This window comes from Dioscorea cayenensis, chromosome 3 (assembly GCF_009730915.1).
Source record: "Dioscorea cayenensis subsp. rotundata cultivar TDr96_F1 chromosome 3, TDr96_F1_v2_PseudoChromosome.rev07_lg8_w22 25.fasta, whole genome shotgun sequence".
NCBI classification, from domain to species: Eukaryota; Viridiplantae; Streptophyta; class Magnoliopsida; order Dioscoreales; family Dioscoreaceae; genus Dioscorea; species Dioscorea cayenensis.
Window position 1 is genome coordinate 8,684,297 of NC_052473.1, and position 72,089 is coordinate 8,756,385.

Consider the following 72,089-nt stretch of genomic DNA (forward strand, 5'->3'; position numbering starts at 1 on the left):
ACCTTAAACTTTATGCGTGCCAAGTTACAATACCTATAACAAAAGCCATCTGTGAGCAATTTACATGTTAAAAATTAAAGCAGTCATTCATGTTCATGTTTGATAACCTCATCTATGATTTAAACACCTTGAACATGACCAAGAAAATAAGAAAACTAGAAGAACACTTGTTTTTTGTTGAAAAGAAAAGAAAAATAAAATCAAACTTTCAGCTTTAGAAACGTTTCTTCTCCTCAAACTGTGAAAAAAAGATCAATCTTTAAAACAAATTGTCTATTAAAAAATAAATGGTGTTTAAATTCAATGACAAACAACAAATTCAATTAGAAAAACAAACAACATATGAATCAAAAAACCCTAATTGAACAAACAACTAGGGGTATAATCGATCGAGTCCAAGCCGAGTAGTAGCGAGCTCGAGCTCGACTGAAAATTCAGTACTTGATACTCGGCTCGAACTCGACCGAATATTCATTTTATAACTCGAGCTCGAATCGATACACAATTCAAGTTGCTCGAGCTCGTTCGATTAAGCTCGAAAATGTTGAAAATGATCATAAACATTATGCTCGAGCTCGAAAATGTTTTCCCTTTGATTTTCATCAAAAAAAAAAATCTATTTTTTTCATCCATTCTAAATTAACCACATTCTAAAATTTTTTAAAGACCACAAACACAATTCAAACTTGACCAAATATAAGAACTAAAATAATAACATTCTATAATTTTTCAAAGATAAACAAATACATTCATATTTTACCAAATGCAACATCAACTTTAACAACAACATTCCAAAATATTGTGAAACAAAAAAACAAATAGAACTCAAACTTTAACAAAATACAACAAATAGAACAATTATAAAACAAGTAAGTCCATAGTTAATAAGTCCAAGTAAAACAAATAGAAAATAAACAAGTGCTAATACAATTCATTAACAACAAACAAATAAGTCCATAAATAATAAGAAAACAATCAATCCACCATCAACATCCACCATCTCAAGAATATATTTTCTTGAATGAGAGGGTTTGGCCCAATGTTTCCATCAAACCTATACAAAATTATAAATGAATAATTAGAAAACAAATCATTTTAATCATTGATGATAAAAAAAGTAAGGATGAGCAAACTTAAATGTTACTTACATGCAAACATAATTCTTCAAACCATTTTAGAACTTAAGCTTCAAGGTATCCCAATTGGATTCTTCTCCTTCTAATATATTCAAAGTTAACAAAGAATAGTCAAAAATTACATTAAAGCAAGAAAAACCATGAAAAATAAATAATTATATTAAAGCAAGAGCAATTATAAACTCATTTTGTTTTTCTTTTTCACTCCATGAAGATTTTGACACCAATCTCCTCCATAAAGCAATGCTTGCACTGTATCGGGAGCCAATGAAGTACGATAAGTGTCTATCACTCTACCGCCTGCACAAAAATTAGCCTCTAAAGCCATTGTAGTGATAGGAATAGCAAGTATGTTACGAGCCATTCTAAACAAGATATGATACTTTAAATTGATTAGGATCTCCCTCAAAAATAAAACAACCTTCAGCTAAGTATGCATCCAAATCTGATTGTTGTGGCGAGGCTTTTTCAATAGATTTTACATAACTTGAAAATTCGGACAAACCTGATGAGCCTTTGCCATCATTACCAACATTATCATTATTATCCATCGGAGTTTCACCACTTTGCTCATTTGCCATGTTGATATTCACAAATATATTCTTCATAAATCTCATGTAGTGCTTCTCAAACTTTAGCAATATTTTCTCTTGCTTCTCTATCAGAATACATCATTGAAAAAGTTAAATCAACAACCCTCATTTTGCATCTTGGATCCAAGACGGTAGCCATGGATATGAGCAAATTGCATTCCCCCCAATATTTATCAAATTTAGCCTTCATTTTGCCAATCATTGCTAGAATAAAACCATCTTCATCATTCGTCCTTTTGTCTAGAAACATTTTCACATGATAGAATTCATTAAGAAACAAGTTGGAAGTTGGATAATCACTACCGGAAATAATTTTTGTGATAGCATTGAACACTTCTAAAATCTCACATATTTTCTCCATCTTTTCCCAATCTTTAGGGCATGGGCAACATTGATAAAGAATTTCTCGATCTTTGAACATTGGAAAAATATCTTTAAATTTCATTGCAACTGATAGCATTTCAAATGTTGAATTCCAACGTGTCTTACAATCAAGAATAAGTTTTCACTCCGCCAATTGTAGTTGATGCACAATATCAGAAAATGACTTCAATCTTGCTTCACTTTGATTGATAAACTTCACACTTTCATAAATATCTTCAATTATTTCTTCAATTTTAGAAATGCCATCTAGCACTATGAGATTAAGAATGTGTGCACAACAATGAACATAAAAAAACTTTCCTCCATAAAGCAACCTTTTAGTTCTTGAAAATGTGTCTTTAAGAATCCTAATTGCCACATCATTGCTGGAAGCATTATCAACAAAGATAGTAAAACCCTTGTTCTTAATTCCCCACTCTTTCAAATACTTAAAGATACAATCAGCAATCACAACACCACCACAAGGAGGTGGAAGATGAACAAAATTGATAACACGCTTTTGCAATCTCCAATTATGATTAATAAAATAAACTGTTAAGACCATATACTCGATCTTTTGATTACTAGACTTCCATAAATCTGTTGTTAAGCTTATCTTGCTAACATTCTTGAGCAATGTTTTCAATTTTTTTTTTACTACATAAACTTGCATACTATCTTTCTTGATAGTAACCCGCGACACTTTTTCCCATTCAAGAATTCCACATCTTTGCATCATATTAAAACCTTCCTCTTCCATTACTGAAAAAGGATGCTCATGCATCAATATCCAATGTGCAGCTGCTTCTCTCATTTTTTCCATGTCAGATTTGCCATTTGTGAGAGCCGGTTGCATTTCAACATCGCCATTACCTCCTTGTACAGGTTGGAAAGAAATCCTTTGCTGTTGATTTTGATAAATTTCTCTCTTCATGAAAGTTGACAAGTGCCTTTGAAATTGAGTTGTATTCTTGCTAGAATTTATAGCGAACTTCCTCTTGCAATGAATGCATTCTCCTTTTTTTATAAATATTAGGAAGATCAATTTCTTTAAACTCCAACCATACACTTGAAGTCTTGGCCCTTTTTTTCTCATGACCTTCCTCTTCTTCCCCGTCACCAAGGTCAACAACATCACAATAATTTTCAGTTGGATTCATGCTTTTATTCGCATTCCCATCATCATCACCATCAAAACTATTGCTCATCGAAAAATCACCTTCCAAAATAGCCCGAGTAGTTAATGAATTCGTTCCGGGCTGAAATGGTGTAGATGAGAAATTTGGTGTGCTTGACGACATATTGTCTATCACAATAAACAACCAAATAAATAAATAAATCAACCTTTTTGTATTAGACATGCAATTGTAAAATAAGCATGCTTAAGATGTACAACCTTTTTGTCCAAATCTCCTATTGTTTTAGGCAAGCTTAATAACCTTTTTGCAAATCTCCACTTGTTTGTGCACATGAAAGCACCACCACAAAGGATGAAAGCACTAAAATTCTTTTAAAAAACAAGCAAATGGTTTGAATCAAATAAATGAAAAATAAATAATGAACTAGTGATGACATAAAACAAAGAAATACCTTGTTAATTTGTAGCCATTTGTTTGTGCATATGAAAGCACCACCAAAAAGAATAAAAGCACTACTTTAATTTTAAAAAAAACAAGCAAATGGTTTGAATAAAAAAAATCCAAAATAAATCCATAAATAGGAAAAATAATAAAGTTCGTTAGTTTGATTATTAAGAAATAACTTATATGTTCAAAAAACAAATGAAAAATCAAGTTTTATTAACTATAGTTAAGGTGCACACATTTACATTTAAAATAAACTTTGTTATCATTGGTTTTTGCTTCAAGGAGACAGTATCAAAGTGCGACACTATAAGCCATATATTGATGAGATTAAATTACTACCTCAAATTTAAAAAATAAAAATAGAATGAAAAGATTGAAAGACGATAGTGAAGCATAGTGGACTCCCACAAACCCATTGGAAACCACACAAATAGAGTTGAAATGAAAGAGAGCTAAAATAAAAATAGCATAACAACACAATGAGAAACAATGCAAAAGTATGAATAGGCATTAAAATATGGTAAACATAACAAAAGAAACTAAGAATAACAAGCAAACTATGTCAAAATAATTGTCATAAAAATAACAAGGTAGGACAAGGAGAAAAAAAGGAAAAAAAAAACAGAAAACCTAACAAACAATCTGATGCATGCAAAACATCACCCAAAAAAAACTAAGAATAATAATAAACATGTTATTCACCAGATAGTTAAACAACATGAAATAATATATATATATATATATATATTTGAACAAAAAAACATTAATGAAAGAAACAAAGATGTTATAAAAATCAGAAGGGAAACAGCAGATCAAGAGAGTATTAAACCAAAGAACTATATGAATATCAACAAACATGCTATCAATTTGTTAAACAACAAAAAATAAAATAAATAACTAATTATATGAACAAAAAAATCATCTACAAGACAAGAAAAACCGAGATGATATTGAAATCTGAAGGGAAATGTTAGATCCAGAGAGTATTAGATCAAAGAAGCTATAAATAACAACAAACATGCTATTAACCTGTTAAACAAAAAATTAAAAATTAAAAATTAAAAATTAAAAATATAAATATAAAAAAAACTCAGCAAATGACCGCAAAATTATGAATGGAAACAACAAACATCATTAGATAAAACCAAAACAACAAATAAGTTATGAAAATCTAAAAGGAAACAACAGATCAAGAGAGTATTTATTAAACAAAAGAAACTAAACATACTATTAACAAGAAAAACACCAAAATAAATAAATAAATGAACTACGTATCATGAATAAAAGCAACAAACATCATATAAAACATAACAACAAACATGCTATGAAAATCTAAAACAAGCAGCAGATCAGGAGAATTATAAACAGAGGAAACAATTGACAGTGAAGCATAGTGGATAAGATGAGGGTGTGGCAGCATCCAAGCAGAATAAACTGGCGACGAAGAAAGAGAGACAAAGATCACAAGTGAATAAAAGATCTCAACTTTGATGTCGCCGACGAACTTAGAGCGAACCAGAGACGAAGAAAGAGAGCACGAGAGGAATGAGAAAAGAATTAAAAAGCCATCGTTGCAAGCTCACTACTTGGCACCTCACCGGTGACGCTGTTTATCGAGTCATCCATTGGGATCAGAGATTCAGAGAAGGTGGCCTAACTGGGTTGAAGGATGGGGATCCAATGAATCGGGTGATTAGGGTTGGGGTTTTTGTGAAAGGGGTTGCTCAGTTCTAAATTCTCAACAGTGAGAATGAGAGAAAATGTTTTTGGTTAAAAAATATTAATATTTTAACTATAAAAAAGATATAATGTAATTATATAATAAATATTATATATATATATATGTTACTAATCGATTAGGCTCGCGAGCACTCGAGCCAAGTATCTAGATACGCAAACTCGGCTCGCTAGAATACTCGAGCTCGGCTCGACCATGACCTAGCTGCGTTCGAGTTTTCACCGAGTTGAGCCCGAGTAGCTTGCGAGTAGATGTGTATCATTTACACCCCTACAAAAACCAAAATCAAATCAAATTTTCTTTTAGCTCCCCCTTAAAGAAAAATAACAAATCCTAATTGAACATATGAATAAATAAACACATCATACTTGAAAAAACTCTCAAACCTACCAAGTAGAAAGACAACAAATTCAATTCTCAATAAGGGATATTATCAATTACAAGGTATAAAAATGCATTTAGAGCATCTATTTTCCTTCCCTAATATTCTCCAAATACTAACCACAAATGTAACCACAACCACAAACACTAATTCAAGAAGGGAATCACAAAACCAAGAAATCACTGGTGAGCCTTAGAGAAAGAAATAATATAATGAATATTGATTTAACAAAGCTTATCATCAATCAAGTACAAAGAATCACCTCCAGTGTTTGGATCTTTTAAAAAAACAAACCATAACTGAACATTTATAAATTCTATCACTTGAAAGGCTATAGAATTCAATGCAAAGTGCAAACCTAGGGCATGAAATACATGGATGAGAAAAAAAGACCATAAAGAAAACAATATAATCATTTTTTAAGACATTTCTTCCTATTAATCCTTCATCAATCAAAACACAACCACAAACCCCCAAATTCAACAAATCAATGTCACGCTAAGATTCACAAAGAAATAATTGAATATAGATTCAACAACCCCTATCCAGAATCTTACATGAAGAATCACCTCTTCTCATAAGGGCTATCAAGAGGAGCAGCCTTAAGGGTGGCGTGAGTTTCGCAAAGCTTCTCAGAAACCTGATCATCCTCCTTCTGGGCGTCAACAGAGGACTCAAGGGCACGAAAGGGGAACCGCTTCTCATTGTGCATATGAAGGCAAGGGATAGAGAATGGCTAAGGGAGGATAGAGAAGGGTCTAGAGGATGAATACATCATCGAAGAGAAAGGAGGGAGAAGTTTTTTGCCATCAGATGGCTTGAAGAGGAAGAGCTTGGCCATGGATGGAGTGCTTGGGAGAAGAAGAGGGTGTGCCGATGAAGGCGGGGGTAAAGATGCCATGATGCCATTAGGAGTAGGGTTTTGTTGCCATGTCATCAAGGGCATTTTACAGCCGTTAAAGATGATGACAACTGGACTAGTGAAATTTTAAAAATTTAAAAAATAAATCTTATTCGGTGAAATCCATGTTTGGTCCCTGTATGGCATCAAACTTTTGATTTTGGTTCTTCAAGTTTAGGAAATCGCAAAAAAAATTTTCATTCATCATAAATAGTTGATGATGTTGTTTATTCATTTAATGTTTTCTTTAAAATTTAATTTACTTTAGATGTCACAAGTGGAATACAATAATAATATTTAGTGTAGTTTTTAGACTATAATGAATACATAAAGCATGTAATATTTAGATCGCTCAAATGCTAAATAATATTTTTTATAAAAAATGAATAAACTACTATTTATATTATTCATACTATGTTTCCGGCGTGCAGTATCCAACGTTTGGCTTCTGTTTATTAGCTTTTCAAAAATTATTGCGCGAGTTACTCGGCTAACTCTGGTTGGTTCATAGAATTCTGTTTTGATTCTTAGTATTATCCTTTTTATTCACTTTAGATTTTAACCTAACTTAAATAACAAAGTTTCAGATCATTTTTTTCCTCTATATATAGACAGGGCCTTTTGTAGTGAGAGCGCTGCCCCTTGTTTATGATGATATGGTAAATAGTTTTACTTGCTTCCATCATAACTTGGTATAAAAAGAGAAAGATGAAAATGTAAGTTTTCAATGCTACATGAATTGGCTCAAGGTTGTGTTGACCAAGTAATTTGCTACAATGTGGCATGACACGTCCGTATATGCGTATAAACCGCAAGTGCACAGATGTCAAAGTAATAATCGCAGATGAGTGGGTATCGTATCCATAGAGAGTAGGGAATAAAGACACTTAAGTTGTTTCTTAACTAATGTAGAAGATGAATAGTGATAAGTGTGACAAAATATGAAATAATGAAAATAAAAGCAACAAGATAGAGAGCACAAGTAAAGGAGAAGGTAAGGCAATCGATAAAGATGGGGTACCCGGATATTGATCCGCCTAAGACAATCGTTTCAAGTGCAAGAACCCTTTATTATACTTCCTAATTGATGCAAAAATAAGTCGTGGAAATCCTTAATTACATGATCCCAAATCTAAATCTAACCTTGCCTAACTCTATACATGTCTCGGAGGAGAGATCGAATAACCTCTCAACCTTGCACTCGCATAGAATTGCAATGAGCTCTAGGGATTCCAAGTGATAAACCTTATTCCTATATATAGACCTAACCCTTTGGTCTAGGTGGAAGATCCCTAGCCACAATTAAGCTCTAGGTGCTAAAATCACTTCAGCCCTTTACTCCGTTACACTCGAAACTAAGCCACAGCAGAAGGTCATCCCTTAGCCCATTCACCTACTATGGCCGCAAAGAACTCTTGGAACGTGGAAGTAGGATAAATCACACTAGAGGGGAAAGGGGATGCTCCGCTACCTCTCGACTCACCCTCTTAACCCTGTCCAATCTAGCTTTGTCTAACTCTCATGGTGTGTCACTCACTCACAAGAGTTACCAAGAAGAACTCTCAACCCTAGTGTCACTCTAGGGGAGTATTCATACAATCAAGCATACAAGATTAGAACTCACAATAAACATCAATTAATTAAAAGCATAATAAAGATATTCAATGAAACGAATACATCCTAGGGTTCACAAATACCCAAGTACCCACTAGGGGTTTAGCTCTCCATGGAGCTAGATAAAATCAATGAATGCGAATGTAAAAACAAAGCATCCATAGAAAACACCCTCGTTAGTCATGGCGATAGTCTTGTGGAGAGTCTTCTACTCATCGCAAGGGTCCCTTTGTCCGGCCTAGGATACACCTCACCGGATCGCTGCCGATGAAAGCTCTCCCACTAACCTTCTTCCAGACGACGGGTGATATCCGAGCCATAGAACTCTCAAAAGCACTAGCCAATATCTCTCAAAACCCTAGCCGCCGCCCTCTCTCAAGTTGGGGGAAAGATGGTGAAAAGAATGCTGAAATCGGGGTTGAAATCGGCTTTTAGAGGGGTGGAATTGGGAATCCACACGCCCATGTGGATTTTTCACACGGGTGTTTTCCTGTTTTCTCGGCCGGCTGTAAACAGTGCTACTGTAGTATTTTTGCTATAGTATTTTCTATAATACCTTGCCACAGTACCGGCTTGAAATACTCCCGAATCCATACTTTCATCGAGGTAACGCAAACGGGCACACATTTACGTCATGGATCGCCTTGCTTCTTTAATAACGGACATGTTGGTGGAGATCTTGTTCTATATGCACAAGTCAGATCCTTGAATGTGACTGCCCTTGTGCCCCTCCAAATAGTTGTGCTAAATCGAGTACGAGGAGGTTGGCACAAATTCCTGCATCTGGAGCCCGACATATGTCTTCGCGTTTGAACCTTAGCATGATTTCCTCCAAATTAGTGCATTACGACCCACATTGGCTTCTTTCACTCATAATCGGCCTCACAACCCTACCTGCATGAAAGTAACATAAATACCCCCATATTAGCGTTAAAACCTGAGAAAAGTAATGCTCAACACAAGGAAAGAACACTTCGTATTCTTATCGAACAAACACTTATGAAACTCCCCCACACTTAAGCTTTTGGTTGTCCTCAAGCAAAGATTAAAACATTATATGCATAGATGAAGGAAACATTGGAAGTGCTCTGCCTTAGGTTCACCAAAGCATACAAAGAGACCATTCTAAAAGTAAGGAAAATTTCAGCACTAAATACGAAAAATCAATGCTCTAGTTAAAACACTTGAATAAAAAAGGACAACAAACCTAAAATTGTTTAAGTGCGTGAGCTCACTGAAAACAACCCACATTATACTCCTCAAAGTTCTAAGCACAAGGGACTTATTGATCTACACAAAGTAACAAAAACATTTCAAAGGTGGTAGTAGCTTCACACATCCTCTAAGGTAGCCCTTTCCAAAGCGGCCGCTAAGGTGGCTTTCACACTTTCGAGGTGGTAGCTCTTTCTACTGGAGTGGTAGCTTTCACCCATCCTATGCGATAGCTCTTTCTCTCATTAGGGCATAACTAGTATCCGACTTATGAGAGTAGCTTCATACTTCATAGGTGGTAGATCTTTCCACCCAACAAGCATAAATAAGAAATAAACCTATTTTGATCCTTTCTTTTTTTCCTTTGAATTAACGAAAGAAACAACTATACTTAGTCCCTTTAACATCAAATTTGAGTTTCCAAAAGGGTTTCAAGAGTGAGAAGTACAACAAGTTTTAATCGGGCAAAAATTCCTAGAAATTCAAACAAAAACTAGAGCATGAGGATATTCAATGTTAAAAATTCTCCTAAACTCATGAATACAATCATTGCAACTAAGGTGAACCGCCATTGGCTATGTGAACATGTATATCAATCAAAACTAATATAAAAGATGTGTGCACTATGAACTCCCCCCCACACTTAAGTTGTACATTGTCCCCAATGTACTCATGTAAGCTCACTCATAATGTATATCAATTAAATTCAAATGTGGGATAAGCAATCAAAACAATACTCCCCTGACTCCTAGTGTTGCATTTGATGGAGCTAAGTCCTTGGGAATGTTGTTCCAATGGGCTTGTAAAGCTCACACGGCCAAGTGCCGAAACACCTTGGCCATGCCCATGACAAAGTTCTCAATTCCCATGATGGCAAGACCATCTGCACGCATACACGAGGGGGTTCATTGAAGCTCAATAAAAATAAAACAACTCGAGTATATAAAAGATGAAGTAATGAATACAACTCGAGACAGCAAAATAAAAGATAAACTCAGAAGGAGAGTCCTTTCTGAGAATACAAGTCCAAAATATAAGTGCAAAAGTAAAAGAAATGAAAAAAAAAATCAAGTGTCGGTGTCATGCTTTGGCTCTCTGCTGGTGTTGGTGCTGGTGATGAAGTACATGGTGGGTCAACAAGTGCTAGAATAGGGGATGGAGATGCTAGACATGCCAGGGGAGTTCTCGGCTAAAGGACAAATGACGAGGCGATGTCTCGCTCTAAAATCCGTTGTAACATGTCGAAACGTGCCATGAACTTTGTGTGTTGTGTGGCCTGCGTAGCCTGAATCTCAGCAATCTCTGCTCGGGCCTTAGCGACCTTTGTCCGTATCACCCCCACAACACCCTCGAGCCTCTCAAAATGATCATGGGCTCGAGATGGTGAAAACATGCATACTGGGGATGGATCCTCTGCCATATGAGGTGCCTCAGTCTCCATCGGTTCTAGTTGAGGCTCGGGGGTAGGCTCGGAAGCCTCGGCATCATCATCCTCCTCCTCGGCTATCTCCGGAACCAGTAGCACCAGAGCATAAACCCCCGTCCGAACCCTATGAACCATGCCCATCAATCTCATCGTCTCCAGGCTCAGGGACGCAGGTATACTCGTCTTCTCGGCCCCGCGAATCGCGCCCAAGAGACCCATACCCAGAGCTAATCTCGTAATGTATGGACCCGAGAAGATCGCTCCCTGATAAGTACTTGTGCGATAAGAATACGAAGTGTTCTTTCCTAGTGTTGAGCATTACTTTTCTCAGGTTTTAACGCTAATATGTGTGTAGTTATGTTACTTTTATGCAAGTAGGGTTGTGAGGGCGAATATGAAAGAAAGAAGTCAATGTGGGTCGTAAATGCACCAATTTGGACAAAATCTTGCTAATGTTCAAACGCGAAGACACAGGTCAGGTTCGAAATGTGGGAATGTGTGCCAACCTCCTCGTATTCAAGTTAGTATAACCATTTGAAGGGGCACAATGGCAGTCACATTCAAGCATTCCAACTTGTGCATATAGAACGAGATCTCCACCAACATGTCCGTTATTGAAGAAGCAAAGCGATCCATGACGTAAACGTGTGCCCGTTTGCATTACCTCGATCAAAGCATGGATTCAAGAGTATTTCGGGTCGGTATTGTAGTAGGCTACTGTAGAAAAACTGTAGCAAGAATACTATACTAGCACTGTTCACAACCGGCCGAGAAAATAGGAAAACAGAGAATCCACAGTGGCATGTGGAAATTCCACATGCCCGTGTGAAAAATCCACAGGGGTGCTCACACGAGAGTGTGGATTCACGATTCCAGCCCTTTAAAAGCTGATTTTAGCCCCGATTTCAGCATTCTTTTCTCCATTTTTCCCCCAACTTGAGAGAGGATTGCGACTAGGGTTTTGAGAGGTATTGGCTAGGGCTTAGAGGTTTTACGGCTCTGACATCGCGGGTCGTTTGGAAGAAGGTTAGTTGGAGAACTTTCGTCGGCACCTATCCGACAAGTTGTATCCTAGGCTGGACAAAGGGACCCTTGCGACGAGTAGAGGACTCTCCACAAGACCATTGCCATGACTAACGAGAGGGTTTTCTCTGGATGCTTTGCTTTTTACATTCAATTTCATTGATTGTATCTAGCTCCATGGAGAGCTAAACCTCTAATGGGTACTTGGGTATTTCTGAACCCTAGGATGTATTCGTTTCATTAAATCTCGTTTATTATGTTTTCAATTAATTGATGTTCATTGTGAGTTCCAATCTTGTATGCTTGATTGTATGAATACTCCCTTAGAGTGACACTAAGGTTGAGAGTTCTTCTTGGTAACTCTTGTGAGTTAGTGACACACCATGAGAGTTAGACAAAGCTAGATTGGAGAGGGTTGAGAGGGTGAGTCGAGAGGTAGTGGAGCGTCCCCCTTCCCCTCCGTTATGATCTATCCTACCTCCACATTCCAAGAGTTCTTTGCGATCATAGTAGAGTGAATGGGCTAAGGGATGACCTTCCACTGGGGCTTAGTTGCGAGTGCAACGGAGTGAAGCGTTGAAGTGATTTTAGCATCTAGGGCTTAATTGTGGCTAGGGATCTTTCACTTAGACCAAAGGGTTAGGTCTATACATAGGAATAGGATTTATCATTTGGAGTCCCTAAAGATCATTGCAATTCTATACGAGTGCGAGGTGTTGAGATTGTTCGATTTCTCCTCCGGGACATGTATAGAGTTAGGCATGGTTGACCTTAGATTTGTTACTATACAATTAAGGATTTTCATGACTCACTATTGCATTAATTAGGAAGCATAATAGAGGATTTTTGTACTTGAAACGATTGTCCTAGGCGAAACAATACCCGGGTACCCCATCTTTATCGATTGCCTTACCTTCTCCTTTCCTTCTCTTTCTTGTTGTTTTAACTCTTGAGAATTGCATCTTGTCACACATATCACTATTCATCTTCCACATTAGTTAAGAAACAATTTAAGTGTCTTTGTTCCCTACTCTCTGTGGATACAATACCCACTCATCTGAGATTATTACTTCGACACTCGTGCACTTGCGGTGTACACGCATATTCAACGTGTTACTCCCAATCTGGCATACTGGTCCTAATGTCGAATTTACTCAGCAACGATGTGCCCTAGATGGATTGGTATGCGTTGCATCATCGAATACAAGTACAGAAGCTCCTGCCGGCTCAGAACGCCAGTGCTATCACCATGACCATTCACCGACCTACTCATGATGGCATGTAAATATCTATACGTAGGTCGAGAAAGGCATGTGGCCCTGGACACCCCCGGCTCGTACTGGCCCTGACCACACAATGCTCTGTAAGCTCTCTGCGGGGTCAAAGCTCCAGGATAATCAGTCGGTAACTGAGAATACTCCTCAATATCTGTGAATGCCTCCTCGTATAAGCCAAGTCGGACAGAAAACTGCGTGATACTCATGCTCTGGTGATGTCCAAGTGCTCTGAACTGAACGACGTCGAGGCTGTCGAATCTCGAATAGGATCTGTTGAACTCGAATGACGACAAGACCTCTAGTGTAAGCTCACGGATGGATGGCTCTCTAATCGACAACAACTGCCTCCAACCAGCCACCGACATGAGATCCTCGACCTCATCGGCGAACTTGTCTCCCTACTGTAAATCTCTCAGTATGCTCGTGTCTAAGAATCAAGTTTATCCAAACTGAAGTCTCGACAAACGCTTGAAACGGGCCTGATGCTCAGGTATAGTGAATCTCATACCCTCGGACTCAAGAGATGACTCACGAGGCCTCTAATCAGCTTGCTTCTTTGACCTGGGTGCCATATCTGTAAAATTTGCAAGAAAACTGATGAAACAAGTCAATTAAGCAATGCTGCAAAAATCCGCACGGTCATGTGGAATTTCAGCACACCCATGCGGATCCACAGGGCGTGAAAAAGGCACGGTCATGCCTTAAAAATAAAAAAATGCACCGTTAAATTGCTTTTAACTTCGTTCTAAACATGCACACTCATTCTAATTATAGAAACAAAGCATTATTCACTAGTTTTATCGATTAAAATCATGAATTTGCGAAGAGAACAAAAGATAGGGCTTACCGATGAGTTGAAGTGGAAAACCTTGAAGCGGCCGGAAAACCATGCAAAAATCCCTCCAAATACAGCAGTGCAAAGTCGGGAAGAAGTGTGAGGGTGCTCTTAAGTGAAGAGGGAGTGTGGGAATGAGAAGAAACGATGATCCTTTAAAAGGACTCGCGCCTCTTGGCGTTCTGTACAACCGCACGGGCCAAGAAAGCTTTACACAGCCAGTGCGCCTCAACAAGAAAGCTTTACACAGCCAGGTGCACAACCCTATGTACTCTCAAGAAAACACTCACTGCCTCTGAACACAAATACATGGGCATGCGGAAAATACCCACGCCTGTGCGCCCGACCACAGGGGCTGCCGCACGCCCCTGTGGCTTCTCTGTCCACCTGAGAAGAATCACTAAGTGTTTCACACACCCATGTGGAAATTCTGCACGAGCGTGGGCATTCACAAGCTCAACTCACAGGGGCAGCCGCACGCCCCTGTGTCTTCTCGGGATGGAGAGAACTCGTCTGCAGAGATCCGGACGGGCATGTGGAAATTACCCACGCCCGTGCGTATGTCACAAGTTCGCCAACAGGGGCGAGTCCATGCCCATGTGTGCTCTCGGGATAGTTTGCCAAGTCTTCTGCAGGAAATTACACGCCCGTGCAGAAATTCCCCACGGGCATGCGAGAATCACAAGGTCGTTTACAGGGGTGAGTCCACGCTCCTGTGCCTTCTCTGGATGAGCTCGCAATACAAAATCACGGGCGTATGTTAATTCCACACGCCCGTGTGTTTTCTCTGGATGCCTTAGAAAACCCTACAAGCACTGCAGAAAATTTCTGAACATGTTTACACACTCAGAGCCTGCCTAAATATGCAAACTATACCAGTGAGAAACATGATAGATAGCTCAAACGACCAAAACTTCGTCAAATTCACATGAAAACACATGGTGAAATTACAAGTCCACAAGAAAATCACAACAAAAGCATCTACAAATCAAGACACCAACACTTAACAATTTATTCAAGCAAACACTAAACTACCAAATTAAGAAAATAGTAAACACTTGGGTTGCCTCCCAAGAAACTCTTGTTTAACGTCACTTAGCTTGACGTACCTTGTCTTACCTCACGGGGGCTCACAGATGATGGTTGTCCTCTCACCCATGGCTTGGAAACATGATGAGCAAAGTCTCTTGAAGGTAGAGGGGGAATTATCAGGCTTGGGACCACCTAGCAATGATTCATCCAATTTGTCCAGTTCACGCACGTCTCCAACAGCCTTGGAGCATTTACGGTGGTGTCTCCTAGCCTTCTTCATCTTCTGGAGCACCTTCTTCGTGATCCCCGGGGTAGATGGTACTTTTTCCATCGAACCCAGCATCATGATTCCTTCATTGTCCACCTCTTGGTCAAACAAACCCTCGTACGGGTCCGGATTGAACATTTCTTGTATATATTCGTCAACAATCTGATCAGTAGTGTCTAGAAAATATAAAGTATCATCGAAATCAAGAGAATGCCGCATGGCTTCAGCAAGGCGGTATGTGAGCTTGTCATCTCCAACTCGTAATGTTAATTCTCCGCTGTCCATGTCAATCAATGCTTTGGAAGTCCGCAAGAACGGCCTCCAAAGTATCAAGGGTACATCCGCATCCTCATCGACGTCTAGTACCACAAAGTCTACAGGAAATATGTACTTGTCCACCTTGACAAGCACGTCTTCAATGATAACCCTTGGATGTCTCACTGTTTGATCTGCTAATTGCAAAGTCATCCAAGTGGGCCTAGGCTCTTGCAAGCCTAGCTTCTGAAAGAAGGTGTATGGCATGATGTTAATACTGGCCCCTAAGTCCACCAATGTCATTTCTTCACCCAAATTGCCAATGTTACATGGAATGATGAAACTTCCCGGGTCTTTTTTCTTGTTCGGCATATTCTTTTGCAATACCTCCGAGCAAGAAGCATCTAAGATTACTGAAGCACTGTCCTCCAACTTTCTCTTGTTGGTCAACAAATCTTTCAAGAATTTTGCATACTTAGGAATTTTAGCCAATGCCTCAACAAAAGGAATATTGATATGGAGTTGTTTGAACAAACTTAGGAACTTCTTGTACTGTTCATCCCCTTGGTCATTCTTCAATCTGGAGGGATAAGGGATTCTTGGCTTGAAAAGTGGGGGTGCCGCCTCCTTCTCTTTACTTGCTCCCTTCTCAACCTATATAACCTCGGGTGCGTGTTCATTGGGCTTCTCACTCGGAAGCTTACCCTCAACCTCATGACCACTTCTCAAAGTGATCGCCTTCACATGCTCTCTAGGGTTGGTCTCGGTGTTACTCGGCAAGCTTCCTTGTGGCCTTTCTGATAAGGACTTCGCAATCTACCCTACTTGATTTTCAAGATTATGCATAGAGGTGGTGTGGTTGCGAAGTGCAGCCACAACTGATTGGAACCTTGCATCAGATGATTGCACAAACCTAGTTAAGGCATATTTTCCATGTTTGGGGCTTGTTGTTGTTGTTGGAAACCCGGTGGCCCCATGGCCTTTTGTGGACCTTGGTTGCTCCACGAGAAATTGTGATGACGCTTCCAACCTGGATTGTAGGTGTTACTGTATGGGTTTAATTGATTCTCATAGCATTACCTACAAAATCGACATTCTCAACCGAAGATGCATCACCAATAGAGATTGGGCAATCAGAGGGAGCATGTCCTCCACTACACCCGGTGCAAGTAGTAACGAGCGCCATTCTATTCGAAGTTAGGAGATCTAACTTCTTACTTAATGATTCCACTTGAGTCGCTAATGAGGTTCCTGCATCTATCTCATGGAGGCCGGCCACCTTTTTCTTCTACCTAGCATTCCATTGGTAGCTGTTTAACCCCATTTCTTTAATTAGTGACGGACCTCACCAGGGGTCTTGCTACCTAAGGTACCTCCTGCTGCCGCATCCAAGAGTTGCCTTGTACTCGGATTTAAACCGTTATAAAAGGTCTGAACAATCTTCCACTATGAGAATCCATGTTGCGGGCACTTTCTCAGGAGCTCCTTGAACCTTTCCCACGTCTCAAATAGAGACTCTAATTCCAATTGTACAAAGGATGAGATCTCATTCCTAAACTTTGCAGATTTTCCAGGAGGGAAATAACGGGCAAAAAAAGCTTCTTCAATCTCCTCCCATGTGGTAATTGACGCTCTAGGTATTGAGTGTAGCCACTGCTTTGCTCTCCCTTTCAAGGAAAATGGGAAGGCTCTCAACTTGATGGCATCATCTGTTACCCCGTTTATCTTAAGCATGTCGCACACCTCGAGAAAGTTCTCTATATGACTGTTCAGATCCTCATCAGCCAAACTATTAAACTGTGCGGATTGCTGAAACATGTGGATGAATGCCGGCTTCAGCTCGAAGTTCTGAGCGGTAATCGGGGGACGCACAATGCTCAATTGTGTCCCCAATACTGAAGGTCTGGCATAATCGGATAATGTCCGCTACTGCTCATTTTGTTCTGCCATGTTTTCAGATTCTTCTACTTCCAAATCAACTAGATTATACTATTCTTACACAGTTCTTTCCCTTTTCTTCTAAGTGTACGTTCAAGCTCAGGATCTCCTTCAATCAATATCGAAGGGTTCCCTCGGGTCATAACCTGGAGCTACACCAAAAGAAAGAAAACAAAATTAGGACGATGATAGAAAAGAAGATATGAAATAGAATGAATGAATAGCTAAGAAAACAGAGTGCAAAGTATCTCTAAACGCCTACTCCCCGACAACGGCGCCAAAAACTTGACACGTCCGTAGATGCGTATAAACCGCAAGTGCACGGGTGTCGAAGTAATAATCCCAGATGAGTGGGTATCGTATCCATAGAGAATAGGGAATAAAGACACTTATGTTGTTTCTTAACTAAATGTGGAAGATGAATAGTGATAAGTGTGACAAAATATGAAATAACAAAAATAAAAGAAACAAGATAGAGAGCACAAGTAAAGGAGAAGGTAAGGTAATCGATAAAGATAGGTAATGAGTCCGGAAGTGCACGGGTCATCAAGTAATACCTTGTGCATGACACAGGGGTCATATTCCCTAGGGTCCAAGAGCTGCTATTATTCCCCCTAGATGGCACTGTCTAGTCTACCAAATATAGGACTAAAACAAGATAAGAAAAATAACAAGAAGAAAACTATAAACACATGGACTAAGGCTCACCACATAAACATACTAAGGAAGCAAGTAACAATGAAAGTGCGAGGTCCCCGGGCGATGATCTCCTCGGGACTACTAAAGCTATATGGATGTTAGAATTACAAAGGCAGCGGTGGTTGGACCGAGAGACATCCAAAAATAGATCACCCCGATGGTCACGGCGGTAATCCCTAATCCAATAAGAGTATTGGCTCGGAATCTCTTCCGACCAAATCCTCCTACGATCGCATTACAAGTAGGGATATCTCAAATTAAGGCCGAAACTCAACCTAGGTACAGCCCTAATAGTTAGAGGGGTATGAAATACCCAATGGTCATGGTGTATTCATACATGTATCCCTTCCAAGCAAGGTGTGTCGAGTACAAGGGCGATGGTCTCGCACCAAATACAACCTAGAAGTTGGATCACAGAGTTCTCATGCAAAACAACACATCAAAGAGCACCAAGCAAGGATCACAAACCACACAAATACCATACATGTAAATCAAGCATCCATACAAGCAAGTTCATCATAAGGTTTACCGGATGCCCGGTAACCTTGGAAGTCTAGTTCATCATCAACAAAGGAGCAAGTGTAGGAGACAAGAGATACAAAAAAAAGCTCATAACAAACTCCCCTAAGATGAAGACTAGAAGGTGGTGATGAGAACTCGTTGGATCCACGCCGGCGAGCTCCTAGATTGTTTTCCTGGACTGTAACCTTCTTCCCCCTTCGATTTGCCCCTCAGATCTGCCTTCTCCCACAGCCTTGAAGCTCTAGAAAATGATGGTGGAGAATGGTGGCCAAAAGTCCCCCAAATGATGCCCTAACAAAGTTTTTATATGCCCAGATCCCGATGGGTAAACGGGTCAATATACCGGCCACATGCCGACCCCTCGGGATATCTAGTTTTCTGCACGAAGCCAGCGATGAGCTATAGTAACTGCTACAGTGAAAATGCTACAGTATTCCGCCCGGAAACATCATTTTGCTACAGTATACCGAGTTTCCCAGGCTTCTATTAGGCCTGAAATGCAAAAATAACACAATTTAGACCAAAAGGACATCGGTTCAACAAAAAAATATAACGAATAATACCAAACAAATACATTCGAAATACGTACTTTGTAGACGTTTATCAAACATCCACACACCTAAGTTTTTGCTTGTCCCCAAGCAAACAAACATGAAGAACTAAGGGAAATAAGATAAATGGCTAAAAAAGTGCAACCTCAAGCTCAAAAGTAAAGGACCTCACAAGCACAAATGGACAGAAATCAAGGAGTGAGCTGGTCAATGAATAGTGAAGTGATATTAGCTCTGCCTCATCTAGAATGCCCCTGTGAGTGTGTGCTAACCCCCACCTTGACCTCCACACCCTGGATTACCCTAGGATGCCCATTCACCCAAACAAAATGAAAATTTCATTAAAACGATAAAGACATACTCAGTACTCAATTAAGAGTCCTCTAGTTCCTAGATAAAACTCTAACTTTCAAGTAACTATGCAGCAAACCTTAAGGGAACAAGAGAGATACTATATTTCTTTACACACATATATACAAACATACACACTTTTTTTTTCTGAGTCCGACTAACATAGACTACACAAAAAAATTTTTTTACAATCTTTCTGAAGGATGCACATGCTGATTAGGCAAAAGAGCCACACAACGTATTCGAATATAGTCTACATAGACGCATTCATGCTATACTAGCAGAGGAATACTGTCATAGACTCAATTTTGTTTTTCACATGTACAAATTATATCTCATGTGCCTTGTATAGACTTGCTACAATAGTACACTCTAAGCTAGAGAAAACAGTAAAGGAATACAAAAGCTCTTAAAAGTGCATTGAAAATATAATTTAACAAATTAATGCCAAAATCATAATGATGGGTTGGTTGGAGTGTACAAGGTAGAAGTAATGGTGAACATGTATATAGGTGCACTAGAGATGATACAGAACTACATTCAGGCACAAATAAAGTACAACTCACAACTATCATTCTACCAAGCTAGGAAGTCCTTAACAATAAAATCATAGCTATCATAGGTAATCAACCATACAAATGCAAACATTTTCAAAGTTCACGGAACTCCACCCCCCACTTAAAGATGCACATTGCCCTCAATGTGCCTAATCAATAGAATGCAACAAGATAGACAATAAAAACATAGTAAGAGGGTTTCGTGAACCTCCCCGAGTCTTAAAGCATGAGTAGTGAAGTTCATGAGATCGAGGTGACCACCAAAGATCATGGTAGATGATGGAGGAAGAAAGTGTGCTTGATTTCCTAATTCCACCCTGCAAGGCAGAAAAGAACATCACCTCGAGGCATCTATTGACACACCTATAAACACCAACACAATAAACAACTACAACACAAAAACAATTAAAACATAGAAATAAAAGAAAACAGAAAACAGAGACATGTCCATGTGATCTGAGCTACTTGTCCTTGAGTCGGTAGCAATGGAGGCCCAAAACTTGTCATTTGTCATCGGGTAAGGAAGGGAGAAAGAGAACCATCCCCCCTAGCTCTCTTGAAAGCTAATGTCCTGATGGACATCCAGCAAAAACACAGTGGAGATCATCCAACCAAGTTAGAAGCAAAGTGGGCATCAAAAGAATGAAGAAAATCAAGAAAATGCCCAGTGCTACAGTAATTTCGGAAAAAACTTTTCAGGATCTTTGCTTGTAAGAGTAGCCAAAAATTTTACAAATCAAGAAAAACACTTTGATAATCATTAAGCATTCACAAACCAACAAAAATCCAAGAAATTCCACCCTCAAAAACAAGAAGAACTCAAGGTTTTGAGTAAGAGGACAAACCCTTGCCCTAGAGTAAGATGAGTGAATTTAATGGTTGGATCCGGCCAAAAGCTTGCTCAAACTCCAAATTTTTGTCACTAAAATGGAAAAGAGGAGGAGGAGAGCAAACTAGAGCAAAAAAAAATGATGAAAAACGGTGGAGAAATGAGGGAGAAAAGGTTAGAAGAATGGGGAAGAAGGATGAATAGTAAAGTGCCCCAAATCCTCACTTTAATAGCCCTCACTCGGGTGGTCTTGAGGGGCATCCTTGCGGCCCAAGGATGGTCCTCGGGATTTCTTGACACACAACTTTTGTTCTCCACACATTGCACACTTTGTTTATGATTAAAACCTTGAAAAATAAAGCTAGAAACATCGATAAAACACTCAAAACATCAACAAGCATGCATCAAGAATAAGAATTGCTCAAAGACCACATGACAAACAAGAAAACAAAAAGGCTAAAAAACTAAGAAAAATGATGAAAATGCAATTACAACCAAACCACACAAAGAGTACAAGTTAAGCAAAACAACACAAATGAGAAAAAGAATACGAGAAATGAAAAGAACTTGGGTTGCCTCCCAAGAAGCGCTTGTTTAAACGTCATTAGCTCGACGTACCTCTTTCTTACCTAGGGAGGCTTGAAAATGGTGTGTTCATCCCGGCTAAGAGTTGCATAAGAACCACCAAGAAATACGAAACTTACCCTCCAGGATGATGCAAATTTGGAGGTCAAGCATGAGTCACCTTTTGGCCTCCATGGAAAAAGCTTGGGCCGGGAGTTGTTTAAACTTGGCATTGGCGGGTCCTTGGAAGGTTTCAATATCCTACCCGCATTTGCTTCCTCAACCCATGTCAAAATGCCTTGAACTACCCATAAGTGTTGTTTGGGTCTCCAAGGAAAAAAATTTGGTCGAGAGCTTGTTAAGCCATGCATAGGTGGATCAATTGGTGGCTTCAACATCCTATCCACAATATTTTTCTCAACCATGGTGTGATGAACTTCAATTGCCCATAACATTTGCTTGGGCCGCCAAGGAAAAATCTTTTGGTTGGGAATTGTCCAAGCCCGGCATAGGTGGGTTCAAGGATGACCTTGGCTTCTTACCCACATCTTCAAATACAATTCCCGGAATTTCTTCTTTGCACTTCAAAATTATTGATTGGTTGATGGAATGGTCGAAGTTGAGGAAAGTAATGTCTTCAAATGTGGTCGACGGAATTTCTTCAACTTCCTCAAATGTCTCGACGTCTATGATCTCATCCTTCGCCTTATCTTCTTTAGTTTCAACTTGAGGTGGAACATCAATTATTTGCTCAAAAGGTATTGGTGGTACATCAATTGCTTCTTCAACCTCCAACACCTCAATACCAACTTCCACCACAATTTCACCCTTATTCTCTTCCTTTCTAATGTCATTCTCATATATGTCTTCAATAGTTCGTGCCAGCTTGGTCGATATATTGGATGACTCTCCCATCTTGTTTTCCATACTTTGAAGAGATTGTTGGGTATTAAAAATTGCGGTATTCATGGCTTCAAGCTCCGCATCCGCATTCATCATGAATCTTGCAAACACATCTTGTGCACTGAGACCCCGTTGATTGAGTTGCTTACTATAGTCTACAGAAGGTTGGTAGTACCAGGGTTCTTGAAAGGAGGGTAATTGTAGCAATCCATCAAGAGGGTTCTCCTATTGTTGGGTATGATGAGGTGCCGAAGAGTGTGGGTGCCCTCCCCAATATGGATTGTAAACATCAGGATATGGATTGCTAAGGCGTCCTCTCTTGGCATCAAGTTCTTCCATTTCTTTCTCAAGTGCATACGTTTTAGCGGCCAATAATCTTTCTTGAAAATCCAGGGCCGGATCATATTAGTGTGCTCTCATGGCATCTAATTCTTCCATCTTCTTCTCAAGTGTATACATTTTAGCGCGAAGCATTTTTTCTTCAGAGTCCATGGCCCTGTGTAAATAAACAAAACTAGCAAAAATAAGCTATCAAAGAAAACACGAAAGAAACAAAATAAGTAAATATGCACAAAATGGTAAAATACACATACAAAGACAAATATTTAAAACGACAAAGATAAATAACTAGAGCAGTGATCTAAAGGTTTTCCTAGCATTCTTGGTGGTCCTCGGCAACGGCGCAAAAACTTGATGAGTCCGCAAGTGTACGGGTCGTCAAGTAATACCTTGTGCGTGACACAGGGGTCGTATTCCCTATGGTCCAAGAGCTGCTATTATTCCCCCTAGACGACACTATATAGTCTACCAAATATAGGACTAAAACAAGATAAAGAAAATAACAAGAAGAAAACTATAAACACATGGACTAAGGCTCACCACATAAACATACTAAGGAAGTAACAATGAAAGTGCGAGGTCCCCGGGCGATGATCTCCTCGGGACTATTAAAGCTATATGGATGTTAGAATTACAAAGGCAGCGGTGGTTGGACCAAGAGACATCCAAAAATAGATCACCCTGATGGTCACGGCGGTAATCCCTAATCCAATAAGAGTATTGGCTCGGAATCTCTTCCGACCAAATCCTACTACGATCGCATTACAAGTAGGGATATATCAAATTAAGGCCGAAACTCAACCTAGGTACAGCCCTAATAGTTGGAGGGGTATGAAATACCCAATGGTCATGGTGTAATCATACATGTATCCATTCCAAGCAAGGTGTGTCGAGTACAAGGGCGATGGTCTCGCACCAAATACAACCTAAAAGTTGGATCACAGAGTTCTCATGCAAAACAACACATCAAAGAGCACTAAGCAAGGATCACAAACCACACAAATACCATACATGTAAATCAAGCATCCATACAAGCAAGTTCATCATAAGGTTTACCGGATGCCCGGTAACCTTGGGAGTCTAGTTCATCATCAACAAAGGAGCAAGTGTAGGAGACAAGAGATACAAAGAAAAGCTCATAACAAACTCCCCTAAGATGAAGACTAGAAGGTGGTGATGAGAACTCGTTGGATCCACGTCTGCGAGCTCCTAGATTGTTTTCCTGGAGTGTAACCTTCTTCCCCTTCGATTTGCCCCTCAGATCTGCCTTCTCCCACAACCTTGAAGCTCTAGAAAATGATGGTGGTGAATGGTGGCCAAAAGTCCCCCAAATGATGCCCTAACAAAGTTTTTATATGCCCAGATCCCGATCGGTAAACGGGTCAATATACCGGCCGCATGCCGACCCCTCGGGATATCTAGTTTTCTGCCGAGAAGCCAGCGATTAGCTATAGTAATTGCTACAGTGAAACTGCTATAGTACACTGATACAGTACTGTACTACAGTTATTCCGGCCGGAAATGCTCGTTTTTGATACCGAATTCATCCCAAATCACGTCGCCCGAGTTGCCCAGGCTTCTATTAGGTCTGAAATGGAAAAAAATAACACAATTTAGACCAAAATGGCATTGTTTCAACAAATAAATGTAACGAATAATACCAAACAAATACATGCAAAATATGTACTTTTAGACGTTTATCAATGGGGTACCAGGATATTGATCCGCCTAGGACAATCGTTTCAAGTGCAAGAATCCTCTATTATACTTCCTAATTGATGCAACAATGAGTCGTGGAAATTCTTAATTACATGATCTCAAATCTAAGGCCAACCATGCCTAACTCTATACATGTCCCGGAGGAGAGATTGAATAACCTCTCATCCTCTCACTCGCATAGAATTGCAATGAGCTCTAGGGATTCAAAGTGATAAATCCTATTTCTATGTATAGACCTAACCCTTTGGTCCATGTGGAAGATCCCTAGCCACAATTAAGCCCTAGGTGCTAAAATCACTTTAGCGCTTCACTCCGTTGCACTCGCAACTAAGCCCCAGCGGAAGGTCATCCCTTAGCCAATTCACTCTACTATGGCCGCAAAGAACTCTTGGAATGTGGAGGTAGGATAGATCACACTAGAGGGGAAAGTGGACGCTCTGCTACCTCTCGACTCACCCTCTCAATCCTCTCCAATCTAGCTTGGTCTGACTCTCATGGTGTGTCACTCACTCACAAGAGTTACCAACAAGAACTTTCAACCCTAGTGTCACTCTAGGGGAGTATTCATATAATCAAGTCTCCAAGATTGGAACTCACAATAAACATCAATTAATTGAAAGCATAATACAGAGATTCAATGAAACGAATACATCCTAGGGTTCACAAATACCCAAGTACCCACTAGTGGTTTAGTTCTCCATGAAGCTAGATATAATCAATGAAATCGAATTTAAAAACAAAGCATCCATAGAAAACCCCCTCGTTAGTCATGGTGATGGTCTTGTGGAGAGTCCTCTACTCGTCACAAGGGTCCCTTTGTCCGGCTTATGATACACCTCGCCGGATCGGTGCCGACGAAAGCTCTCCCTCTAACCTTCTTCAAAATGGCGCGCGATGTCAGAGCCATAGAACTCTCCAAAGCCCTAGCCAATACCTCTCAAAACCCTAGCCGCCGCCCTCTCTCAAGTTGGGGAAAAGATGGAGAAAAGAATGTTGAAATCGGGGCTGAAATCGGCTTTTAAAGGGGTGGAATCGGGAATCCACACGCCCATGTGTGCACCCCTGTGGATATTTCACACGGGCATGTGGAATTTCCACACGCCCGTGTGGATTCTCTATTTTTCCGTTTTCTCAGCTAGCTGTAAACAGTGATGCTGCAGTATTTTTGCTGTCATGTTTTCTACAATACCTAGCTACAGTAGCGGCCTGAAATACTCCCGAATCCATACTTTCATCGAGGTAATGCAAACGGGCACACATTTATGTCGTGGATCACCTTGCTTCTTTAATAACAGACATGTTTGTGGAGATCTTGTTCTATATTCACAAGTCGGAATGCTTGAATGTGACTGCCCTTGTGCCCCTCCAAATAGTTGTGCTAACTCGAGTACGAGGAGGTTGGCACACATTCCTCCATCTGGAACCCGACCTATGTCTTCGCGTTTGAACCTTAGCAAGATTTCCTCCAAATTAGTGCATTATGACACACATTGGCTTCTTTCTCTCATAATCGGCCTCACAACCCTACCGGCATGAAAGTAACATAAATACACCCATATTAGCGTTAAAACCCGAGAAAAGTAATGCTCAACACAAGGAAAGAACACTTCATATTCTTATCGCACAAACACTTATCATGGCTTGTTTTCTCTGTTGGATGAACAACATCCCAAAATGCAAACTTATTAGCATCTATGTATGTAAATGGATTCCATTTATCACATAGGTACCCAAGCTTAAAGAACCCTGTGGCACAACACCCATGTTCAACATGCTCATATCCTGACAAATTGTGAAAACAAACATTAATAAAAAAAATCAAATAACTTTTTAATATATATATATACATTGCAATTATGTGTTCTTATAAATTTGAAAGCCATCACATTGTTTATAAATTTTACAGTAGTTTAGCGATAGTTTGACTAATTTCAAATATATGGTTAAGATATAATAATAAAAAGTGTGTGCATTTCGAGTGGCTTATATATGTTGTGAAAAAAATCTAATAAAATATAGAAATTTGTTTTATCCTGCACATGGCACATTTAAGTAAATCTATTATAAGAGAAATTATAAAATAACAGGATCCATAAAGACAACTTAACAAGCTATAGTGAATAGCAATATCAAAAGTAGGTAAATAACAAGAAAGAAAAAAAGAACACTTAACATAAAGGGAAGGATTCTAAACTAACTGAAGAAATAAAGCATAGACTGTTGATAAGTGCTTGTGCGATATGAATGCGAATCGTTCATTCCTTATGTTGAGCATTACTTTTCTCGGGTTTTTACATTAATATGTGTGTTTTTATGTTACTTTCGTGCAGGTAGGGTTGTGAGGCCGAGTATGAAGGAAAGAAGCCAATGTGGATCGTAATGCACCGATTTTGGAGGAAATCTTGCTAAGGTTCAAACGCGAAGACTTAGGTCGGGTGTGAGATGCTAGAGTGTGTGCCAACCTCCTCGTATTCTAGTTGGCACATCCATTTGGAGGGGCACAAGGGCAGTCACACTCGAGCATTCCGACTTATGCACATAGAACAAGAGCTCCAACAACTTGTCTATCATTGAAGAAGCAAGTGATCTACGAAGTGAACGTGTGCCCGTTTGCGTTACCCTGATGAAAGTATGGATTCGGGAAGCTATTCAGGCGTCTGTAGCAGCACTGTAGTAGCACTGTTCACAGCTGGCCGAGAAAACAAGAATTCAGAGAATCCACACGGGCATGTGGAAATTAAACACTCCCGTGTGGAAATTCCACATGCTTGTGAAAAATCCACAGGCTCGTGTAGTCGCCCGACTCCAGCCCTATTTAATGCCGATTCAGCCCCGATTTCAGCATTCTTTTATCCATCTTTTCCCCAACTTGAGAGAAGGCTTCGGCTAGGGTTTTGAGGGATATTGGCTAAGGTTTTGTAGAGGTTCTACGGCTCCGACATCGTCATTCCTGAGGAAGAGGGTTGGTAGGGGAGCTTCCGTAGAGGCATATCCTATACCGGACGAGGGAATCCTTGGACGACTAGTAGAGGACTTTCCACAAGACCATCGACACGACCATCGAGGGGGTTTCTTTATGGATTCATTGCTTTTACATTCTATTTTTTTTATTGTACTTAGCTCCATGGAGAGCTAAACCCCTAGTGGGCACTTGGGTATTTGTGAACCCTAGGATGTATTTGTTTCATTGAATCTCTTTATTATGCCTTCAATTAATTGATGTTTATTGTGAGTTCCAACCTTGAATGCTTGATTGCATGAACATTTCCCCTAGAGTGACACTTGGGTTGAGAGTTCTTGTTGGTAACCTTGTGAGTGAGTGACACCACGAGCATTAGACAAAGCTAGGTTGGAGAGGGTTGAGAGGGTGAGCGAAAGGTACAGGAGCATCCCCTTTCCCCTCTGACGTGATAGATTCTACCTCCGTTCCTCGAGTTCTTTGCGGCCATAATAGAGTGAATGGTCTAAGGGATGACCCTCCTCTGGGGCTTAGTTGCGCGTGCAACAGAGTGAAGCATTGAGGTGATCTTAGTATCTAGGGCTTAATTGTGATTAGGGACCTTTCACCTGAACCAAAGGGTTAGGTCTATAATTAGGAAGAGATTTATCACTTGGAATCCCAAGAGCTCTTTGCAACTCTATTCGAGTGCGAGGTTGAGATGTTATCTAATCTCTCCTCCGGGACATGTATAGAGTTAGGCATAGTTGACCTTAGATTTGGGACTATGTAATTAAGGATTTCCACGACTCACCATTGCATCGATTAGGAAGCATAATAGAGGGTTCTTGCACTTGAAACAATTATCTTAGGCGGAGCATTATCCGAGTACCCCATCTTTATCGATTGCCTTACCTCCTCCTTTTCTCGTGCTCTCTTACTTGTTGTTTTTACTTTTGAGAATTGAATCATTTTCACACTTATCACTACTGATCTTTCACATAGCTAAGAATCGGATTAAGTGTTTTTATTCCCTATTCCCTATGGATTCGATACCCGCTCATCCGGGATTATTACTTCGACAAACCCGTGCACTTGCGGGATATACGCAAGGGGACCATGTCAACTGGAAAATAAACCAATCTAAGCCCAGGCAATGAAGCAGAGAACTTTCCAATCAATTCCTTAAACTTGGAGTTAAAATCTCTGGCAACCATCTTGCGCTGCTTTATGACTCACCCCTATGGAAAAAATTCATTGTCCTCTCCAATGGAACACTCGCAATTGGACACAACCCTGTGAATCCTATCTTATTTTGCCCTCAAACTATATAACTCTTGTATGAAATTCCCAATTAAAGAGATGGGAAAGTCCTTGTACTCATCAACTATGAACTCTTTGAACCTTGTTGTAGTGTAAGAATAGTAGTTTTCAACAAACTCATTTCCCTATGCTTATGATGTATAGCGCCTCATTCACTGTCCATTTAGCCTTCTTTTCTCCGAGATAGGCCTTTAATCTCTCTTGGTACTCTTTGAAGTACTCCACTTCTTTCCATAGTGGGATCATAGACTGTATTTAATAATATAAAATATTTTAGTATACTTCTTCTTTAAATTAAATAAACACTTTATTTTACATATAGCATTAGTTATAAACAATTTATACTTGACAAAAAGTAAACACAAACAAACAATCAAATTATATACTCAATTTTATTAGATACAAACCAAACATATTACTTGATCTCTAATGCAACATAAAAGCTTACTCTCTTGACATGTGTTTGTTTATTTTAACTATTGCAAACAAATGAACCATAATAATCTCTAATACCATATTAAACGTAAAACAATACATTATTTGTCTTATTTAACTCAAACCTTAAGCTAATAAAACAAAAAAAATCTAGACTTATTTATTTAAATTCATATTTTCTTAAATTAAGTAATATGGTATTATAAATTACTCAAAAAAATTTAACCCAATATTATTAAAAAAACCTTTGTAGGAATTAATGGTTGGAGCTCATGGAACATACTTTCTATTATTAATTATAGGTCACCAAAATGAGTAAGAGACCATTTTGAACCTTTCAGCCTGAGCAAGTAAAAGTTGCCACCAAATAAGCACCAGAAAAATAGATATTTACTTTATATGATGAACCCATTTATTGCACCAACTGAAACATTGAAGAAATTGGTGAAAAGTCCTAAACTAATATTTTCATAACTAAGTACGTCACTTTCATTTCTAGTAATTTGAAAAATTCTCAATTTTAATAGTAACATTATTTGAATTTTCAAAAATAAAAAGTTTTTGGTCAGCCTTTATGCTTTGTACAAACCATATCTATCATCATATATTTATCAATGAAAAATATTTATTTCATTTCTCCAATCATTCCACTCATACACCAACTGACAGTGGCATCCATGTTATATTATTAATTAAAAAATTTCAAAAATATAAAAATAAATAAAATTATAACATTATAGATCATAATTTTTAAAATTTCCTAATAAATGTATTCCTTTCACCTCCACTCTTGTTTAATATTACACAGAAAAAAATAATTTGCTAAATTTGAACTTAAAGGTGATTTAAATTTAAATAGGCGCCTAGAGGGAAACTGTGCACCTATCCCAGGTGCTGATTCTTGCTCAGACTAGATAGTAATTATGTACAATATTTTTATAAATTATATAAACATAATTTATTAAAAATTATTTTTTAGGCATACACAACTTTGATAATATAAAATCATATATGTTAAAACTATACACATAAGATATGTATAACCCCAGAAACCAAAAAATTACATATGTACTTCTGTTTGACGAACTTAATACAAAATAAGATATGCATAGGCCAAGAAACCAAAAAGAATTACTTATATACTCTTTTTTTTCGACCAACTTGATACAACAATATATATATATATATATATTTATATATAAGGGCTAAATATTAGAAAATTTTGTTTGTACCTTTAAATTTCTAATCTGCCAATACTTATTATGTATATATATATATATGTGTGTATAAAGCTAACTTCAAAAATATTTAAGTGTTTTTAATAATTTTAACATTTTAATTAATTTATATTAAAAACATCAACTGGTTTGTCAGAAATACATAAGCAAGTTTTTTTTTATTTTTTTTATTAATATGGATAAAAAAACCATACCACTCTCTATTTACATTTCAATTATGAATTAGGAGAGCAATAATAATCCAATGACCCAATTCCAACAGAACCAAGACATGGTTTGTTCTAGTCATAGATTTATATGTTTTTGTGTTTGTTTATTTTATAATATGAAGATAGATTGGTAATTATTTAAAAAAAATTATTGTTCTTTATTTTAAAAGTCACTGAACTGAAAGCAATTAAACTAACGGGAATAAACCACTTCTTGATTTTATGGTAACCATGAAACTATGTCCTTGAAATAATTTGTATTGGGAGAGACCTTTTTGTATATGAGTCAAATAACTTAACCGAGTATATTTTCAGCATATAGACATTAATAAAAAAAATACAAATATGATGTAGCAGGGGTATAAATGCCATAACCGACAATGGTCATGAGAAGGAGTCTCGAAAAGTAGTGGTATAGAGCGTGTCATTGAGACAGTCCCATGCCTACACAGTAGCGACAGCAGAACACAGTGCCCAAATATACGCATTCAAACAAACAAAACAAATGAGAAAGAAAAGGAAAAGTGCATGCAAACCAAACCCCTTAAAGCAATGGTGGGAATGAAGGATTGGAGTACTCACCACACTACAACAAATTATATTTTTAGTGATAACAAAAGTTATCATTAGAAGCAATAGTCACAATTAGCAATAGTAGCAAATTTTGGAAGTCATCACCTTATGTCACAAATACCTCCAATACTAATACAAGAGTGACCATTTTAGACAAATGGTCACAATTACTCTATATTTTTGTGACCAATTTTACGACATTAACAAATTTAATATTTGTGACAAAAGGATGTAGATACAATAACCTTATTTATTTATGTCAATTTTGTTGACACAAAATAATTTTAATTGTAATGAATAAAGTGCTCATAATAATTTGTTTTGTTGTGTCAATTTTGTTAACACAAGAAAAATACTAAATTGTGACGAATAAGCTGTCACAATAATCTATTTTATTGTGACAATATTATTGACACAGAAAAAATACAATAGTGATAAAATGTTTTTGTCAATAGTAATATTTTTATTGATAACCAATACTTTGTCACTAATGTTACTTTGAAATATTGTTATGTGTTTATGTTGTCACAAATAAAATTATTAATTTTAAAAAATAATATTGTCACTAAAATAAGAATTATGTTATGCTAATTTCCTCACTAATATAATAAATTATTTGTGATAAGTATAAAGTTATATTTTAGGTACTTTTGTTAAGACAAATTTCTAATAGCAACAATATCATCACACAAGAAAATAAAATATTTAATATTATATGAAAATAAATAAATAAATATCATCAAAAATATATAAAATTAAAAATTTGAATGTATAAATTGAAAATTTTAATATCAAAAATACAATTATAAAATTATCCTTTTGAAAAAAGAAAAAAATTATAAAATTATCCTAAATTTGGAGATGAAGTACTCCTTTATGCATATGAATCTTCTCTTTTGCTTTTCAGTCTCAACTTCTAGTAGAATTTGACTCCTTTGTTGGGACTTTAATGTTATTCCCTTTCTTTGATGTTTATTCTGCACATTTTAGGGAAAAAATAATCTAATGAAATAATTTTAAAAATTAAAAAATTCTAATTTAATACAACCTTCATATCATTATTTTTTTCAATTGAGACAAGTTCCATGTTGTATTTGGCTTTTGTGATTTTCAATAGATAAAAATCATAAAAAAAGAAGAAGAAAATCACATAATCAATATCTAAATAACATATTCCTATGATGAACATGAACCTAAGATTTAAAGTATTGAAAAAAGAAAACACTAATAAACAATCATCATTGAAAAATAATTCAATAAACCTAACTTTGAAGATTAAAAAAGATAAAGCAAAAAATAAAAATAAAAAATTATCTCTTATCAATTGCATAAACTAAGCAAAAAGAATTTAAGAAAAGAAAAACAAGCAAATCTTGTGGCCATCAATAACATGTACCTTTACATCAAGAGCTAGTTGAGTTACTTTAATTCTCCGAACCGAATGAAGCAAAACTGTTGCCATCGATCTCTAGAGGCTTCTCTCCTGTTTATATGTTAAGTTCATTGAGGATATATATCTTTTTAAATTTTAATTTTTTTTAAAATATATATTATCTAGATTTTGTTTCGTGAGAATTTGGTAAATCTCTATTTAATTTTAATTTTGAAAATATTCTCTAATACTATAAATAATAGGTATAATTTAAATTAAAAGTTTGTTTTCTATCCCTTAAAATATCAATTTTGAGAGTTGGGTAAACAATAACAACTTGCAAAACAATGAATTTGGAGAATATTTTCTTACATCGATTTTTATCTCATATTTTTACAAATATTTATAAAATTTGAATAGTTTTTCTTTTAAAAAATGTTATATATATAAACACAAAACATATCGAATTTGATCCTAAAATATGTTAAGCATATTTTAGGGTTTTTTTGTGACAATATTTACTAGATATTAATAGTTGAATTTTTTGTGACAAAAAATTTTGATCATAAAAAATAAAATAACAAGTAGTGGAGAACACTTTCTTCACAACAAATGAAAATATTATTTACGACACTATAGGTCCATTAATAGTGACAACGTATTTGTGAGAGATCCTAAATCATCACAATTATAATAGTTTAGTGACAAAAAATCATCACAATTAACTGAAACAATAGTGTTAATTAATTTTTTTATCACAAAAAACTTTATATTTGTAACAAAATGATTGATAGTTACAAAAAAACATAAATCATAATGTCGTAATTCTTGTAGTGCAAGCATAATTTACATGGTATATTAACTAGATTGGGGAAATCTAGGCCTATATTATTACTTTTTTTAATTATTTTTGTTACTTTTTGTATTTTTGTGTTAAAAATAGTTGTTTATTTTGTATATGATTGATGAATATATATATATATATATATATATATATATATATCTATCTATATATGCATTATGTAGATACGGGGCTACACCAATGAGATGATGATGATTTAGTATTTAGACATAGTTACTAATAAATGTTTTAATAGGTTAATATTTTAGCTTAATAGAACAAAAATTTTTAGTATCCAATAGGTTATTTTGAAGTATTTATAAATAATAACTTTGCTTGATAAAATCATGTTAAATTTTATCTATAATTACTTAAAAAATCTATCATAAATAAGTTAAACAATGGCATCTGTTACTTTTTTTTACACAAAAAACTTAATATTTGTAGCAAAATAACCTGGTGACACAAAAAAATTGTCACTAAAAATCTTAATTCTTGTAGTGCTAACATTGGCGTTGTTAAGACTGGTGCCAATGGAGATGAAGCAAATGGCGGAGGCGAAGTCGTTGATAGTATAAACAGGATTGAGATAGGCAGGAACAATAGGGTCGAGGTCAAGGGCTGAAGGTGTAGAAGTCGTAGGCGAAGTGGCTGTTGCTGAATCTGGAGTTATTAAAATTCTTTCCCCCCTCATGGCACCACCACTAATGGACCTCTAAGGTGTGTGTAAATAAATATGCAAATAATATCAAAGTGAGTCCATGAATATCGCAAGTATACGGTCGTCAAGTAATACCCGCGTGGATGAGCATGAGTGTCGTATTTCCTCAGGAATGATAAGAGGCTCCTATTACTTCCTTTTCGCTTAATCACCAGCTTAAATTTTTATGTCTTTCTTTAGTTTACTTCTACAATCTATTATACAATACAATTGGAGAATCATTAAAAACAATTGGAAGGAGTTGGGTGGTTATATGACAGTTATCTTGATTATTACTTATGATAAACATTGAGTGTGATAATCATGTTTTGGAATTGGATAGAGCGAATTCAAAGGCCTATTGGTCCCAATCTCTTGGCAACAAACTCTAAATCACTTAGAACCTTTAGGGTGAAATCTCTTCCTACCCCAACCTCCTATGTTTGCCTTAACTACAAGAATTCCTATACAAGGGACAAACCAAACCTTTAGCCTAAGGGGCAATTGATCCCTAATGGAGAAATCTAGCTATGCCTAATCTCTTAGCGCATGCATATATCTAACATGGCATGTGTGTTCTAATGTAGGGGCATATCTTCCTCATCCACTTTAACAGGAATATCATTCAAGAAACATGTAATGAATCACATAAACTAGAAAAATTTATTGAATTAAACAATCAAGATTCATAAGTAATAATCGAGGGACCTAGAAAAACAATTCCCCTCGAATTATGTTCCTATGGATCATAAATAAAGATATAAATCAAGATAAAATCATAAGACCAAAGAATTATGTAAAAGAATTTGTAAACTAACTCCCCCAAATAGGTCTCCGAAGGTTAAGGTTTAGACGATCCAAAGATTTGACAAGATGGCACTGAATCTCTTTGCCTACCCTCCTCTAATGATGATCATTGAATTACCTTTAGAAAAATCACTGGAATTTGCTGAAATATGGGTGAAAGTCATCTCCAGTTGCGCAGATCTTTAGAACTCTAGGCGCCTTGCCTTATTTGGTAAAAGAATCTCCCCCAATTAAAAAACCTAGGGTATATATAGAATCGAGTCTGCCACGGCCTTACCAAGGGGCGTTGTGATGCCCATTGTGAAACCCATAGCCCTCCGAGCATTGTGTGGCTAGATCGTGGTTGTGATGGGTTTCAAAATAGTCATTGTGAGCTTGTTGTGCCTTTTCTGTTGCTCCCACTGATTCCACACCGCCATGGCTTAATGATTGCAGTGTTAAGTATGGACAACGACCATGGTGAGATGTCACCACGGACGTTGTGAGTCGTGGTAAAGAACTGATTCAGCAATTTGGCCAATTTTGCTTCAAAACACCCCTGAATTCACTTTTTTTGCCCTAAATCAGAAATAAAGGCCATGGTGAACAAAAGAATGAAATTTCGTAGTAATTAAGTGCTAAACATGTCAAATTCCATGTTGAATGTAGTGTCAATGGTATAAAAAATATAAACTTTCTAGCTCTTCTCAATCAACCTGAATTAGTTAACTTATCACAGAAGCACTAGATTCATTCGATAATCTATGCGCTATGACAAAGTAAAAAGAGACAATGCTAATGTCAAAGGTCCATCACCCACCTCAACTTTGAAGAGGCCATTAATTTATGGAATTCTAATTACCATATTAGAAGGGTCACTCAACTGAAAGCTTTACCTTTTTATAAGTGACGAACCTTTAAGGTGTGTAAAAATATGAATATGTAAATATACAAGTATGCAAACAATATCACAATTAGTCTGTAAATACTGCAAGTGTACGAGTTGTCAAGTAATATCTCATGGGTAAGCACGAGAGTCATATTGCTCTAGGAACGACGAGAGGCTCCTATTACTTCCTTTTCACTTAATCAATAGCCTAAGCGTTTATGTTCTTTCTTTAGTTTACTTCTACAATTTATTACACAATACAATTAGAAAATCGTTAATCACACTTGGAAGGAGTTGGGAGGCTGTATGATAGTTATCTTGATTATTACTTATGATAGCCGTTGAGTGTGACAATCGTATTCTAGAATTAGACTTGGGGAATTCAAAGACCTACTAGTCCCAATCTTTTGGTAACTAGGTCTAAATCACTAGGAACTTCAGGTGGAATCTCTTCCTACCTAGCCTCTTATGTTTGCCTTAAGTATGAGAATTCTACTAGAAGGGACAAATCAAACCCTAAGCCTTAGGGACAATCAATCCCTACTTCAGAAACCTAGCTATGCCTAATTTCTTAGCGTATGCATAGATCTATCATGGAATGTGTGTTCTTAATATGGGGGCATATCATCCTCATCTACATTGACAAGAATATCAATCAAGAAGCATGCTATGAATCTCATAAACTAGAAATATCTATTGAATTAAACAATCAAGTTTCATAAATAATAATCGAGGGATCTAGATATACAATTCCCTCGAATTCGGTTCTTATGGATCATAAAATAAAGCATTAAATAAAGAGAGAACCATAAGACCAAAGAATAAATATGGTTTAAAGAGTTCCTAAACTAACTCCCTCCAATAGGTCTCAGAAGGTTGAGGGTGAGAGGGTCCCAAGATTGACAAGTCTGTTCCTAATCTCTTCGCGCGACCTCCTCTAATGATGACCATTGAATTACCCTCGAGAAACTCACCAAAATCTGCTAAAATATACTTGAAAGTCATCTCCAGTTGCTCACATCTCTAGAACTCTGGCCGCCATACCTTATTTGGCAAAAGAATCCCCCCAAATTTAGAGAAACCTAGGGTGTTTATAGAAATCAAGTCCGCCACGGCCTCACCATGAATGTTGTGATGCCTGTGTTGAGTAAGTTATTGCTGGGCTCAAAGTCGCTTCCTGGCACGACTCTTTAGGCATCATGTGGCTAGATCATGAACGTGATAGGTTTTCACAATGGTTGTTGTGAGGCGTTGTGGCTTTTATATTGTTTCCAATGGTTCCACGCTGCCAAGGCTTGATAACGGCTATGGTGAGTGTAGAGAACAAATGTGGTGACATGTCACCATGGCCGTTGTGCGCCGTGGTAAAGCTTTGATTCAACAACTTAGCCTATTTTGCTTCAAAACACCCCGAATTCGCTTCTTTTTCAATAAAATAGAAATAAAGGCCGTGGTGAAAAAAAGAATAAAATTTCATACTAATTAGTTTCTAAACATGTCAAATTCCATGCCGAATACAGTGTAAATGATATAGAAAATATGAATTTTCTAGTACTTATGAATAAGCTCTTTCAACAACCTATCACAACTAAACGCCTCTATAGACAACCGACATTTCATACCTCTTAAAATAGTTCAGTTTCAACACTTCTACATATTTTTCTGGAACAACTTCTATTAATAATAAGATGAATGCTGGAAGGTAATTGAATAACCAATCTACAAAATGCAACCACTAGAACTAAAGTTACACGCCATTAGTCGTCCCTTCATATCTTAGTACATTATCCTAAGGTTATTGTATATACATTCAAAGCAAATGATATTTTTCGAGATAAAACACAAATCAATCAGAAGGTTTAAGATAATCAAGTTACTTAAAAAAATATAAAATGAAAAAAAAATCCAATCATGTCCGATAAGGTTCATAATTTAACAAAAGAAGCAATCATACTATAGAATTTCTATCATCCAGTAACTATAAATGATCAAAAGCATAAATTTATAATAAAAAAAATAAATGTAGGACCATGGCGGCATATAAAGCAAAGTTCATGTTCAATCAAATGTAGAATCACCAACAAGAACAAAATATATAATTATAAATATACTTGCCAATAATTATGTTTCTAGATTAAAAAAATATAACACAGAAACTATTTTGATAATAATTAAAAAGTAATGTTATCATTAGTAATAATAAAATCATAATGATTATATATCAATTATTCTAATAATATAATGATGATAATAATCCAACTTGAGATAGGAATGAATCACCACCTTACTTTTGCAAAGGCCAGTAAAAACAATCTTAGTTTTAATTTTGGATACAAAAATGGCAAAGATTTTATGGATGGCCCATCTCATATGGCCCAGCCTGCTTAATCGCACGCTTCGAGATTCGGAATTCATAATCAAAGCATGAACTAATTCAACCGAATCCTTGTGCCATTTCACGCAACTTCCTTCTCATTTCTTCATCACTGGTGAAGCAACCAAGCGATGGTACTTACTCCATATTTCCTTTAGATTTATGTCCAAGCTCCAGAATTCGATTGAATTCTACTTGAATTCATTCAATTTTTCTCTGCAATCTAGCTAATCGACAATTTCTTTACAATTACTCTGTTAGTTTTCATAATTGCTCGTTGATTTGTACCCATTTCTTCATTTTGTTTTGAGTTGTTATTGCTATAAAAGATTATATAATTTGACATGTATGTTTGATGAATGTCATTTCTAGGGATACATTTTCAAGTGACAATCATGAATTGCTGTGCTTTTTAGTGAAATGATGTTTTGTGGATTCAATTGAAAGCCTCATTGAATGTTTTGTGGATTGTATTCTACACAGGGTTAAGAATTTGGGGTATTGTTAAATAATTCTTTGTTCATGAATGGTGGTGTTTGTTTCATCACTACTAATAAATCTAGGTTTTCTGCTTCTACTATTTTTCTCCCATGTTTAGTTAATTCAATGTTTAAACTAGTTTAAATAATACTTTTTTGATCTTGATCTTGGCTTCCTTGGTGTTTCATTTATGCTTATGAGTAGAAATCTTGTAAATATACCGGTTAAGTGATTAACTGGAGAATTTAGCCTGGAGAAGTGAAGGAGTTTACTTGCAAAAATCTTGTAAAGCCTCTTGATGAAATGAAAACTCTCTTTTCCGATCTATATTTTCAACATGTAGCAGATAGAGTTCTCATCATTTAATGGTTAAGATAAATGTAAGGTTTACATCACATTAAATTAAATTATTTAGGAAGTTGAAACACTTAAGGATCATTATGCACGGTTTGCTTGAGGAAGGATGGGAATGAGGAATTTCTTTTCCTAATGCATTGTTTCCAGAGCATTCTTAAAATTATTAACATGCTACAAAAATGACGAGAGAATATTAATGAGTGTAGCTCATGATTTTTTATGTTGATATTTTATGTTACCTTGAGAATTGGACTATAATATATTATTTTCACGGCACCAATTGAGTGACTGCAACATATTTCTTGAAGCTCACTGAGGTTGGCTATTAAAGACTAATGCCCAGTTAGGTGAAAATGATGAACATTTTGTATGAGATGGGAGTTGTTTTGCCCTAGTTTTAAAGTTCACAATTTTGCAAATTGGCTGCTAAGTAATTACTTTTATTGGTTGATTCCTTGATAGTGAAGGGCTATGGAGGTTGTCAGTAGTTTGTTTGAAAATCCTCAAAGCTATCTAGAAACTAGAATTTTGAGGGGGAAAAAAAGAATGACAAAAATAAAACTTTGCTTTGGATGAAGAAGATAAAACATGTGGAGTGTGTTGAATATGAAAGAAACCTGCACTTGTAGTCATAAGCCTAATTTCTTAAAATGATTTATCTCCTTGCAGATTCATGTTTTAATTGCAAATTCATACTTTTTACCTTAATGTTTTGTTGGTATGGTAGGTGTATCATTCTAGTTTTGTTGATGAAGAGGGAATCACCAAAGCTTGTGAATTGCTTCTTCTTCCCCTAAGGAGTCATATCAAAGGTCTTGTACCGGTCTCTGAATAAGGTGATAAAGTTTCTACCATAGTACTGAAACTCTCCCTTTCCATCTTTTCCTCACTTGTTGGATATCTGGCTCATGTATATTTTTAAAAGTAAATATAATAATTTCACCAAAAATACAATTTTTCAATCATTTGTCTTCTATTTTTAAGATATTTAATAACGACAAATGTTGTATTACTAGCTCATTTGTGTTTTTAAATCTAATTTTATTTTTAAAAATAAAAAAACTAAATAAAATCTTAATTCAAATAATATAATCTTTAACCATATCATTTTACCGACTCAAATTCAGACTCACCATTGAAATGGCCAAAAACACTTTCATATGAGAGGGAAACATTTTTCTTGAGTTCATTTTGGAACTTCTAAACTAAATTTCACTTGTATTATTTCAGAAGGCAATTAATCCAAGTAAAATTAAAACATTACAATAAGAAAAGCAAAGATAATTCAGCCAGGATTACCATTTAACAAATGTTAAAAGCATTGTATCAATTGCATAATCTCTAGAAAGACTGTCTATGATAATAAAACATCTTAACCCATAAGATCGGTTTCAACTGAGCTGGCAGTGTTCATGTAATCCCTGTATATTCTCAAGATAACTGAGGACCACACTACATTGATGTTAGAAGTCACTAAAAAATGAGAAAAATGACAAAAATGGTTTAAATATATAGAAAAATAAACAAGCCAACATTTTCATCATCTTCATTCATAACTTGCTCATTTAGTTTTTGACCAATTACATAAAAGCACAAGCCACATTTATAACAAAGTAAAAAAGGGCACTGCTAAAGTCAAGGGGCCACCGGTGATGATAAGTGCTTGTGTATTAGTAATACGAAGTATTCTTTTCTTACATTAAGCATTACTTTTCTCAGGTTTTAGCACTCATGCATGTGTATTTGTGTTCTTTTGTGCATTTAGGGTTGAGGAGACAAGTATGGAAGAAAGGAACCAAAAGTAAATTGTGGATGCATATTGTTGGTGAAATCTTGAAGTGAACAAACAAGAAGACACAAGTTGTGATCAAAGACATGTAAGTGTGTGCCAACCTCCATTGTGCTCAAGCGAATACATAGTTTGGAGGGGCACAAAGGCAATCACACTCGTGTGTTCTAAATTGTGTAATACTAGCAAGATCTTCGCCAATGTGATTTTATTGAAGACACAACACGATCTACCGCATAGATGTGTGCCCGTTCATGTGGCCTCGATGATAAGTGTGGATTCGGGAGTATTTTGGTGAAGTATTGTAGCAGTTTACTGCAGCAAAATTACTGTAGTAGTTACTATTTACAGATCGCAGAAATTCAATTCTTGGAGATTCCTACAGGAATGTGGAAATTCCACAAGCCCGTGTGGATGCCCGATTCCAGCCCTATTTAAACCATGACTTGAGACGTTTTGAAGGATCCTTTTCCAATCTTTTTCCCATCTTTTTTCCACCTTTTGGAGGCGCTCGTGGCTAGGGTTTGGAGAGACTTTTGCTAGGTCTTGGGAGTGGTTCTACGGCCTTTGGCACCACGTTCCTTTGGAAGATAGTTATTGGAGGAGCTTTCATCGTCATCGATTTGCCGAGGTGTGCCCTATGGAGAGCTAAACCCCTAGTGGTTTTCCTTAAGGATTTCATGCTTTTACATTCAATTTCACAATTGATTGTATCTTACTCCATGGAGAGCTAAACCCCTAATGGGTGCTTGGACTTGTAAACCCTAGGGTGATTTTGTTTCATTAACCTTTCATTATGTTTCTATAATTGATGTTTTTAATTGAGTTCCTACCTTGAATACTCATTGAATTGATTTTTCCCTTAGAGTGACACTAGGGTTGAGAATCTATCTTGGTAATTCTTGAGGATGAGTGACACACCATAAGGGTTAGACAAAGCTAGGTTGGAGAGGGTCGAGAGTGTGAGTCGAGAGGTCGCGGAACGTCCCCTTTCCCTTCCAATGTGATTTATCCTACCTGCACGTTCCAAGACTTCTTTGCGGTCATGATAGAGTGAAGTGCTAAGAGATGAACTCCGCTGGGGCTTAGTTGTGCAAGCAATAGAGTGAAGTGTTGAAGTAATCCTTAGTGCTAGGGCTTAATCGTGACTAGGTGTTTTTCACATAGACCAAAGGGTTAGATCTATATTAGAGAATAGGGTATATCACTTGGAGTCCCTAGAGTTTCTTGCAACCCCACACAGTGTAAGGTGTCGAGAGTACTCCTTTCACTGGGGCATAGTGTAGGATTAGTCACGGTTGACCTTAGGTTTGGGACCGTGTGTTATAGAATTTCTCCCACTCATTAAACATCAGTTAGGAGACATAATGATTGGTTTTGCACTTGAAACAACAGTCCTAGGGAGAGCAATGTCCGGGTGCCCCACTTTCTATAGATTGTCTCTCCGATTTTGCTCTTGCATCTCTTTTCTTATTTTCTTTTATTTCTGTTTGTATTGATATTGTTCACACCACTCTTGAATCATCTTCATCATAGTTAAATAACAATTTTTGTGTTTCTGATAACTATTCCTTGTGGATACGATTATCCCACTCACCAGGGTATTTTATTACTTCGACAACCCGTGCAATTGCAGTGCGCACACGAAAATGGTGTGTTAGGTGACCTCAATTTTGAAGAGGCCACTAATTTATGACATTTCATACCTCTTAAATAGTTCAGTTTCAACACTTCTACAAGTTTTTCTAGACCAACATTTGTCGATAATAAGATGAATACCAGAAGGCTATTTAATAGCCAATGTACAAAATGCAACCACTAGAACTAAAGTTGTACATCATTACTCATCCCTTGATAGCTTAGAACATTATACTGAGGTTATTTTTTATAAATTTAAAGCAAAACATATTTTTCCAAATAAAACACAATTCGGTCAGATGGTTTAAGATAATGAAATTCAGCAAAAAAATATAAAATGAAAAAAATCCAATCATGTCATATAAGGTTCGTAATTCAACAAAAGAAGTAGCCATTCCATAGAATCTCTACCATCTACTATATATAGATGTCAAAAGCAGGGTTTTTCAATAAACAAAATAAAATGACAGAACACATCTACATATAAAGATAGGTTATCTGCCACTCAAACCAAGAAGGATTGAAAATATAAGGTACAAAGAGCCATGATATAACAAGAAGCCAACTACTGACAGTGAGGAGGATAAAAGATGATGCACCACTCTCATTATATTCATAAGCTATCTAGACAATGAGAAAAAGTGCAACTTCAGGCTTGAAAATAAGGAAATGCACTTTACAATTGCTGCCAACACACCTAATGTTAAAGCACATATAGCAAACAAATCTAGCAGAAATATTACTTACGTTTTCACAAATATAAATACAAGAATAAAACATATAATTTTCAGTAAACTTGATGTGACTGACAACAAAGCCTCTTCCCATTGGTCGATACTGATTTTGGACCAAAGTAGATTAGTTGTGCTAAACTCAGTTAAATAAGGAATGTTCTAAAAATTTTGATCATATTAAAAGACATACCTTTGCACCAACATGAAGCATTGTGCTGCCAAAATAGTGTGTCCTAGTTCCAAGAGAAAACGTGAAGAACACAGCAAACAGTTGGAGTTGCATGCTAACAAAACTAAAAATGGCCAGTACAAATAGAGTAAATGTAAAATGCAATTATTAAAATGAACAAAAAAAAAGATAAGTGAGTAAACAAAACAAGTTATCCATCTGATTAATGTATATTTCATCATAAAATATGTAAGTGCAATTGCTAAAGGAATTGCTACAGTAAACTTTGAGTCATGTTGCATTAGTTAGTTGGACCTTGACAATATTCCAACACCAGCTCAATGTGATAAGATTTATTCAATACTTTTTTAGCCTTTCTAGCAAGAGACAAACTGGCATGGTTTATGCATTTTCAAGATATAGATTTTAATCATTTCCAATCATGAACTACCATTATAGACTAACAAACATATTAAATTTGGGAGGAATTTACAACAATAAAAGCTTCAATAAATTGAAATTAGACCACCATGCCACAATATTCAGTTGATGCAAAGCAACCAAAACTATTTTTCATCCATCATAGATTTGATAAGTAGAGAGAGCCAGACAATCATTTGAGTCTCACTTCATTACTAAATCCAAGAGGTTATTTTCATTCTTTACTAGTCCAAACATTACAAGAAAAATCCAATATTGGCACGGTAGAATTGTCAAGGAAATGATTTTAAGAACTGTGCCAAATTGATTTTGGCACAGTATTTGGCATGGAAAAAAATAACCATACCTATAGCAATGGTGGAAAATGTATTTTGGCACCGGTTTTTCTAAACGGTGCCAAACTTTGTCTCTATTTTTGCACAGTTATTTACTTTTTTGCCAAACATTACAAATGATTTTTGGGATGGCCTTTGGTTCCATGGTTGCCACTGTTTTGGTATGGTTCTATTGGTTTAGTATTTGGCACGGTGTTTTTGGCACTACTTTGTATATTATATATTTTTTCACGGTAGTTGGCACAGGTTTTGGCAAAAAAAATTTATTACGAATTTTGGCATCCTTTTGTTTATTATATGAAAAAATAATTTATATAAAATTAATTTTATTTAAATTTTCTTGAATGCACCAGTACAAAATGAAACTGAGAAAGTTACAAAAGCAATACAGCAACACAAGAAATAATACTATTCATATGTAGATTCATTCTCAACATTCAGCAACAAACTATAAATTAAAAAAGATCAACTGTGAAACCACACACAAGTCCATGATATGTGTTACTGCTACAAAAAAAGGATGAGACTAAAGCAACAACAAGCCTTTCCTAATTCAACTATATATTCCACCAGTATACATGGAAGTCTCAAGTTTCTGCATTCCTTGTGAAGTCCATGCAGGTCTGGCACCTACAATCCACAAAACGGTAGGTTTCACATCCAAAGCAGATGCATGAATGAAACCTTTACATGACAGAGAGAGGGAGCATCCTCTGAGAACCTTGCAGCTCACCCGCACTTCATCATTTTCACATGTGATCCTGATCAATAGAGGGCACCATAACTGAAATGAAGACATGGCTCAACATGAATTAGAAACAACATATTTCCATGGATGAGGGCCAGTGGGAAAATAAGACATACAAATGGTAGCAATTTGTATGGATTCCACACATGGTCTTGGCTAACAATATATAGACTAAAGTTCAACATATACTAAACAACAAATATAGTATGTCAGCTACGGACTACTAATTTTGAAACAATGGTTCACAGTATGTGTTTTGGATCTAAATCCAATGGATTATGGATGTTAATGTGTCTTAAAAATTAGCAGGTAATTAGTTCATTGACATTCACAAAAGAGGAAAATTAATCCAAATTGATTCAAGAACAAGTATATAACATGTATAATGATACGAACTGAATTATAAATTGTATTTTGATTCCTTCATTTGTTTCCATGAAATGAGTTCAGGAGGGAGAACCATTTCATCATCAGAGAACCACAACTCTGGCTGATAATTTACCCATAAAATCATGGCATAGAAGTCCTCTTGATCCATGTCCTCCAAATAATTAATACATGCATTTGTTCTTTGGAACGATAGCCATGCATTGGATAATATTGAAGGGTTGTTGTAGCCATACTCATCCCTTTAACAATGAGATCCTTTCAGAATACCAAACTTAATTTCAAAGGAAGCACATCCTAGAAAATATTATGGGCTTATTATGTAATAGTATCATCTATGGTGTACTCTGCACAGTCACTAGTTTCAAAAAATTCAATTTATTATCAATGGCATTACAACAACAGAGCAATGGGTTCAAATGTTATCATATGTTTATATGTGTATTCTAATAAAAGTAATTGTTTAGCTATTCATGTACAAATTGACATACCTTGAGTGAGCTGACAAATTGAGCTGTGCAATAACATCTTTGCATGTTCGAAATGGCAGCTTCCAAGAGAACTTTGGAAGCATGTCCACCTTTAGACCTATGCATATAATAGCAGCATTGTATTTTCCTGCATATTGACCAATGAGAATAGGTTAACTCTTTTTTTTTTTTGAATAATAGACTTCAAGCGCCCTTTTTTATGAATATAAACAGTACTAAACAGTACTGGAACCCGGATGTACAGTATATATACAGTATGATGATAGTATAGGAATCCCGGGTGAACAGTGTATGAACAGTACGGGGAACAGTACTGTTGGGGGAGAGATTTGAACCCATGACCTCCCCCTTACACTTTGATGTCATACCATTGGGCTATCCAATGGTTGACAATAGGTTAACATTTTGCCAAAATGGGCAAAAACTAGTTTTAATTGATTGATTCATGTCTAATAGTAAATATTATACATTCCTCTTAGTATAATACATGATTTGCAGTAAATATTATACATTCCGCTTAGTATAATACATGTCTGGTAGTAAATATTATACATTTTGTTTGGTCACTTTTATCAATAAAAACTTCATATGCTGTAAAAAATGTCCGCCCTTCACAATTTCCCAGTTTCCTGATTCCATCCTTGAGGAAGATAAGCAAGGTGTCCAATATACCCGATGTAACTTGTTCCAAATTAATCGCATACATCTGTAAAAAAAATTTATTACCTACACACTGTAAAGCAAATTATGAAGTAATCAATGTCCCATAGAAAATGAAAACTACAAATTTTATTTCATGCTTACAACTTATCAAGTAAACTTCAAACTAAAACATTGAATGCAACCATATAATAAATAAGAGGATTGATTCTAACCAACAAGAGGTATTTGAAGGCTCATGCTACTATTAAATAATGCATCATTATCATGGCAGATAAAAAGCACCAAGTTTTTGAAAAGTGAGTATTCATATCATTGTAATTTGAAACTTTCTTGACAAATTGCAAGTCAGAGCATTTCCAATTAGGATCTGCCACAGCATCATGGTGAACATAGCACTCCTCTTTGGTTCTCAAACAGAATCTGCATTCTTTGCTACACCTTGTACTGCGAACAAATTCATCACGATGACAAGGATGCCCATTGGGGCCTTTGTGAGATCCATTCATATGTTTTGATGGTAGATTGTAGTATTTCAAGAAGACTGTTTTTGCTAGTAGAACCTTCTCTCCACTAACTGTGGCCCACACATTACTCTTCCATTTCCTAGCAGTCTCCCATCTAGAATGCTTCTCAAAAGTAGCTGGTGTCAACTTGTCTGCTCATCATAGCATAAATAATAAATCAACAGGCAAGAGGGGCAATAGGAGAATATAAGGCAAAGTTTTCAGTAACCAATTGTCAAAGGTTTCGAAAACATTAATAAAGAAATGACTTGTCATATGTAGGATCATAGAGGCGAAGAAGAAACTTTGCCAGACTAGTTTTCCCACCTCTTGAGGGTCCAACAAAAGCAAATGATTCCCCAGATTTGATATGCAGATCTAAGTCATTTAAAATAAGAGGCATGTTTTTAGCATATTTGAATATGACACCAGAAAATTGTATATCTCCAGATACACAATCTAAGTCAACATTATTTGTTTTTCAATTACCTAAAAAGAAGAAAATAAAAGCATCCATAAGCTACATATAAGCATAAACCTCAAACAAATGGTACCATAAAGCATTTTTGAGTAAAAACTAGTTCCTTATATTGACCATGCTTGGATCACAATAAAGTGAAAGAAAGGTCCCTCCAGTCAAACCAAAACATTAACTATGCCAGTTATCAGGTAAATAAGAAGCTAATTAGCAATGAACTGTATTAACTCCCATAACATACCCCATTATTTTTAAAATATGTCAAGGAATCAGCCAGAAGTTACCTTCCAAACATAGCTAAATTACCTTGGAGCTGAATCTAGTTAGATCAAACAATCATTCTATGGTAGACTCTCCTTGCTTCAATTGATTGTATGTTTTTCCAACACCCTGTGCAGTTCAAAATTTTTAAAGACTATAGTAGGACACATACATGCAAATGAAGAAATCAATGTACCAAAGTCTAAAGAAAAAGGCTCTCTACAAACTCACCAAATGATAAATTCAACAGTAGTAAAAAATTGGAAGTTATGTATAGGATCCACCAAAACTAAAATAGGAAAAAAAAAGAGAGAAAAAAATCACCTGTATATGCTCAATAAGCAAAGCTAATGATGTTACATTGGTGGCTTTGGAATCATGGTACTCCATAGCAACTTCTAGTAAGAAGATTGGTCTCCCTGTCATTTTTTTAAATTTTTTTTTTTTGTTTTTTCACTTTAAGAAATAGGATATTAATGATGGAATTGGACAAAGAAACAAAACCTGGGTGACATTATTCTGAAGCTTTAAAAGAGACAAGATGAGGGGTTCCAGCAGTGGAGCTTCAACATTATGCAACATTATTCCTGCATAAATGCAAAATGAAAATTTGATCCAAGTACATGAAGTTTATTTTCCATGGGTTGAGCAACTAATACTTGAGAATTAGGTTCAAAGTATGAATTAAGATAACGCAAGGATCAGTATTAATTAAGAATGTGAGATTGGGGTGATTCTTACGGTCCAGCAACAAAAGGGACCCCTTTTCTTGAGTTTGCAAGAATTTCTCCTTGGAGACCCGTAATGATCTCTATCATTTCTTAGACAATCTTTGGATCTTTGCTAAAACTTTCATAGCATGGACCCCATCTTGTATCTCTACAAACCTAAAAAAGTGTAATGAAAAGACAAAAATATGAGATCTTAACAGCTATATTGTATATATCAAGTGAGGCATCACAATATTGTACATAACTAAACTAAAGAATAGAAAATTTGAACCTAATTTACCACAACACATGGTGCAAAGACATAGGGAATCCCTATCGGTCTAACTTCAAGAGTAGTTGATGTGCCGATCTTTTTTACAAGTGCCGGATCCCTATCCAATATGCATAAGAGAAATTGCTTAAGAGTCATTCAAAGCAACTCTATCAACATAGGAACAACAAAAATATGAAAAAAAGATTTGAAACATGAGGACATTTGTCTAAAATTTCTTTTCCATTATTGCTTGTCAATTCATATAGGCTGGAAAATTTCTATTCTCTAGACTTCAAAACTTTTCTTTTTTGTAGGTTAGGTGGCTCCTACTCAACTATACTCACCAATGATTTACTTGAACCAGATCCAAACTGAGGTGCTTCTCTAACTTTCTAGCAGAATTCGGCTTGAGAACTATCAAATGTCATAAATAACTAGCTGGTTTGGCTACCAACTATAGCCAGCTGCTAAGCATGTCATGTGAGCTGTCTATAAAATCAGTAAACTATCGCATAAATGATGCATGATGCATGACACAATCTAAAAAGAGAATTGTATAACCTTTATGGTTTCTACACTTGCTTCAAAGCTCAAAATTGTCCCACTATTCTGTAGGAGATATGATAAGTGTCTAAATGTAGGTGTTTTCATATATACATTGTATTCACTTTGCATGTATTTTGTGAGGTTTGATGCCCGTTTTGCGCTTAATCATCTACTATTTACTTTGTAGGGCATAAGAGAGACATGGAGAACAAAAAGATATCATTTAGGCCAAAAGAGAAGAAAACTGCAATTTCATACCACCCCCATACCACCCAGTATGGGGGCCATATGCACTGTAGCAACGGGATGAAATTGAAGCCGTCTACCCAGATTTTCATACCACCCCCATACCACCCAGTATGGGGGCCATATAGGGGCCATATGTACCCCGTATGAAGCACGAATCTAGATTATTTGAGTGCTATACGACCCCCATATGACCCCTATACGACCCATATGCCATGAGGGGTATAAAAGCTGACTTTTAGGGCAGAACAAGGTACTTTTTGGACAGATTTTAGAGAGGCTACTTGGGAGGCTTTGAGTGACCTTGGGAAGAAGGAGAAGGGCAAGGAAATGAGGAGATCATCAAAGGCCAAGGTCAAGGGCTCTCAAGGCGAGAAGGCGACATCATTCAAAGGGGAGATCAACCACGATTTGAAGGAAGGAGACCCACGGCTAGAGGAAGGGTCATTCGGCATTCCTTTGGCGGGGGAAGCATCATTTGGCACATTCTCTACCTCCTCCTCCACCATTTCATCTAGGGAGTGTCATTTATGCTTTTGTTTTGTGTTTTACTTGATTGTATTGCTTGTTGTGGGATGATGACACACTATACCCCCAAGGCCACCGGGTGTTGGTGAACCTTGGGGGGTTTTATCTTGTGTTTTGGATTATTACTTGTTAATTCCATGCTTGGGTTATTTTGAGATTTAATCCATTGTTTTCATGCTAAGCGCTACACTAAGGAGAAATTTGTGGCTCTTTTATGAGTGATGCATGTAGATGTGACTTGCTCGCATGTGTTAGATCATGAATGGATTATAAGGGGATACTTGTATCATCACGCTAAAAAATCGGGTGTTGGTAGCCCTCCATGTTAGGTTTGAGCCGGAGAAGAGTAGGTTTACTCCTATTTGAGATTTCCTTGTACTTAATGCAATCATAGGAATGTGGATTTGGAAGAAATTCCTATCGATGTTCATATGGGATTAGGGTTCAATTGCCTAGAAATTGGTGTTGTTCTAATCTAGAAATCTCTTGATCCAATTTACCCATGCATCTTTTAATCATCATCCATGTTTCATGATAACCTCTCAAGGGGATCCACATCCATAGGCCTTTGCATTACATTGATTTTCTTGCTTGCTTATTGCTTGTTCTCTCTAATTTGTTGGTAATCTTCTTTTAATTTTAATTGCGTCTAGTATAGTAGATTCCATCACTTGAGATCTTAGGCTAGATAATAGTTTGAGAAGGAGTAATAGGAGATCCTTAACCCCGTGGAATATGATCCTCGTGTCTTCACACGAGGTATTACTTGCCGATCCCGTACACTTGTGGGGAAGCAATCAAGTTTTTGGCGCCGTTGCTGGGGAACTTTAAGGAATTCTTGAAAACTTTTAGATTATTACTCTAGCCATTTCATTCTTTACTCGATTTTATAGTTATTTTTCTTTTCCTTTGATCTTAATAATTGAATTCATTCTCTATTCCTTTCTGTATAGTTCATCTCATGAGTGCAACATGGAAAATCCGAAACATCAAATTGGAAGGTTACATACACATGTTTGAAGGCTGGATTAATTGGCAAACTCAACAACATTTTTCACACCCTCTAGACAACTATTTATACACACTTCTGCTATCAGGGGATTCTAGCATATCTTATGACGGTGGCAACGGGCACACAGTGTTTGAGACTGACACGTCCAAATATGCGTATAAACCGCAAGTGCACGGGTGTCGAAGTAATAATTACCCGGTGAATCGGGTAGTCGAATCCACAGGGAACGAAAGTATTAGTAATAACCACTTCTCAATTATCTAGTCGGAATCAATGAATATGATGAAGTGAACTAATTGCAAGCAAAGCAAACAAGTATGCAAGAAATAAAGTAGAAGAGTCTCAATCACTAAGGATGAGGTATTCGGGTAATGATCCCCCTAAGATCTTCCTTGAAGCTCAAGATTCACTAAATGCTCTAGAATCGAGTCTAATGAGTCGAGGTAGTCCAACGATAACCAATCCTTGTCTCCAAGCAAAAGGCACTAGTCCCATACAAGGTCCCGGTGGAGAAATCGAACAATCTCAACACTTCACACCCTATATGACCGCAATATGCTATAAGGAAACCTAAGAGTGAAACCGATTCCTAAATGTAGATCCAACCCTAATTCCCGGCGAAGGATCCTAACCCCCTACAAGGTCCCGGCGGAGAAATCGAGCAATCTCACGCCTCACACCAAATATGGTTGCAAAGAGAATATGGAATACGGAGATAGGAAACAATCAATCGAAGGGGAAAGGGGACACTCCTCCATCTCAAGGCTCACCCTCTCAACCCTCTTTTAATCTTGGAAATCTAACTCTAATGGAGATCTCTCACATCAAAGTATTAAATCATGCAATGTAAATCAACCACAAGGATTAAAAAAACACTAGCAAGCAATTAAATCACAAGATTAAAAACTCAAGACAACTCGGATTAACTAGAAGCATTAAGAGAATCAATCCAAAAATATAAATCTTAGGGTTCACATGCCCAAATACCCACTAGGGTTTAGCCCTCCATGGGCCTAGTTACAAAAACAATAATGGATACAATGAAAAGCAATAAAAACCCATAGAAAAACCCCCTCGAATTCGCGCGGATTGGCCTTGATTGGTAGTTCTACGTCTTGAAGGGTTCCTCTCCGAAGCTAGGTCGCCAATGGCTCCCCAAAAATGCTATGACGTCGAAGGAACCTATCAAAGTTGGTGAAGAACTCCCTCTCAATCGGCGAAGACCTTCTCCTCAAACCCTAGCTGCCTCTCTCTCAATGTCTATGCTCAAAGCTCCGCAAAAAGTCACTTTAGAATCGGCCAAAAGGTGTATTTATAGCCTCACACCGCGTCTGTCACATGCCCCCATGCGCCCGCGTGGATTTTCCACGCGCCCGCGTGGGCTGCAGGAATTTCCACGCGTGAACAGTAATTCTGCTACAGTGATTTCCACAAACGCGATGATAAACATTCTCCTCTTAAGGCCACACGATCGGGCACACGATCATATGGTAGGCTATACGGCTTTTCCTTCATCAATGCGTCATGAAGGGTCTTGAAATCTTTACAAAAAGGAGGAATGTAGAGACATGGCTGCCTTTGTGCCCTTCTATTAATAACTTGGCTTGCAAAACTATGGAAGTTGGCACACATCTCCTCATACACGAACTCCTCTTGTATCTTCCAACTTGATTTGTACAAGAACTCCCAATATTATGCCATGATAGCCTATCTTCGCTCCCTTTTGAAATCCTAATGCCTTCACAACCTATATGCATAAAAGAACACCCAATACACGAAATGAGACATAAACCGTATAAAATATGATGCTCAATGTATGTAAAACATGCATAAAAACATGTTCACTCAAGCACTTATCAGAGACCTTTATGGAAAGTGGAACACCATCAATGATAGGAGGAAGCGAATCACCAATTGAACAATTAGTTTTCACTACCGAGGACCGACAATCTGCCACCATGAATCCCACCCTGGAAGGCCATACTGAAATGGGTCAGGTGTTAGCAAAGGTATAGGAGTCTGACTTGGAGCATCAATATAGGCAACATGAAGGTGTAGGATATGATGCCGAATGTTTTGAGCTTCTTGTCCATGATACAGACAACAATTCCAATGAGAGCGCAGGGTTCGAACAGGATGATGGTCTATGAAACAGAGGTTTGATGCCGTCAACTGAGGAAGCACCAGATTTGGAGTTGAAAACACTACCTGAGCACCTTGAGTATGCCTTTTTGGGAAAGGGTGCACAACTTCCAGTCATCATCTCTTCAAACCTAACAGTTGAGCAAAAGAAAGGATTGGTGGATGTGCTAAAAAGGCACAAGAGAGTGATTGCTTGGAAGATTGCTATCATAAAAGGGATAAACCCCTCTGTTTGCACTCACAAAATTCTAATGACGGATGAACACAGATCCAAAGCCTTGCCGCAAAGAAGACTCAATCCAAATATGAAGGAAGTGGTTCATGCAAAAATCATAAAGCTTCTTGATGTGGGCATTATCTACCTGATATCAGACAGCCAGTGGGTAAGCCCCGTGCAAGTGGTTCCAAAGAAGGGGGGAATGACTGTGATCACCAATGAAAAACTGAGTTAATCCCATCTCGTACAACTACCGGGTGGAGGGTATGCATCGACTATAGAAAATTGAATGATGCCACACGAAAAGATCATTTTCCCCTACCATTCATTGACCATATGCTGGAGAGACTAGCTGGACATGCCTACTATTACTTTCTGGATGGGTTCTCTGGTTATTTCCAAATTCCCATCGCCCCCGAAGATCAGGAGATGACTACGTTCACTTGTCCGTATGGAACATTTGCTTATCGCCATATGCCTTTCGGGCTATGTAACGCCCTAGCTACCTTTCAGAGATGCATGACGGCCATTTTTGAGGACATGGTGGACGATTTTATGGAAGTGTTCATTGATGATTTTTCCGTCTTTGGTGATTCATTCGATGTGTGCCTCAAGAACCTTGAGCGGGTCCTCATTCGATGTGAAGAGACTAATCTTGTGCTAAGTTGGGAGAAATGCCATTTCATGGTCCAAGAGGGAATAGTCTTAGGTCACAAAATTTCAAAAGAAGGAATTGAGGTCGACAAGGCAAAGATTTCCACCATCGGAAAATTACCACCTCCAAATTCTGTGAAGCCCATAAGAAGTTTTTTGGGACATACCGGATTCGATAGAAGATTCATCAAATATTTTTCTAAAATTGCTAGACCCCTGACAAGGTTGTTGGAAAAGGATGTCCGATTCGAGTTCAATAATAATTGCATGACATCCTTTATTGCACTCAAGGAGAAACTAATTCAAGCACCCATCATGGTAGCCCCAGATTGGGACTCCCCGTTCGAATTGATGTGTGATGCAAGTGACTTTATAGTTGGGCTAGTGCTTGGTTAGCGGAGAGACAAACATTTCCATCCCATTTACTATGCAAGCAAGACTCTAACTGGAGCCCAAGAGAATTACACTACGACTGAGAAGGAACTACTTGCCGTGGTATTTGCCTTTGATAAATTCCGGTCATATTTGGTTCTTTCTAAAGTAATGGTGTACACTGATCATTCAGCTTTGAGGTACTTACTTAGCAAATCAGATGCCAAACCACATCTGGTAAGGTGGGTCTTATTGCTTCAAGAATTTGACCTTGAGATTAAGGACAACCGAGGAGCAGAGAATCTTGCAGCTGATCATTTATCCCGTTTAGAGAGCTCTGGCACTGAAACTATAAGAGAAAAGGACATTAATGACTCATTCCCTGAAGAACACTTGTATAATATCCAGGTAGTAGAAGAGCAGGAACCACCCTGGTTTGCCGATTTTGCTAATTACTTAGTCGATGAGGTCATCCCGAAATGGTTTACATATCAACAAAGGAAGAAATTTTTTCGGACCTTAAGCACTACATATGGGAGGATCCATACCTATTCAGAGTTTGTTCCAATCAGGTTGCTCGAAGATGTGTTTCTAGGGTAAAGGGTCTAAGCATTTTGAGGCATTGCCACTCAGGACCCACTGGTGGCCATTATGATGCAAATAGAACAATAAAGAAAATTCTTGATGCAGGTTTCTATTGGCCATCGGTATTCCAAGACACCCAAAAATTCATTCAAGCTTGTGATAGATGTCAGCGGATCAGCAACATATCTCACCGGGACGAGATGCCCCAAAATTGGAACCAAGCCTGTGAAATTTTTGATGTGTGGGGGATTGATTTTATGGGACCCTTCCCGAGCTCCCATGGATACAAGTTCATACTCGTGGCAGTTGATTATGTGTCTAAATGGGTGGAGGCTCAAGCCTTGCAAACAAATGATGCGAGGGTGGTCGTGAAATTTTTAAAGAAATTATTTTCCAGGTTCGGTGCACCATGTGCAATCATTAGTGACAGGGGCACTCATTTCTGAAACGCCCAATTTGCTAAAATTTTGAAGCGGTATGGAGTCTCCCATAAAATGGCAACACCATACCATCCACAAACTAGTGGGCAAGTAGAAGTGTCCAACAAGGACTTAAAGTGAATTTTGGAGAAAACTGTATCTCAGAACCGAAGAGATTGGGCAGAACATCTAGATGACACCCTCTGGGCCTACAGAACAGCTCACAAGACTCCTATTGGAATCACTCCGTATAGGCTAGTCTATGGAAAAGCTTGCCATTTACCTGTTAAGCTTGAGCATAAAGTTTATTGGGCTATTAAGTTTCTAAATCTCGATTCTTCTCTTGCAAGTTGTAAGAGAAAACACCAACTGAATGGCGCTCCACGGCATATGAGAGTTCGAAGCTCTATAAAGAAAAAGTAAAAGAGTACCACGACAGACGTATCATGCAGCCTAAACAATTTCACGAGGGTGATCAAGTCCTACTATTTAACTCCAGGTTGAAATTATTTCCAGGGAAACTAAGATCACATTGGTCAGGTCCATACACGGTCACTCAAGTCTTCCCACATGGAGCGGTTGAGGTAACCCACCCGAAAAATGACACTTTTAAGGTCAATGGGCAACGATTGAAATTATACTTCAATAACAAATTTACAAGAGAAACTGGGGGTGGCTTCAAACTCTTTGATCTCCCATGAGGTAAGGAATGATGTACGTCAGGCTCGTTATGTTAAACAAGTGCTTCTTGGGAGGCAACCCAAGCATTCGGGGGAGTTTTCTTGCATTTTTCATATTTTTAGATCATAGTTCATTTCACTTTTCGTATTTCTTAGACTTCTCTTGATTTTGAATAAGTTCAAACTCACACACTTGGCACATTTTTCTCATCCTTTTTAATTGTGGTGTATTTGTGCAACTTCTTGAGAAACTCATGTTTAGGTGTTAATTCATGTGCTAGATCGTCGTTTTATTAATTTTTGGAGAAGTCTTCGAACTTGCCATATCATTTTTACATCATTTGAAGCAGGATTTCAAAGTTTTGAGGGTTTCTAAAAGTTATATGGCCTTACTGGGGCGTATGGAGGCCGTATGAGATGAACACAGAGCCAATCCAATGGCTCTGTGCCATCTCAGACGGCCCCCAAACTGACCCCATATGGGGGCCATTTGAGACGCGCCTGAGGGCCATTCTCGGCCCATACGGCCCCTATACAGGGACTTATGGGGGCCGTATGGGGCTGGCCTGCCCCTTATTACCCCCTCTCTTCTCTCTCTCTTCCACTCTCTCATTTCTCTCATCTTTCCACCGAAATTCTCTCTTCTTTCTCACTCATTTCTTGGCCAAATCTTCTCATTTTTTCTCCTAAAACTTCTCCCAATCCATTGGAGACTTCGATCTAGTGGTTTCCCTCAAGTTTAAAGCTTGTTTTCTCAAGATTTCATCGGTATGCTTTTTCAATGCCCTAGTTTTATCTTTTTCATTTCTTGGGCATTCTTGGAGCTTTTGTGTGGAATTTCTTTAGCATTTTGCTTATTTTGGATGATGTGAATGTCTTGGATGGATTTTCACTCAAATTGATGTAAAAAGATTTCGATTCTAGGAATATAGGGGAAACTCTTGCCACATTAATAGTAACCCTACGGCCCCCATACGGCCGTATGACTACAAAAATTTGATTTTTCACTTGTTTCCTCTATCTCTTGCATTTTATTTTGATTTATCTTGTATCCCTATAAGCTTGAACAAGGTTTATCTTTATTGTAGGGATGCCACACACTAAAAGACTCGCCTCCAGCCCAAGAACCACCTAATCCCTCATCTACTCCGGATGAACCCGTCTTCAAGTTGGCCCATCATTGAGAGAAATATGATACTTTGAAGACAAAACCATTTGGGACATTGTGTTACATTGAATGGGGGCTTGTGGAGGGCCTTGGGATAGAAAATCAAGTCAAGGAGTGGCTCTCACATAATTGTTGGGATAAGCTTTTTGCCATTAATGAGCCCATCTTTCGCCAATTAACCTTGGAGGTTTTGAGTACTTTTGAGGCATGACAAGATGCACAATCCGTGTGAGATAGGAAATGTGTTACCATCCATTTTCAAGCTTTTGGAAAAACTCGTACTATGCACCACTTGGACTTTGCCAAGTATTTGGGAATCTATGATGATGAGTTTATTAATTCGATGCTTGGTGACCGTCTTAAGCTTGATTTCCCAAGTGATGTGAGTAGAAGCCACTATTGGGCGACCTTGGGAGGTTGTGACCAGACCCAAAAAGCCTCACGCATGACAAACCCGGCACACAGATGCATTCATGCTTTGATTACTCGTTCTATTTAGGGGCCGGGCTGATAGCAAGGGAGTGGTCGCATAGTCTGATCTTTACACGAGGTATGGCATTTTCGAGGAGCACCCTACTCATCTTGCCCACCTTATTGCCGATGCATTTCTTCACCAGAGATCGTATACGTGATTAGGAGCTATTTTTGTCGTGCCCTATTTGACTAGATTGATCCGTGGCATCAGTTTATTCGAGCAGATACGAGGTATGACCATTGTAGGAGGTGCAACACCCCTTGGGAAGGCCCACATACGGGCAATAGGCATGGTGGTGAGCGAGCTTGCTAGTGGCAGACCCACACGTCCCTGGGCCACTGGTGAGTCCAGTCAGCACGGGACAGAGCACACAGAGTCAGAGCCTGAGGACACTCCTATCCCTACCCCCAGCACTACATCATAACCTGATTTTGACACAAGACTGAGGAGGATTAAGGGAGAGATTCAGGCTATGAGTCAGGAGCAGTGCGAGATTCGTGGCCAGCTTCACCAGATCATTGAGGGACAGCGTCGTCTCGAGGAGGACTTTCACCGTTTCATCACGTCGTACTATGGTTCATCCTCGCACACTGTGACCACTTCTTCTGCCGCCATGCCACCACCACCAGCACCAGATTGTAATGAGAAGTAGCTCGTTTGAGCATGGACACTCATTATCTACTTTAGTTTGCTTTGTTTTGTATTTTTGTATTTTATTGAGTTGGCATGGTTCTTACCCTACCGATTTGTGTTGTCGAACTTTATTTTCTTTTTTTTTGTTGACTACTCCCTAGTTTCTCCCTTGTGTTTGTATTGGGTAAATTTTTTTGTGGAATGATGATGTCCCCTTTTTGCCTCGCATGCCATTGAGGGAATTTGGTGAACTTTCCTAGTTTTTAATGGAGGTCAGACGAGACATGTATATCTCACCACATCTTTTGTCGAGTCATACCTCATGACGAGCACAAGTTGAACTGGGGAAGTTCATTTTCACCCTCCTCTATTATTTTCATTGCTTCATCTAGCATGCTTTTCATGATTAGAGTACACTGAGAGCAATGTACAACACTAAGTGTGGGGATGGGTGTATTTCATGTATTAGTACCATTTGTTACATGCTAGTGCTACCTATGATGGCTTTGTTCATTCTTGTAAGATTCTTTTAGCTTGGACTAATGATTGATGTGAGTTACTTGTTTTTTATGCTTTAGTGAATCCTGTTTTACCCCTAGTATTGTCATGTGCACTGAATTTTTTGTGTATGCCCTGGGAATAGCCAATGTGACTACTCTAACTCTCTTGTATGCCTAACACACTACTTTGAGTACTTGGCCTTAGAACACTAAGTTCTATCCTTCAATGGACTCTTAAGAACTTCTAAGTCTTGTTGAGCTAATCCTAGTGTTGTGTCATATAGATTACTCTAAAGATGTGATCTAGGGTGAGTGTGTGAAATGAAAAAAAAAAGAAAAATAAATGAAATGAAAATAAAAATTAGTCTATGCCAGTATTCCTCTGCTACTGAAGCATGAATGTGTCTATGTAGACTGTAATCAAGTAGTTGGGTGGCTCTTGTGCCTAACCAGCATATGCACCCTCTAGAAATATTTCAAAATGATGTTGGTGCAGTCTACGTTAGTCGGACTCAAAAAAAAGAAATGAATGATGAAATGAAAATAAAAACCCTAGTGATCTTTTTGAGTACCTACCTAAGGTTTTGAGAAGAATGAGGATTCAGTTTCAAGCTATAGATTTAGAAGGATCTTATTTGGCCATTGAAGTAGCACTTAGTAGTTTAAGACTTAGTATTCTTTGTATGTGGAGTGATTAGCATCTAGAGCTATACTAATTGAAGTCCTTAGGCTAGACTAGATCAGGGCAAATGAGATATAAAATTCACTTACACGGCACAGACATATAAAGGATGAGACAGGATATTTCTTATTATGCTTATTGATTATAACCCAACATCTATGTATCATTGTCCATTGCTTTTGGGGTCTTATATTTGCTTGATGATAGAGGTAATGCATTTAGCCACTTTTCAGTCTCTTTGTTTTTCATGAGTTTTTTGCTTGGGGGCAAGCAACGCTTAAGTGTGGGATATTTGATAAGTGTTTAAATGTAGGTGTTTTCATATATATATCATATTTACTTTGCATGTATTTTGTAAGGTTTGATGCCCGTTTTAAGCTTAATCATCTACTATTTACTTTGTAGGGCATAAGAGAGCCATGGAGAACAAAAAGATATCATTTAGGCGAAAAGAGAAGAAAACTGCAATTTCATACCGCCCCCATACCACCCAGTATGGGGGCCGTATGCACTGTAGCAGCGGGATGAAATTGAAGCTGTCTGCCAAGATTTTCATACCACCCCCATACCACCCAGTATGAGGGCCATATGGGGGACATATGTACCTCATATACACCCCGTATGGAGCGCGAATCTAGATTATTTGAGTGCTATACGACCCCCATATGACCCCTATATGACCCGTATGCCATGAGGGGTATAAAAGCTGACTTTTAGGGCAGAACAAGGTACTTTTTGGACAGATTTTAGAGAGCCTACTTGGGAGGCTTTGAGTGACCTTGGGAAGAAGAAGAAGGGCAAGGAAATGAGGAGATCATCAAAGGCCAAGGTCAAGGGCTCTCAAGGCGAGAAGGCGACATCATTCAAAGGGGAGATCAACCACGATTTGAAGGAAGGAGACCCACGGCTAGAGGAAGAGTCATTCGGCATTCCTTTGGCTGGGGAAGCATCATTTGGCACATTCTCTACCTCCTCCTCCACCATTTCATCTAGGGAGTGTCATTTATGCTTTTGTTTTGTGTTTTACTTGATTGTATTGCTTGTTGTGGGATGATGACACACTAGACCCCCAAGGCCACCGGGTGTTGGTGAACCTTGTGGGATTTTATCATGTGTTTTGGATGATTACTTATTAATTCCATGCTTGGGTTATTTTGAGATTTAATCCATTGTTTTCATGCTAAGCGCTACACTACGGAGAAATCCGTGGCTCTTTTATGAGTGATGCATGTAGATGTGACTTGCTCGCATGTGTTAGATCATGAATGGATTAGAATGGAATACTTGTATCATCACGCTAAAAAATCGGGTGTTGGTAGCCCTCCATGTTAGGTTTGAGCCGGAGAAGAGTAGGTTTACTCCTATTTGAGATTTCCTTGTACTTAATGCAATCGTAGGAACGTGGATTTGGAAGAAATTCCTATCGATGTTCATATGGGATTAGGGTTCAATCGCCGAGAAATTGGTGTTGTTCTAATCTAGAAATCTCTTGGTCCAATTTACCCTTGCATCTTTTAATCATTATCCATGTTTCATGGTAACCCTCTCAAGGGGATCCACATCCATAGGCCTTTACATTACATTGATTTTCTTGCTTGCTTATTGCTTGTTCTCTCTAATTTGTTGTTAATCTTCTTTTAATTTTATATGCATCTAGTAAAGTAGATTCCATCACTTGAGATCTTAGGCTAGATAATAGTTCGAGAAGGAGTAATAGGAGATCCTTAGCCCCGTGGAATATGATCCTCGTGTCTTCACATGAGGTATTACTTGGCTATCCCGTACACTTACAGGGAAGCAATCAAGATACAATAAACAAAAACAATACGCTAGTGGAATTCACAGACCTTATCAGAGAACATACATATAAATAAACATACATACAAAGAATGGAATGAATTCAGTATTGGTAATCAGAGAACATACAATGCCCTTATAGTTATGTGCATGAAGGAATGTTTTGCAGCCTAAAAAATAGAAAATCACATTGAATGACAATTCATGACCTTTACCTTCAACAAAAAAAATTGAAAACATTAGGATGAATTGTTGATGAATAAATTGAAGGGAACTATGGCTTGAATTGTTGCTTCATCTTCTTTATCAGCCAATTGAAGAGAAACTAACTTCTACACCAACAACATCAAGAAGACAAAACTCAAAGTAAGCTTTAACATATATCCTCTTCATCATTCTGGCCATCAAGAGTGTTGTCGGCAACGAATGTGGTGCAAGGCCTTTTTCTCATTGGAGAGTGCTCATCAACATGCGATTGTGCCTCCATTGCTAGTGCTCTATGGATAGATCGCGTGAGAGTAGCAACATGCATATTGGCGAGGTCAATGCCCTTCAACCTAAGTACTGCAAGCAATGAGATTTCAGATGACTCACAATGAGCCCACTCAATCCGCATCACATCATGTTCAGCTCACATCGTATCATCCTCGGCAAGCATTGTATTGTGCTTAGCTTGGGTTTTAGCAAGCTCTTCCTGCAACTCCTTAATTTGGTCATATAGTTGCCCATTTGATTAAGAAGGCCCCGAACATGGCTTGTAATTGATTGAAGACATTTGCCTAATTATATTATCCTTTCCCAACACTTTATTATGACTTCGGACAGCAATGCTGTCCCACAATTCATTTTAGTTGATGAAATTCTCATCTTCCCCTTAATCACGCTTATCTGCAAGGGCTTTATCAAATTGTTCCTGCATCCATAAAAAATTAGATCCAATTAATAAAAAAAATATTATATAAATGTCTAAAGTAACCTATGAAAGTAATATATTTATATATATATAACAAATCAAATAAATTGATGCAAATAAATAAATAAATAAATAAGCTTATATTGTGAGAGATTGCAATGCTTAAATATATATATATATATATGTGGATATAGCCTTCACGGAAACAAAATCCTTGCTTGAACAATCAATGTAATTGCTTGCAAATAAATTGATGAAACTATTACTAAAAAGCCACTAATTTAACAAATTGATGCAAAAAATTAACTTCTTGAGGAAATTATAGTATACTTACAACAATTTGTGTAGCACGCTCACCTTTGAGAGTGTCATCCTTCTTTCCGTGAATGTGGATGAAACATTCTTTCGGTGTCGGTTCCCTACCCAATTCTTTAATCTGAAAAAATAGCATAATAAAAAATTTAAAGAGTTAAATAAATCATTGCTAATAATAATAATAATAATAATAATAATAATAATAATAATTACATAGAATATGGACATTACAAGCCTGAGGTAGTATGCAGCAGTGCTAACAGATCCACCACGATAGATTACAATCGAAGAAGCTCCATTTACTGCCCTATTCTTTTTGTTTTACTCACTTATTTTCTTGAACTCTTCCAACCCCTAATATTTCTGCGAATTCTCCCAAACCGAAGGAGTCATCCACTCAAATGGAGCATTGTAAAGCGTGCTAGCAAGGTACAAATGTTTTTTCAACCACTAACTCACCTCATGGTTGAAATGACACAATATCATAGACTCATGGTACGACTCCTATGTGTAAATACCCTAATGAAAGAAAGATTAACTACGTTAATATTTTTTTAACAGTAAAACAATATAATTAATTAAATGATATTAATACATTAATTTAATTAAATGATATTTACCCTAAAAGCTGTGAATATTCTCTGTCGCACATCTCTAGCCAATTTTCCCCATCCGGTCCATACTTCTTTGTGTGGCCTTGGACGAAGTCATGTATTGCTCGTTTAACTTTGTAATCTCTGAAAAAACAAGTCAAATTAATAAACATTTAATTATAAAATTTAGGAATTTTTCTTGAGGAATTTATACATACAATATAAAATATTTAAAAAATAAAATTTACTTACATAACTACACTGTCAGGACTAATAAACCAAGGGGGTCCAGTGCTATTAGATTAATTGGATTGATCCTCTATTGCCTCATGTTGGTCCTCAGAGACATGGGTAGACGCCTCGGCATGTGGAGTTAGTGGAGGCTGTGGTGATGGAGGAGATTGCGCAATCGAAGGGCTCACTTCTGGTGCCTGAATATTTGGATGTATACATGGAGGCATTCCTAATTCTGGTGAGGTATTGGAGACTAATTTGGAGCTAACAAACTTCTGACGAATACTTGCGGTTGATCGACCACAGCCTAATATAGATCGACCACCATGTCTCAATTTTGATTGACCATCAAATCGACCCCGACCAATAATAGAGAATATTAAATATAAGTTGTAAAGCATGGAAACCAGTTTCACTCAAATTAAAGGCTAAATGAAAGCAAGGATGCTTCATGCTACCAATATATTATACAAATAATTCAACTAACATTATTACAATGAGACAATAAGCTTGACCAAAAAGATCAATGCTTAAAAAAAACCTAGTCAAACCTGATACGGAGCTATAGTTTGGATAATAAGTCATCCCACTTCAACTAAACAATCTGTCCAAACAACAAGAAACTTGGGTTAATGTAAATGATAAGAAAAAAAAATTAGGATGAGAATAACTTAATTGGAAAGGTAGAAGAAAAACATGATCATAAATGAGACATATATCTATCGCTACATACACATCCGTAATAAACTAGAAACAGTATAGAAATACGATATTCTTTTCAAAAAGAGAAGAAACACAAGAAGATATTTAGTAATTAATTAAAAGTAATGTTCTCCCAAATCATCATCATCAGTTTCTTCATATTCATTGTCTGCCTGTTCATCTTCTTCATCTCCCTCAGTTTCACCTTCTGAAATACCTTGCAACCCTTCAGATAAGTCAACAAATTGTTGTATGCCTTCTGGATCAACCAAAGGAGGAATCTCTTGTAAAATACTGACAACTGGATTTGATGTAATTTCCTCCATTTGATATGTGGTGCTGTCTTTTCCCGGCCAACTTGCCTCAACCATTATCCTAGCTTTTGTCTTGCACATAGCTAACTAATCAACCTTGTACTTTTTCATGCTCGGGTACTCAATATAGTTCACTTGAATGTCTTGTTGTGCTAATACAAGTGGATCATACTTTGGATACATTTTTTTCCGATTAACATCAACCAAATTATATAGAGGATGAACCTTGGTGCCATTTATTGGATCAAATCATGTACACTCGAAGAGGACAATATGGTTCCATCTATTTCAGTGGTACTCAAGTTGGACTACATCCTATAATAAACCATAGAAATTAGTGCATGCATCCTCAACATTGGACCCTTATACACATATGCCACTATTCATGGTTGCTTACTCCATGCTATGGGTGATAGTATGAAAGTTATAACCATTGATGAAGTATCCTGGCCATGTTGTCACCTTCATAGATGGACCCCAAGCAAGGATTTGCAAGAGAGGATCAATGACTTGATTGACCTCATTTGCAACCTAAACACAAACATTGAATATGAGATATTTTGTCATTTTCTTAATACAATTTCAAGGTATTAAAATGATTACTTACAAAATTTTCAAACCACTTTGCAATGCTTATCAATTGCCTTATCGAGGGCATCAACAGGGTTCCCTTGTAGGTAGTTGACAAATATCGTTTGAATGCACATTTAAACATGAAAAATTTAAAAACAAAATATTGAAGTTATATATTTTATAGATTGTAAAATTGATTGTTCTATTAATTGATAATATAACTTACTTGTAATATGGTTGCACTTGTGGACAATTTCACAATATATAAGTATGTGCTACACGTAACTCATTTTTGGGAAGCCATCTAATCTTTGGACGACCTTGACTTTGACCTATGTAATTAAATATAGAGAATGTTCGAAGGCACCATCATTTACCTCCTCATCATTTCGTAAAGGTCTCCTCTTTCTACATGATACATGAGGTTCAAAATAATGTTATGCAAAAATATTGATTTCTTGTGCAAATATAAGCTTGACAAATTGAACCCTCAACATGTGCCTTATTCTTCAATGTTTTTTTTCAAATCATAAAGAAACCTACAAGTACAAGGATAAGAAAACATTACATAAACTAAATAAAAGTATCTTAAATTCAATAAAGTCAGATTGCAACTTTTGTTACCTCTGAAAGGGATACATCCATCTATATTGAACAGGACCTCTAATTCTAGCCTCATAAGACAAATGAACAATGAGATGCTCCATAGAATCAAAGAAAGATGGAGGGAATAATTTCTCCAAGTTACATAAAATCACCACAACCTTTTTTTTCTAACTCCATAAGTTTATCTATGTCAAGCATAGCAGAGCATATTATTCGAAATAATATACTCAATTCTGTCAATGGATTCCATATGAACGAGGGTAACATTTCTCTGAAAGCATTCGGGATAAGTCTCTGCATAAACACATGGCAGTCATGACTCTTTGTGCAGGTAATTTTTAATGTATTCATATCAACACATTTTCCAAGATTAGAAGCATAACCATCTAGAAATCTCAAATTTTGAAGCCATTCACAAATAACCCTCCTCTGCTCTTTGGTCAAGGTGTATAATGCTTTTGGAATATTCTGACTTGTACTATTTGAAGGAATTTCTATCTCCTTATGGTCGCAAAGAATTCAACATCTTTAGTGGCCTTAGCATTATCTTTACTCTTCCCTTTCACATTCATCAAAGTATAGAAGACATTGTCAAACACCTTTTTCTCTATGTGCATGACATCAAGATTATGCCGGATCAAGTTAGTTATCCAATATGGTAGATTCCAAAAAAGACTTCTTTTCGTCCACTTGTGACTTTTTCCATACTCTACAGGTGTGTTAATGGGGTCCTCTATGGCCATTGGGAGAAACATTACTCTATGAAGAATTTCCTCCCCGACAACGTTGGAGATAGATCACTCTTTTCTACTCTACCTCGGATAAAAGACTTCTTATCCTTTCCGTATGAATGATTTCAAGGTAAAAATACCCGATGACAATCAAAATAACTTACTTTTCAACCATGTTAGAGGTAAAAAGCATTAGAATTCTCCATACATATTGGACATCCATATACCCCAGCAATACTCCATCCCGATAACATTCCATAAGCAGGAAAGTCACTAATCATCAACAAAAGTGCAGCCCTCATATAAAAATATTCATCTTTTGAAACATCATAAGTCATGGCACCAACAACCCATAAATTATTTAACTCTTCAATTAAAGGTTGCAAAAAAACATATATGTTCTTCTTTGGATTTTTAGGCCCATGATAAATTAGTGATAAAAACATATAAGGGCTTTTCATACACATGCCTGGTGGAAGGTTGTAAGGAGTCACAATTACTAGCCAACATGAATAAGTCTTCCCAAATTGTCCATACGGTGCAAAGCCATCTACACAGAGGCCCAATCGAATGTTGCGAGGCTCCTTAGCAAAATAAGGATAAGTTTTATCAAAATGCTTCCATGCCTCAGCAAAAGATGAATGACATATTATCCCATCATTTCTTTTGTGTGTAGCATTAGAAGCACATAACCTTTGCAATCTTGGAGTTAGTGGCAAGCATCTCAATATTGCCTATGCAATTCTTTTACGCGGGTGATTATCAGGTACACCATGTTAACTCTTCAATTGTTTATACCTCGGCTCATTACAAAACTTGCAAAAACCCTCCCTAGCATCACTGTTCCAGTATAACATGCACCCATTTTTGCAAGCATCAATTTTAATCACAGGTTCATTCATAGTTTTTCTATGATAAAATAATCAGTCGGCATTGTGTTATCTGATGGAAGAACCTCCTTAATAGTGGTGACCATAGTATTGAAATTAGCCTCAGACATATTAGCATCAGATTTGATAGATAACATCCTAGCAACGAAAGACAATTGAGAGTGATTCTCACAGCCCACATATAGAGGTTGATCAGCAGCTTTCAATACATCAAAAAATCTGTTAGACAATTGACTTATTTCGTCACTCGCAAACCCAAAACTAGATCATCTAATGGTGGTTGCACACTTAGACCAACTTCATCATAACAATGAGATTCATCCATTAGTGGAACATGAGAACAAAGACAATCATATATCATCCTTTGATCCCAAGTCACTTGCTCACCCTCCTGTACTATATGATCTGAAGTCTAATCATCAACCTCCTTAAGCTCTTCACTAATTAGGAATACTTCTTCACCATGCCAGGTCCAATTCCAATAGCACTCTCTAAACCCTCGGCGATACAAATGCAACGTGACATCATTTGGATAAACGAATCTCCTATTTTGCATTTGAAACAGGGACACCTAGTATTTTCCCCGTTTTTATATGAGTCTTCTTGATTAATTACAAATTGAAATAAATTCATCTTTCTGATTCTCTGAAAAATAAAAACACAAAATATTAGAAAAATATTGCTAGTTCAAGAAGAATAGCTTTGAACAACTAATATTGATCTAAACAGTGAAATAACATGGTTTTTGAAACATATTCCAAATGGCTTGGAGCGATGTTTGTGGTTTCGCAGCTGGTATTGTATGCACTTTACTACAAATCAACACACATAGAGATGGAAGAAATGAAACTAAATGAAGTGATGGCCATGCAGGAGGTGGTAGTTATCGGAAAACCAGCCAGCAAGGCTTATTGTGGAGCAACCCAGAATAGCCTATGAAATTGAGCCTCTTATTTTATTAATCTATGTATGAGTCTGTGTGTGTGATTTACTTACTAGATTTTATTTTTATGCGCTTTATCTCTTCATAAGTACTAGCTTTGGAAGGCTGATTAGAGTCTTCAAAGAGTAAGCTAGATTCTCTTTTTGTGATCAAGAAAATCTATAGAAAATGTTTCTTGGGATAAGAAATGTGAGGGTGCATGCATTTGAAGTTAAAAAAATAAAAGACTTCTCAGCCTGATGTTTACTAGGAAAATATTGAGCAATTTGTCTGGTGATTGTTTATAAATTAAGTTGTGTTTGGTGCTTTGCGAGTATACCTTATGAAATAACAATTAATTATATGTACCGGAGTTAAAAATCATTTAGCTATGACAAGCAATCAAATCTGTTCGACCGAAAAAATAGTGTTGGCATAATGAAAATAGGTCATCTTTTATCTAGTGACATTTGATAGGATTAAAGAAAAGAATATGTACCTAAATGATGTATTACGTAGCTTTGACAATCATTGCCACTTGATAAATTTGGGTCTTATATCTATTGATTAGGTGGTTCTGTGAAGTCGCGTAGATAGAAATTAAAAAAAAATCTCTCAAAACAGTAAGCAGGCAAACAAATGGAGAAATTAACTAAATTCATACTATTTAGAAACACACATTTACACCTTTAATGTCAATGATCAAATAGAGTAAGGGCTATCCATAATTCCACTAAGAAATACAAATTTAATGATTCCAGGAAAGCAAATAGACTCCATGATTAGCATCATTCCAGGAAAACATACATATATTAGTAATAATATAATGCATAGGTGCATTATGAGTTTGCAACCCTGACTAGTACTTTTTGGTGAACATATTTGAAGACAGTAGGATTTGATAAAACACACACACGTATGTTAGAAAATTGATTTGTTCATGAAACACTCAATTCCTAACAAATTGTTACTTGACTGAACAATCATTATTCATTTTGCTAAAAAAGAGATGTACTCATAATATCAGACAGTCATCTTTGTTATATGCTTGGAACACATAATTTTTACACTTTTGTCAATCAGATGGCTGCAACAACAACAAATAGCTAGAAAAGTTTGGCAAGAAAGGTTGGCACAAACTTTTATCAGGCCTTATTGTTGGAAAGTTCATATTAGTAACAATGAGGAAAACCTTCAAAATTCATTTGGACTATACTAGTATAAAGCTCTAGTTCAATGAGGAACAAGAACATGATAATTTAATGTACAGTAAGACATACATGTAATGTCGGATCTGTGGAAATAGTTTAACAACTACTCAATCATTAAATTAATCTTCATGATGATTGGTAGCATTGTGAAAAAGATAAATGATGATCTGTGCTCACAAAATGACTTGGAGTGCGCATGATATCTCTTGATGCTTTAATTGTTGTGTATTATATTTGCAGTCAATCTTACTAGGTGAGTGTTACTATAGAACTTAAAAAGAAAATAGACACATAAACCAACCTGTCTAGCTAGTCACTAAAAAGGAAAAACAAATTGATCAATCAAATCCAGCCACCAGTGCCAATCTATTATATTGACATAAAAACAATATAAGAAAGAAACAAAGCTTAAAGCGGAAAAATGAATAAAACAGTAAAGGAAATGCCTGCTCAGCACTGCATCAGCTTCTCAAAATGCCTGTTCAGGACGCCTTATGGACATTGAAGAAAATGTTTCTTGTAGACATGATGACTTGATCGTTAAGGCAAAAAATTTTACACAAGAAAATAAAATGAATAAAACAGTGAACAATTGATACAATTATTAGGATAGTATTATGAAACTTTTGACAATGCATAAATGATTGTATATTGGTCAAATAACCAGTAAACAAGCTTATGAATTACCTAAGAATAACTTAAAAGATGCAAACTGTGGAGCATTGCGAAATTATAATCAAAAAGGTTAACAGCAAAATATAAAATTGATAAGTTTAATTTTTTATCAATTTTACATTTTATAAATAATAGTAATGTTTCAATAATAATGCATAGTCTCATTTTCAACAGAATTTCCAAGGATAAAAGCACAGAAAGAACATTGAAGTTATGAATCTAGACAATGAAAAATTATATAATATACCATATTATTTAATATAGCTATGGTTTTGAAGAATTACATAATTAAAGAGAAGCATATAAAAGATTGACATGTGCCATGAGAAATATTAGAGTAATTAGGGCAGTTTCAATGAGCAATTGAAAATTATGAATCTAGACATCAAGACATGAATGGTAAAGTAACAACACCACAGTAGTAGGTCCACCGTCCACCCGCTCTCCAATCCATCTCTCTCACAACAACTTACATACAAAACATACCCCTGATAAACATCTAAATGTATGTATTTTATATGTATTTATGCGCATGGTTTATGTATTTTATTGATGAATCGATGCCCTTTTATTTTTTTAATTGGTTAATTTCATGTTGCAGGCATAGAAGAAGCCTAAGTGAGCTCAAAAACACGATTGGAGAAGAAATTGGCACAAAAAATGGCGTTTTAGAGCCCCAGGGGCACTATAGCATCACTATAGCAACCTGAAGCACAAAGATCGAAAGAAATAGCTAAGTCTGGGATTCCTTACGAACAACCTCATGGCCAAGAAGACAACCGCAAGCCGATTGAAAGAGGACACTACTGTAGCAGTTTTTCTGTAGCAACTTGCTAGAGTTTCAGCCAATTTTCTGAGCATCCTCACGGACCGTATACTAATCGTGAACCAGCCCGTAAGCCATCCCAAGATCATCTTTAAAAGAGGACTTAGGACATCATCCAAGGGAACTTTTGGCCACCATTCTCCACACATTAGATCTAGGGCTTTAACAGAGTTGGATAGGGTGATTTTCAGGAGCAAATCAAAGGGGGAAGAAGGTTACACTCAAGGAAGATGATCAAGGAGCTTGCTGACGCAAATCTGACAAGTTCTCATCACCATCTTATAGTCTTTGTCTTAGGGGAGTTGTTATGAGCTTTGTCTTGTATTTATTATTTTCTATACCTTCTCCTTTGTTGATGATGAACTAGACTCCCAAGGTCACCGGGACATCCGGTGAACCTTGGGATGAACTTGCTTTTGTGGATGTTTTGAATTGCATTTATGGTATTTGTGTGGTTTATGGTTTAAGCCTTGTGAACTTTGATGTGTTGATTTGCATGAGAACTCTGTATTTTAACTTCTAGGTTGTACTTGGTAGCGTGACCATCGCTCTTGTACTAGACACACTTGGCTTAGAAGGGATTCATGTAGGAATACGCCATGACAGTCAGGTATTTCATTCCCCTCCAACCATTAGGGTTGTACCTAGTTTAGTATTGGCCTTAATTAGAGATATCCTGACACTTAATGCAATCATAGGAGGACTTGGGCGGAAACAATTCTGACCCAATACTTGTATGGGATTAGGGGTTATTGCCATGACTATCGGGGTAACCTACTGTTGGATGTCTCCTGGCCCAATCACCATTGTCTTTGTAATTTTAACATCCCTCTAGCTTTAGTAATCCCAAGGGAATCCTAGCCTGGGACCTCGCTCTTTCATTGCTACTTGCTTCTTTAACATGCTTATGTGATGAGCCTTAGTCCATGTGTTTATGGTTTTCTCTTTTGTTATTTTTTAACTTTTTTACAAACTTATATTTGTTAGATTAGACAGTAACGTTTAGGGGGAAGTAATAGCAGTGCTTGGGACCCCAGGGAATATGACCCTCTCGTACGTGCATGAGAGGTATTATTTGACGAGCCGTATATTTGAGGATCCAATTGAGTTTTTGGTGCCATTGCTAGGGAACTCCAAGAATGCTTGGAAAACTCTATCTCACTCCTCTAGTTGTTTATT

General features: G+C 37.1%; 1 non-coding gene and 2 pseudogenes across 1 annotated transcript; 1 reads left to right on the forward strand and 2 right to left on the reverse strand.

Moving 5' to 3' along the window:
• The first annotated feature begins 17,094 nt into the window (after positions 1–17,094).
• On the forward strand, positions 17,095–17,201 carry LOC120257811. Its single transcript, XR_005535895.1, has one exon. It is a non-coding gene; the product is annotated as a small nucleolar RNA R71 (small nucleolar RNA).
• Positions 17,202–28,779: 11,578 nt separating this feature from the next.
• LOC120249987 lies at positions 28,780–34,236 on the reverse strand (annotated as a pseudogene).
• Positions 34,237–44,821: 10,585 nt separating this feature from the next.
• LOC120249998 lies at positions 44,822–48,191 on the reverse strand (annotated as a pseudogene).
• Between the last annotated feature and the right edge of the window lie 23,898 nt (positions 48,192–72,089).